Source organism: Falco rusticolus, chromosome 4, assembly GCF_015220075.1.
Source record: "Falco rusticolus isolate bFalRus1 chromosome 4, bFalRus1.pri, whole genome shotgun sequence".
Taxonomy (NCBI): Eukaryota; Metazoa; Chordata; class Aves; order Falconiformes; family Falconidae; genus Falco; species Falco rusticolus.
The window spans coordinates 91186527-91250172 of record NC_051190.1 but is presented as its reverse complement, the minus strand read 5'-3'; the positions used below and the strand labels follow the sequence as shown (position 1 = coordinate 91250172).

Genomic DNA, 63646 nt, shown 5'->3' with positions numbered 1-63646 from the left:
GGGTTTTCCTCATTCACAATCCCTTACTGTTGCATTTTGCCACATCATGGACAACAGTGATCAGGACTGAGTGGAGAGTCACCAGGCAGCTCACCAGCAGTAACTGTGGTTTTTAAACCAGACCCAAAATTCCCTGATTTCTTCTAAAATGCCAGCAGCAGCCTTGCCTAATCCACCAAAGCAGCTACAGGAAGGGCATCTAGCTGCTCATTTAGTAATGAATCTTTCATTTTATTGTGTTCATAAGGACACCGAGCTGCATGACCACCAGCCTCATGTCAAAACACTTCTCGGCCCAAGAGCTATATGTGTGATAATGTGTACACTTGTGTAGATAGGTCTAGGTTCAGGCCACAAACACAGAAGTCCAAGTGGCAGCAAAAAAAGGCTTTGGCAGTACTAAAATTGTGCTAGGGACGACACGAGTGGGCCAGTCCTAAAAGAACATGAGATTCTATTGTTGTGGAGCAGCAGCTTAAAATTGTGGCAGGGCCCCCACCAGCACAGCATCAACAAGCTTGTCAGGTCTGGGCTCACTTCCTTCTTTTCATATGCTATGTACTGCTGGTGTTCAGCTAATAAGCTCCTGGCCTTCACCTAACAAAAATCCATGTCCCATCCACTCTATCCATCAGTACCATTTACAGGAGGATCTCCCACCTCATATGTTCTCTATCAGTGATGGTCCCAGAATAGTCCCTCAAATGGTCCCAGGATGCTGAAGGTCTTAGAAGACAGTGAGTAAGATGGTGACACTGCGTATAGATTAATTGTTTGGCAATTTGCAATCCATTCTGGGGCAGACAGGTTGCCCCAGCAGCCGTGGACTCCCTGGTTGCAGCGTGTAACCTCTGCACACCCACACTTTGTTTTTAAATTCACTGAAGAGCTTGCGCTGACATTCAGTCATCCCTGCCAGGTTTTAATGCTACTAATTTTAAACATGCCATGTTCTCATGAGCTGTTGATATCTTTTCTCTAAAACGTATAAACTTGTTTGTTAACTATCAACTGAAATGAAGAGAAGGCAAAGGTACGAAGATAATTTCTTTTTGCAAAGAATGCATTCTGGTGGTTTTTACCATCTTGTCTCTGTCCTTTTGACGTTCTCAGTTCAGTTATGTGTTCTTAAACAGAGGACCATGAAACTATCCCCAGAATTACATCTTAACTCATCCAGATTAAGCTACCTGAAGAGAAGCAGTTGGTTCTTGAATAGCAACAGGTATTTTCAGTTACTAGTTGTGGAAACTAAAGGGATTGATCTTGCAAGTCCGCAATGTAGATAACTTTATTTGCCCAACTAGTGGCGTTGATGTTTTGATGCTACCTTCATAGATTTATTTAGTGACATGTATAAGTCTTCACAGGATTGGACCTACCCTAGGTATTTGTGAACTGATAGTTTTATTTATCACTTTTTTTCTAACTTGTAGAGGAATGAAGCTGGGTTAATTATCATTGATAACATACAGCTGTGGGCTGGCTTCAGTGGCGGTGGGTTGGCTGATGTGGATAAGGTGCAGCTGTGGCTGGTTCTGTTAAGGGGTTGGGCAGCCAAGGCAGAGGGAGCAGCCGAGGCAGAGGGAGGAGAAAGAAGCAAAGGGAGATGGGAGAGCAGCACCCTGGTTGAGAAGAAACAAGGAGAGAAAGCAGCAGAGGTGAGAAGCAAGAGGACTGGCTTGAAGAGTATGAAGAAGTAGCACAAACACCTTTGAGACCTTGTGGGATATTGGTGGCAGTGCCAGGGCAAACCATGCTAACTACTTGTTGAAGTTAACTTGGTATGTGATGGTGGAAGACCTTGTTGCAGCTGGCTAGTTTTGAGAGTGCTGTGACACTAACTCGCCCATCAGTAAATCTTGATTTGTCTTTTTGAAATACAAACAACTCGAAGGGGACTTTATCTCAAGAAGAAAGGTATGTGCATGTCCCTTCTAAAGTCAATGCAGCTATTGTTTCTGACTTGGCAGACAGCTGGCAGAGAAACACTGGCTGCTGAAGATAATCTTGGGGGGGAACACTGGGGAAATGGGATAAATGCAAGAGCATAAGCCATTAAATATTTTTTAAATACTCTATTTTTCCACTGCATTTGAGATTCTTCCTTCTGAAGTTGCCCTGACAAATCCACATACTGACAACTAATAAGGAGAAGTTAAATCAGCGCCACTTTGTGCCTCCAGTATACTTAATCCCAAGCATGTGCACTAGCAATGTGAGTCTAAGATTTATCAGCTAGTCTGGGGATCAGAACTCACCAGGTGGCCTATACATCCAGAGTGAGGAACACAAAGAACAGAGACCAAAAATCCACACTGGCATATGCACTTTACAGGTCATGATACCTTCAAAGTAATTACTCAACAGGTAATATGTAAAACCACACCCGAGAAAGGAAAAGACAAAACTCAGTCATTTGGGGGTTTTTTTAAAAAAAAAAAAAAGTGAAAGGCACAACTGATAGAGTATGTCTCTTCCCAAGATGTGTTAGAACAGCCGTACATGGTAATAAAAGCCTATCAATCACTTGGTATCAGCTGAGCATACACTCACTGTACATCAAGATTTGAGGAGTCTGTATTATTTATAACGTACTTTCTTCTGCTGTGGTTTAAAGGTGCGATATCAAAAGCAGGTCCTGTGGCACCAGACATCAGCTGAAGATGAGAATATGACAACTTACATTTATGTTTGGAAATGGCTTGAATTTCACGCTAAAATTGAAACCTGACTGTTCTAAAATAATTAAAGTTTTTCAAAAGATAAATGTTGATTCTAAGATTGTTTTACTGGAGTGATAGAAGTAATTTTCCTAAAACTAATTTCATTCCTCTTTGATATGTAATCATTCATGGGTTTAGAGGGCAGGAAGGTAATGTCCATTTTCAAAGAATCACATGTCATAGTTATTTATTTTTCAATTATGTACAGCTTTATTTTTTTCTATTTTAATTATATGTAGTTCTGTAACACGTACAAGAGAATGTGCTTATATGCAAAGCCAGTATCTCCAATCTAGTCCAATCATGTCTCAGGTAAGCAATCAGTTCTGCGTGTATTTACATTTTTATGTAGCCATGTTAGCTTGGTATCATAAAGAAACAACCCATTGCATGCTTGCTTTCTTTATCTACTTAGATTTCACACAATTTTAACTTCCACGCTTTAAAACGTTGGTCAGTTTCAAACTAACCTGACAGAAGGAAAGAAACCTCACAGGTAACTACAGTTTTAATGAAAATAGCCCAGGGAAGAAAGAGGCGGATTAGAGTCACAGGTGAGAAAAAGGCTGCTGCAAACTCAACCCTTAACACCAACACAGGCCAAGAAGAAAGAAAGTCCTTCTAAATCCCAGCTGTAGGAAAAAATATCACACTGAGCTCACAAGCCACCAGGAAGAGGTGCTTCCTACGAAACCGGATTTCATTAGTCTTGGTGCTCACGGTTCTTATTCCTCATGTGATTTACAAGCCCAGCCACTGACACCTCAGAACAGGCATACCAGCAAGGACCAGTGGGCTGTCCGATCTCACATCCTTCCTTTTGGAAAGCCCACTGCTAATTTCTTCAGAGAAGTCAATCTTGCATTTAAATTACAATAAATGGGCACCACTCTTTTTCCAGCACAACAGATAGGCAGGCCTTGACTTCCTTTAAAACTGTTCCTTACTGCGTAGCGGTACTGTCTTTAAAAGAAACCAGTCTGTCGCTTCCATTTCCAACACAGCAGTTACGTTGTAATTTAGGATGGAAAAAGTCTCTAGGTGAAAAAAGCATTCCACTCCTATTGCACTAGGAAGGTGATTAAAAGGAAGGAGGAGAGGAAAATAGCCTCCCAGTAGAAACTGTTTATGAGGTATTGTATTAGAAAGTCTATTTTTTTGGCTCAGGGTTTAAATCAGAAAAATAGGCTACTTGTGAACACTGGAGAGAAATAAACACAACTTTTCATGCATTAATTTAACAAAATCTGCAGTGGGATTGAGACCATTCTTGTTCACTACTGTCAGTAAAATTTTGCACACTGGCAGCAGCCTATTTAAACTGGGGGAAGATGTTAAACTGGGTACAAGATTATGGCTTTAACTTAAGTAGCTTTGTTGCTTAGCTGCTTGGGTGTCGGTTCCAGAACTGGATATGATTGGGGAACTTCAGTCCTTTCCTCTTCTTCTAATGCTCATCTGCTTTCAAAGAAGCTCTGAAGCTCACTGCCTTCAGCACCTGTGCAGTAAAATGGGTTAGAGGAGGCCAGCTAAGTCTAGATGCAGTTCAGTTTATCGGAATAATGGTTGGTCATGCTTGGCAGTGGGACTTAGTCCTCTCTTTCGAACCCACCCATTCAAAGAGGACAACGTGTGTCCCGCTATGGAGCGCTGTGCAAGCCAAACGTACTGCAAGGCTAAATGAAGCCCACACCAACCCTACGGGCAGCTCTCCGCACTGGGGGTCTTCACGAGCTGTCAGGTAATCAAACCTGTGGCTGGAAGAGGAGCCCCGGCAACACAGGCATCTGGAGCACATGGTACCTAGCTCTTGAAGCACAAGGATACTTCAATATGCCACTACGGGAGGTATGAATAAGGAAGCAAACCCATTCCTCAGCCACAGACACTGAGGAGCTGGAAAACACTCCAGAGCGGATCTTCCAATCTCCAAAATGGAAAATCTGATGAAATAGTGGGTTTAGCTAAGGAATACAGCTAATTAGAGTAAAATACGGCCCTGGAGAACTTTTCTTTCATGAGCTGATAAGGTAATTTTAATATTGTCCAGATAATCAGCATGGTGGTTTTTTCCCCTTTGCTTGGTCAGTCCTACTGCTTTTCCTTCAGTTTTTTCAGTGTTTCAGCCTTTGCTTTCCTTTGGCGTTTACAGCACAACCTGGACAGAGCCAAAGACCGTGAATATTGCTGGCAGATGCAATTTACAGCCTTCCCTGATGCTCTGATATCCAGATCGACTAGGCAACAAGTTTCAGAAGATGATGATCCATGATTTTCTCTTGGTGTAGGCAAATGTGCTGTGCAAATATCTGCAAGAGTAGAGTTGGCTGCTATGCCCTTTTCTCATCCGTATCCCCAGCTGTCAAAGATGACTGCCTCTTCAGATCTTCCGGCAGACACTCTCTGTTCTCATTCACTAACTCATTGCAGCTGGGACAACCTCAATGCTTAGTATTCAAATCTTTAAAACTAACCCGCTTCTCTATGATTGAAACAGATTGAAGAGCAATCACACAAGCAGCTTCAATGGCAAACATGCAAAAAGAAAGGAATGAGGAAAAGGCTGAGCACAGAAATGTCATCCATGAGCACGGCTGGATCCAAAACCCCACCCCATCCAAACCCCACAAAAAACAATTAACTATTCACTGCCTCAGAGTTTCAGGATGTCCTTCAGGGAGATTCACACCATCTATGATTATGCTTTTAATTTTCTGCTCTCTTATATCCTCTCAGTTATATTTAACCTTCCCCCCCCCCCGCCTTTGGCAACATGAACAACATGCCATGTATGTTCTGAAGAAGGAAAATTATGTATTTTAGGACTGGCTTGCCAGAAATACCTATCTTTTTGTTAATGAACATCAGAGATTTTCCTCTAAATGAGGAATTCTGTGAGAAAAAAAGAACTGAAATGTGCTCCTGTTTTTCATATCAATTTTGAAGCAGTTTGCCCTTGTTCTTTATTAATTTTTTACCATTGTGACATGACCAAATCCCTTCTTTGCCTCTCAGTCTCATAAATTCTAGTTTAAGCTACCATTCTGGTGAAGACAAAAAATTAAAATTCATTATTTTTATTTTGTAAGGTAAGGTGGCCCTAGACATAAGCATGTCTGAGTAGAAAGCCAGCCACCGACCACCTAGTACACTCCCTGCTACCATGGGGAGAGGAGGTTTATTGCATATGTGAAGTTATCAGACTGGTAGAAAAATCAAAACCTATCTTTCTCGTTGATGCAGTATAACATGTACAACAAGAGAGGAGGGGGGGGGGGGGGGGGGGGGGGCGGAGGAGAGGATGGAAATCAAGCTCTATACCCTTGCACAGACCTTGTCCTTCCACTTAGCCACAGAGTGCGAGCTACTACCAATGTAGCAAGTTTTCCTGTTACAGGTACCGCTCTGCTTTGAGCCTGATTTGTCATCAGCAATTCACCTCACATAGGACACCAAATGGTGTCCCTCATGTGAAAACAACTTGTAAACTAATAAATAAGAGGAAGAGATATTTAATAATTGATAATGAAATGGAGTAAAACCAGTGACCTTGGCAGGAAACATTCTGCGTCTTATTAGCAATTGCGAGAGCCAGCCAGCCATCCTCCTTAAATCCATTTCCTGAATGTGTTGCATCTCTTGAATTTATACTGCTATGGCATCAAACCATGAACATCACATTTCTGATGTTCACTGTCTTGCAGTCTGAACCCAGCAGACTTTACTCCTCTTAGCAACAATGGCCTCTTTGTCTTTTTTTCCTATGTACGGATATATAGACTTTTCTAAGTCTTCCACAAAAGTCTAGCGGTAGAAATATTTGTGGGTTCAATAATTTTATTGATCTTGGTAGCCTCAGGTTGCATAGTGCCTGAGCACAACTGGAGTTTATGGACTACTGGCGTGAGGTATATATTTTAGAGTTTTCCTTAGAAGCTAGAGGAAAAATGAGGGCTGTATTATTCCTTCTACAGGTTTTATGGTAGAAAAAAGTGCATTGTAGACAATGATTACTCAGTATGTTGTGCAAAAATCATTGCCAGGGACCAAAAAAAATCACCTCCTATACAGTGTTGTTGACAGTACAACAAACATTCTACACCAGGCTTTTTATAAGTAATATTAATCTTTTCTGCTGGAGTTGGCCACTGTTAACGCACTGTCATGGTAAGGCTGTATGTTTAAGGCATTCAGAAGTCCTCCCATTTTAAATAAACTGTTTTTCAAGTACATTCCAACCAAACCAATTGCAACTACATTTCCTTTCTACATCTTCCAGAGACTTAACAGGAGCATCCAGCCTTTTAGAAGAGATGCAAGATTAACCACAATTACCATGTATGTATATGTGTACATATATTCACACAAATGCAAATGAACGTGTTTATGTGAATATATGTATTTGTGTGGTTTTATTTTTCAATATACACACACAAACATGCCATAGATGCAGATATAGATGCAGAAAACTTCTCAGTTGTGGCTGTTGTAGCCACATTTGAATCCATTGCTGAATGAATGGTTGACCCACTTAGTCTTTCTCTAAAGAAATGCCTTGCTATGTTATTTTTGGCTTTAGATGCATTTTAAGGCACTTGCCCCTAAATTAGAACTGGAGAGGTTCCAGGCTTCAGAAAAAGGGTGGCATTCACTGGTCTCCAAAACAAGAGCAGCCTGTTCCCTGAAATGAACCTTACTAACAATTTTTCTTAATGTGTTTGTGTATTATAAGGGCTCAGAAGCAGCAGGGAAACAAGTCAAGTATTTTTGATGATTTCATTCCAAACACCACACAACTAATTATTTTGGAAGTTACTTTTTTTTCTTTTCATCTTTTCATTCCACACAAATATGGATTGATTTTTTTCTTCTGCCATTGCCTGCAGCAAAGTGAAATGCACACATGAAATAACCATATAAAAGTCTAACAACTTTTTTCAAAGCGTTTTCTTAGACATCCTCCTGGAAGAAAATTCACAGCAGTTTGTTTTTGGGGGTGTGAGTAATGTTGCAAGAGGAGGGGGGGGAATAAGATATTTATACACCTGCCTAGATTTGGAACAGTTTTAAAACGATAAAACTTCTTATGAGCACCTGCAAAGGAAAGGAGTGAGCAGGAGAGTATTTGAATTCTGTAAGATTAGACTATTAAGTGATGTCAATGGTAGTAAACAATAAATGAGGCTTGAATGAATACTGGGGAAAAAAAATTCTCTGCATGTGTGCTGAAGCTCATTAGTGAATTTTGATTAGTGACATTTCTGTGTTTGCTTTCTGAAGACATTTGCAGGGTTGAGCTGCAGTGCCATCTCAAAGAGCCACTTACACCAAGTTTCAAGTGGCAGATGCAGTATCTTCACTATCTCCTTTGAGGGACGTTACAAAAAGAACAAATAAGATATAATTAGCAGAAGCATCTCTCTGGGGTGTAAAAGAAGCCAGCTGCGTACTCAGACCCCAGATTCTGGAAGGGTCTGGTTTCCTCTCAGGTGTGGTGGAAGAGTCCAGTTCAATGGTCAACAGAAAGTTATGTCGTGAAATGGGTGAAATTCAAACGTGAATTATCCTGTCAAGATAGCCTGTTACTCCTGGAAATTACTTGAAGAAATCTGCACTGGTGTTGAACGATACAAGCTGTTGGTTATTTTCCCCTACCCAATACAATCTAAAGTAATGGAACTATTTACATGAAAGTACATAAATTACTTTATTTAGCTCTAGGAACACCGACATTTTCCATCCCACCAATCACCTGGAAGGTTGTACAGATGTACCCACCACCTCTGAAGCGTTAAAACTCTTTGTGTTTGCATTTTGGCAGGGCATTCCTGGAGAAGAACCTTAAGGACTCTGCTCCCCCCTTTGCTTCCCAGAAGGGCAGATTGCCCCGTCACCTTTCCCCGAGAGCTACTGTAAAGACAGTAGCTTCCCCGCCACCTCTCAGCACAGGTGAGCCCGGGGTACCCCGCTGCAGCACCCACACAGCCACCACCACCCAGAGCCCGGTGACCGCAGCCCCCTCAGGTCAATTCGAGGCATTTACAGTTCCCCCTCCCCAGCTTCCCAAGGGCAGAAGTCACTATAATCTGGGGCCAGCCCGCTCCCCGTGGTACCACAAACACAGCATTCAGATGAACACGAAGTGAGCTGGAACGGGTCTTCGGGGGCTGAGCATCTGACAAACTAAAGCATGCATCTGCTGATTGTCTCTGTCAGCTCTTAGCAGACAATGTTTTAACATTTACAGGTAACTGAACGCTGCCATTTCCAATACATTTACAGTAAGAATCTTTCTCATCATTAATTCTACAGACTTCTACAGATGTTAAAATGGTGTTGACATTTAAAGCATGCCAACTCTAATACCTACAACCAACACAGATGTCTCCATATTTGAAAATAAAGGTTCACACTGCTGACAATTATTCTGGTTTCTGGCAATTAGCATTAGCCTTGGTATGTTACATGTACGTATGTATTAGCAAATACATGGAAAACTGAAGAGGCAATTTTAAAGGCATTCCCCTGTGATTCCTGAGTAGCAAAAGAGAGTTTCGAAGGCCAGTAGCTGTCTCAGGAGACAGAGGTAGAACAAGGATGGAGCATCTTGGAGAAGACCGATAGGGCTCGCAAGACAGCAGGTGGGCCCTGGGAATCACTGGCCTTTCTCCCATCGAAGGGGGGAAATTCTGGCTGCATTTTCAGGCTTTATCAGTTTGATTTAGGGTTTAATTTCTCAAGGATGTGAACTTGCACAAAAATTGGTACTGTCAAGACCCTAAGGACACGAACAGATTTACTGTCCCTGCCCAGTCCCCCCAGGGCTCCCCTCTCCCCTGCCTATACCCCATCTCAGCTCAGCCTGGGGCCGTCAGTCCCTGCCACAGGAGTGCCGACCTCCAGGTCCCCCCAGCCCTGCCCTGGCACTTCACCCCACGCAGCCAGCCTTACTTGCTGGCTAACATCCCGGTGTACCCTTGAATCTGCCTTATTGCCACGAACTTGCCTGGACCAAGGCCAGCTTCCCACACTCCCTAAGCCTGCCCTGTTCACCTTTCTTGGGGGCAATGGGACCATTTCCTGGCCAGCAAGTCCTGCTGACTGGATTAACCCTTTCCTAGTCCCTTAAGGAGCTGCTGTTCTGGCTGCCCTCCGACACCTGGTATGCAATGTTAGCTTTGCCTTGGGAGAAGGGCTCCTTTGGCAAGGAGCAGTCTGCAAATGTTTTGCCTGGATCATCTTGGAGACTGGAGTCACCTGAATGCTCAGAGGTACTTGTTCTACAGTTAGACCAAGAAACCTTTGCTTCCCTGGGCTCATCTTGACTGTCCACTCAGAAATACACTTACTGTTAGACCCAGAGACAGGACTGAGCAAGAAGGTTTAATGCAGCACCGTACGCTGGAACAACAGTAACCCTGGAATTCATATTCCCAGTCTATCATAAATACGAAGTCAAACTCGTTAGCACTGCCCTCTGTTTTAAGATCATGGGCAGACCCGCAGCAGAATGAGTTGCAGCAGCTTAAGATCTTGATTGCCCAATAGCTGATTCACACCACTTTTTTTTTTTTTTTACTTGCTTTCTCTTTTGCATTGCATCCCTCCTCCCCCACAAAAAAAAAAAAAAAAAAAAAAAAAAGTGTTTCACCAGTCTAGTTTCACATGGCTCATGACTGTAGGTTTAAGTGTATGGTGAGGCAATGCAGCTGAGCACCTCCGAGAGCTTGAAGATTCCAAAAAGGGCTCACATCTGCCCCCACCTCTCCTGCCTCCAATACTTTTTCCTGGCTGTTCAGTCCTTTGCTCTCTCTTCTACCAGCTGTGATGCTCACCTGACTCCAGGCTATACTTGCCCAGCTCATTAATCCAGGAGAAAACACAGTGGGTCAAGGGCTACCTCAGTTAGTTTTCCACTGAATTAGTAAATTGAATTGGGCTTACTATGGTATCAGAGAAGCACCACAGCCAAGACAAAGGACAGGAGGAATGGGACCACTCTTTTTTGTAGTAGCAAACTGCTAGATAAGCTTCTGCACATTGTCTAACCACACATTAAGGTGACAGACCTACTACTTATATGATTAAGGTGTAAATTCATATCATATGCTCATTAAGAGCTCCCAATATAGGAGCAGGAAAATAGGCAGCTTGGGGCAATCAACCATTAAAATGCCCCTATTATCTTCACCACATTTTGGTGTACTCTGACCTTCTGATCATGCTAGGATGAAGTTAGTGTGTTTGATGCCACGTGTGCTACCAATTAAACACCAGCCCCAAGTCAGCAGTGCTGATGACTTACAAGGATTTGGTACCTGCATTCCTGAGCCCACAGCTGTGGCATATTGAGTCATCAGAAACATAGTTCTTGCTCTGCAGAAAGAGGTCCTCAAAACAAGGGGATGAGAATAGACTGGGTAAATAAAGAAATGAAATGTGAAGTAGAAACAGAACAGCTGGGGCAGGCGGGGAGGGAAGGAAGGGAGAGTAAATGTTTACAGCTATTTGGCACCAGTTTTTGAAACTCTTTGTTTTGTTTACACTATGAGGACTTAACTTATAGGTTAGTAACGTCAATTAGCAACCAGAGTTACTAGTACCTTAGATTACTAACATCTGTATGACTTAGGATAAATTGTAAAGTAATTGTAAACATTTGCCAGACTACACCTCTAACTAATTGGTCATGATCACTTCACCTTTCCACATATATTTGCTTTTTGTTCATTAAGTCATCAATTGCTCCATTGAGACTTCTTCTTTCTAGGTATGAGGCTCTACCACGCTCATTCAGCAATGCTAGAACACCACAGCATAATTCAGACAGCCTCTTCACTGCAAGCAGCTAGTCCTGACTCGAAGTGAGTAAACAGATACTCTGATTAAATAACTCACCTTTGGTGTGATACAGAGCAGGAAAAGAAAGTTAAAAGGGTACATACAAAAAAAAGTGTGCCTTATCTTTTTGATTTTTTCTTTTCCCTGACTGCATGCTGTATGGGATATGCTACATGGTATATCTTATGCTTTGCTCATAAGTGTATGCACTCATGCACGTAAGTGTATGTAGGGGTGATTTATAATAATTTAGTAATATATTTTATCAAAGAGAGCATCTGAAATTAAGCTCTGAAGTCAAAATGCAAACATCTAACTGTGACTTTTATCTGAAAGTGTAAAACACTTGCTCATTCACTGTTCATTTCAAAAGGACCTGGTGGGGACTCAAAGCTCTTCTAAAATGAGTTGAAAGTAGGGGTACTGAATGTGATTTAATTTTTCAACAACATCTTGCTCCCCTTATTGTAAAGATCGGTGCTGGCTGAACGTTCTAGGTGCTGTGTGCAACACCTTGAATAAACATGTACCTGCTTGAAGTGATGAAAAATTTGACTGCTGACTCTGGGGTGTCAGAATTTTGTCCAAAATGTGTATACTTTGTACAGCTACATTTCTACTTTTATATTTGAAAAATGCATAAGAAATCTTCACATAATACCTCTTCCTGCCCACACCGCAAAGTGCAGCAGCAGGAGACTAAGAAATTTGCAGAGCTAGTGTTTCTGTCGAGCAAGAAATGTGTTTTTCCTGTTAAGCTTGACTTTAGAGTGAGAGAAAATTTTGTTATGACTTTCTAAGTTATCGATGGTATGGAGGACGTGGAATTATTATCAACGTACCCCTGAGAATCAGGAGACTTTGATTCTGAAGTCGGCTCTGCCTATAGCTGCAGTTTTGCTTCTCTGTCAGGGACACAGAGCCTTGTAGAGTTGCTTGTGAGAGTATGTGAAGGAGATTTCATCCACGCAGAAGCCTCATACACCATTAAGACCGTAGTGCAGCCCTAGTGTGGAAGCTGTGTCAGGGGCTCGTATACAACATGTTACTCTGTACAGACTCCAAGCAAGATTGCCACCCTTGTCAGACAGAGAAAGACAATAACTTGCACATGGCGGTACCACGTGGCTGCAGCCCTGACAAAAGCCTCTAGGCAAATGGTAATACAAATAAATAATAGTGGACAGGTGGCTTCTGAAAAAGAAGGCTCACCCTTTAAGGGACAAGAAGCCTGTAGAAATCAGGAAGTCAAGTCCTGTAAAATATTTAAAATCCTATTAGTATTTTGATGGTTGGGGATGTGATTGGTTTTTGCTTTTATTTGTCCCCTTTCCATTAGCTTTTTAATCAAAATGAAATCTAATCACAGTCAGTTACCAGAGTTCTGCTGACAGATGGTAACTTGTTAAGCCATGGTTGTGTGATTGTGTTTATCATTTGCCCATACCCTGCCAGAGCCAGTAGCCCTCATCTGGTCTCAAAAGCTTTATTAATGTAACTCAGTTTGGCTCAGAAATCACTCCAGCCACTTCTTTACTCCTACTGTGAGACATTATCTTATTTCAGGTTAAGTTAATAACTGACCAACTAAATACAAGACACTCCTTAAGTCACTTAAGTTTTGTGTTGAAGGCTGGAAGAAAAATTAGTTTAGAAGTTGTTTTGTTGCACTGACACCAAGTAAATCATTATACTTTTCTGTGAATATAGAGTTTAAGTACACTTGAAGAAATGTCAAGTTACAGTGGTTCAAAATCATATTGTCCTTCAATCAAGCCACAGCAACAAGCTGAGTGTATGCTCCTGTAAAGTAAAACACAAGAGCTTAAATCTCCCTTTGCTAGTTAATCTCTAGATTATCCTGTTACATTAAAATGTAAACCACTGTGTGTTACCTTCAAGTCAGACTGCTCAAGACGGTGTCTGTGGTCAGTTGGCACATCTCAGCTGATGGGGATAATCACTTAAACCACTCGCTATTTCAAAGTGGCTTCACATGCTAAGTGCATTAACCATTTCCATATTTTAACCACTTGAAGGTTGAAAGGCATTTCAATTTGAAATTTTCTCATACCTCTAATAAGCTTGATTCTTTTGCAGTCTGCTTAAAAGCAGTGGAATTCACCTTTTGGAACACATGCACAAATGGATGTGTCTTTGATGTGTTTAGAGCTACAAAAGTTTGATGTTTTCAATTAAAACAAGTGCTATTTACTTCTATACTTACAGGTAATAAAGCACTTTTGACTTTTACAAAGTGTGTTATTAAAGCACTTTGCTAACGTACAAAGGCACTTTCATAAAACAAGGAAGAAAAGAAGCAGTCCTCTTTCAAACTGTCTCTGGAAAATGAGATGAAAGTAGAAAAAAAAACTTGTGAGAAAAGAGTTCTTTAACAATAAGAGAGCTGTCTTCAACTGTACCCAGGTATGATTTCAGTCATCATCTTTATGCCTAGAAGCACTTTTATAAACATTTGTAACAATTTAAACATATTCTATCACTCAAAACTTTCCACACAAGGGCTCTTCACCTTAACCTTTTTGATGAGACCAGAAAACACTTATCTTGTGGTTTCCAAGGTATTCCTAAAATAGTACAATGGAAAAATAATATGGTATTGTTAGTGTTCTGGAGTAACTTTTACTGATTTATTACTTAATATAATTATTGAAACTGTATGTGGACCTCTTGCTTCTGTGTTTCTCAGTTTGTTTATTTTCAGCAATTATTTCCTGTATTAAGCTTTGGAATTGCAGTTTTCAGGAATTTAGGTCCTGATTTATCCAGGCACAGAATGAGCTTAATAAGTCTTTTCTGAAGCCATTTTCCTCCTCTATGCTTCTTGTCATCTCTTGAATTTAGCACTGACAATGACAGAGTTCCATCACTCAGAAGTTTGCACAGTCAGATCTACAACTCATAACTATCTGGTATGATATGCCTAAAAACATAACTATTATGTTAGGTTCGTTGTGAGTGAGATAAAAGAAGGACTGGTGTGTTTTTCTCCAAACCTTTTCGTGTTAGGCCAAAAAAGGCTTTTGTATTTCTTCTGTTCCAAGTAAAGCTGAAAAGCGGGCTGGGGGCGGGGCGGGGGGGAATGATCTCCAACAAAATATCTCTCAAATTGTGAGTGTCTTTAAAATGGCAAAGGAAAAAAAGTATTATTCTTCGGGTCATGTAGCAATGTTTCCAGTAATGTGGCGTTTCTAATGGAGAAATCAGCAGCAGAGATGTTGTTATTTTTCTGCAAAGACCTTTGTGCAAGATGCTTAAAACCTCTTCCATTTCAGAATAAGGCAAAAGGATGGGCACCTTACCCACTCTCTCTTAAATATATGTATTGCTTCTCATCTCTAAGAAAGGAGTTTTAAACTGGGAATGATGATTACACTGCATTATTTTGCTTCTGCAGTGGCACCTTCAAAAGCAGAAATGCCCCATCTTAGTTTTCTGTTAAAAACCAGCTTCTGATGGCTGCTTCTTCACATCTTGTCCTATCAATCTTCCTATCTCTAAATGACTTCTAGCTTTTCATTCTGTTCTGGTTTATTGTTTCATAACTATAGACTCTTCATCTTTTCTCATTGGAGTAAGTAGTCAAATAAACAGAACAAACAGCTAGAACAGATGTATAGTACAGAGCAGGTAGAGAAGCAGATACAAAGGAGTTTGCCTTGCAGGAGAACCCAAAACCAAAGCATAGCTTTTGGTAGCTGGAATTCTCAGGCCAGAGTTTAAAAACACCTTTACGGGAAAGGATGTGTTTTCATGCTTCTATGTGTGTAAGCATTTATTTATTTATTTATTGTAGAGTAAAATGTCATCTCATAAAAGCATCAGCTGCAACCAGAGATGCTATTACAGGTTTTGTATTATTAGCATCCCAGAGTGCTGGGGGTGAGGAAAAGGTACAGGAGCAGCAGGGGACTGTTGCCATAAACAGGATTTCAGAGTCATGGGTCTTTCCAAGACATCTCTAGCTTACATTACTTCTAAAGTTAGCATTATTTCTCCATTCCAAATAATCAGAAATAAAACATCAGACAGTAAACACTCCCCCAGTGACTGTGTTGTTTGGGTCTTTTCTTCCCCCCACTCCCCACCCCCCTACTACTTTGCAGAAAGAAAAGACACTAAAAGTTCCTTCTGTGAGTTGCCAAGGTGCTCCCAGCCCATTGTGCAGAATCATTGTCAGGTTAAATTAGGGAGTACAGACTCCATAAGTGTAAAAAAATCAATACTTGATGGAAGATTGCTCCCCGGAAAATCTGTTTTGATTCCAGGATTAATTCGCGACCAAAGGCTTCTGCAAAATGACATGCCATTAGTCAGAAAATGAACACATTCTACCCTTGAAATTGGATGGAAATATGTCAGGTGATTGACCTATTCATTCTCTTCGCTCTCTGGGCAGAGAGAGTAGGTGTGGTAGCTGTGAATTAGGCCTGCGAACCAGGTCCATTTTCCAAGCAGGAAAAAAAAAAAAAAGAAGAAAAAAAGTCCAATGTGAATTGCAAGTATTCTCTAGGCCATTGTTGTAAAGCTATTGCAAATGCATTCCGTCAAGGTAAATGCATTTGTCTGGAAGGCCTGACTCTCTTGTGTTTTCTAAATCTCAGAATAAACCATACTAAAAATCTTAAAATAAAGCAGGGATTTTTTTTCTTCTGCAAAAAAAGGCTTGCAATATTAATGACGATATAATTTGTTGGTCATATATAAAGTAACATTCTACCCCTGCCTCCCTTTGCTCACCAGTTTCTTCCACCAAAACTTTCCTGAGACAAACCCCGTGCTTGAGCTGTGCCGACGCTGCTCTGCCTTTCGGAACAGTCCCGGTGGCGATGGCCGCAGCCAGCCGTGAGCTGTGCAGGTGGCCACCGGGCTGGCTCCCTAGGGCTTCCCTGCCTTGCCAGGTGCCAAACACTAGGGCAAAAGGGCATTTCGATCTTTGCATTTATATATTCTGAGCCTGAACTATGTCTGCTTATACTGTTGAAACATGCTGAATATGTGGAACAGAAAGGTCGTGACATGAGATATTTTTATTTGTATTTATCTGGTGTGGAATTGCCAAGGTGAGTCTAACCTCTTGGTAGACAGACTTTTCTAGTAGAGAAAGAAGTTATGGGCAGCAGTGTTAGACCTTGTATCTTGAAAGCAGGGAAGCTCCGTGTCACTCAGTGACCTGACTGGAGTGCACTGAGATGGGAGAGTTTGCTCCCAAGTATGTTAATGAATGCAAAGTTGCTATGTAGACTTAGCTCTTTCAGAAAGAAGTCACCACCAGAGTTTTCTTTTTGTAACCTCTCTGAAGAATGTTGCCAGTGGGTACATCACACCAGGATTCAAGCTATCTGGAGTTTTGGTTAAAAAATCTCCTGGAAAACCATTTATTGAGAGAAATGCTTGCACAGGTAGAATGGAAGCAATGAACAAAACCTATGTTGGAGCTGCCCGAATACTCCATAGCAGCCTAATGTATCAAACTACGAAGTACTGACATATCAGAGGACTCGTTCTCTAAAAATTGGATGCTCATTTGGTTGTAATCCCTCTCCAAATATGGCTCTAAAGGAATTTTGGAAAATTTTGGACTTGAAATTCTACAGTTATTACCTTCCGTTTTAATTGTGATATGGTATCTGTTGGCTTTCTCATAAGATCCCACAATAAAGGTTGAACTTAAAAAAATATGTAACTTTTATGTCCAGTTCTGGTGATTCTTTCATTCAAATTTTGAAAGTCACCTATTGTGTAAAGAGTAAGTCATCGAAGGTGATGATCCATGTGTGATTGCCCAGGTTGGAGTGTCAGTGTGTTGGTGGATTAGTTCTACCTGAGGTCAATCTAAACTCTTCAATGTGCCCATCAATATCTAGGGGGAAAAAAAGCTGTTTCTGAGCAGTACCACAGGAGTGGCTTGTGGTGCTGACACTGGAACACCCAACTAATCTTTGTTCCCCTAATGTTTTCACAGACTAAGTGTCTTCCAGGAAAACCATTTAGAATTACAACACCGAGCTTACAATTAGCAGGAGACATTTCTCTCCCCAGACTACAGTGATCCTCATTGACAACCCGCTGCAACATTTCTATTATAAATGTGCACCCGACCAATGTTGTAACCTTCTGGTCAAGCATAGAGGATCCTGTCAGGTATGTTATACAGATTAATAGCTACTTCTACTTGGTGGGAACCCTGGAGATCTAAAACCATCAAAACAGCAAAAGAGTAATGTCCTATGCTAATACTATAGAGTAGGGCCAATTGTTCACCCCAGAGCCCATACCCCAATGACACTAGCAGACTTTTATCTTTAATCCTAAAGTCACTGCAGGCATCACTTCATTTGAAGAAATAATCACTTTGAATAGAATCAGTCTCTTCTGCCTTTGTCTCATTAAAAGCAGGATGTCAAGTTTCCTTGTCTTGGAGAAAGAGTGACCTCACAGAGAGGGAACCATCCCACACTGTGACAGGAAGGGTGAACTGTCCTCCACAGTTCTCCTCTTCTTAACTTCAAGAGGGATCTTACAAGATTTACTTAGATTGGACGCCAAAGTGCTAACAGCAGATAAAATCAATCCCCTTCTTTGTGCTCATATCCTCACACCCGCAGAAGAAACATATAAATTACCATCTCTCGGAGGCACTGAGAGGGTCGCCTAATTGAAGCTGGTGTGCTGTTCTCAGTGGCAAAACTCACTGATTTCAGTGGAAACAGGAGCAATCCATGAAGTGTTTTGAGCCCAGTGGATGCTAAATGTGATGGAGGTTAAAAATGCCTTGGAGGCAATTTTGTCACAGGCTTAACCTGCAGCAAAACAGGTTAGATCAAATGTTAAGGGGAAAAAAAATGTCTTAGGGCAGTGTGGATGGGTGGCTGTGCTTAAGAGCCTACCTAAGCAATCAGGAATGATTTAAATGCATATGATTCCGTTTCCAAACAAGAACTCAATTTTTATAATTCTGTAGCAGTTTTGATACTCTCTGTCATTTTTGGGGGGTTCACCTAGAAATTTATCATTGCCCAAGATGTGCAGGCATAGGTGTGTGAGAGCTTTCCAAGTTTCAGTAGCACAAGCTGTCAGATGCTATGAAGGTATAACTTTTGGGCTGCAACTACATTGTGGGTGCACATTTCCAGACATCTGTTTATCACTAACTTTATACTCCAGGCTGTTAATTACTCTGCTTTCCCTTTCTCTTAAAGTCTTTTCTTCTTTCTTGCTCATCTCCTTCTCTCAGTTCTGTCACCTATACTGCCTGAACTTCTCTCCCATTCTGTATTTGGATCCTTTGGGCATCTAGTCTCAAGTCTTAAGGACTGCTGCTACAGGCTGACAACCAACTCGTCTTCATGAGCTATTATGTGGATAAAAAGTTGCAGGAATGAGGGACTTTGCCTGAACATTTTCAAGTTCTATTGAAATATTTCCTAGTGGAAAACTTGTAATTTGAGACAAATAAGCTCAGATATTTTTTTTTTTTTTCTTATGAGAAGGCCACCACGACTAGATTGGGCGGGGGGAAGACTGGGATATGCAGTTCTGCATGTGCTTGTGTGCATCTCCTGTGGTGATGTGTCAGTAGAGCAGTTCTTCCTGTTTTCAACTGCTGTTAGCAGAGCTTCACTCTTAATGGCTCTAGAACTTGAGATAAATTAGCAAATTATTCTAAGACTGTTGTTAGAACTTGTCATTCAAATAACAAAAAAAAAAAAATTCTCCTGAGAGCATGGAAAAATACATTCAAATGATCAATTTAAAGTGGACTTTATATACAGAAATGAATGTATTAAATAATTAAGTCCTTCACTATGGAGGTCTCCTAGACCTACAGAACTTAAATACACACTCCAAAGAACTCTGCGCTATCTTGTTCTCGAGTACACCGTAAATACTGGCAATGGTTTCTGGCCCATCTGTCAATTATTCCTGTACATGACCACAACTATATACTCACAAGTGTGGTCATCAACCCAAATTTTTTAATGTACAAATTCAAAGGAACACTCCAGTTCTTCCACAACGAACATGTTTTCTTCCTGTTCATCTCTATCTCTCATCTCTTCCATAACACAAGAATAAGCTTCCCCTAGGACAATTTCTGTCCATATCAGCAATACAGTAAGCACCTACATTCAGTCCAAAAACCAAACTCGCCTCCACTAGAGCAGCTCTTCCCTCTTCCTCCACCCATAATCACAACCTATGTTGTCTGCCTCGTGCCTGCTGATGAACTCTTGACCTCTCCAGGCATCTACATTTGAATATGTGACACTTAAAATGATCTGTTAGACACTTAAAATTTAGGGAAAAAAATAATAATTAAACTTTACTGATGAGTATGCCTAAAAAAGGAGGTAAAGCTGGAGTGAGCCTGAAGTCTAGGTATCATTTTATTAAACTGCTGTTAAAGATGCAGACATTTCTCTCAAAAGGCTGAAAATAGACCTTGCAGCCAATGATTAGCAGAAGAGCAAAAATCCTGTAAAGCCAGAAAATTGACTGTATGGTACAATCAAGCTTCTTTGTGAAGTTTGAAATGCTTTCTTAGAAAAATCCCTAAAAATTAGTGACTCTACAAGAAAATCTAGAGGAAGGTGAACTCTTGGCATAGCTTCCAATCACAGTTTGCACATATAGTTCATAACAGTTAATGACATTTTTCTTCTCTTCAATTTCACATAAAAAGATAAAAAGGAAAGCTGCAAGAATTTGTCTATAGCATGATGACTGTGGTCAATATCTTGCTATTTGCTCTGTCAATGCCATCAAAATATTGTTTAATAATTTAGAAGCAACCATGTAATTTTCTTCCCCAGTAGTAGCAAATTAGGCACTTACTAAATAATTGACAAAAATACTTAATTCTAGGGATGCCTTGAGGAACATATTATTAGCTGACCATTTTTAAAACTTTTCCTTGCATTAGTGATTATTTTTCAAATTTTTTTTCATGTCAGTTCTTACCAGTGTAGGAAACTGCACAGCTTGATACTTCAACCTTCTCATTTTCAATAACTAACCACCTTCTCTCACAAAAATAGAGAGGGAATCATGCAGAGGGTTCATGAAAAAGTAGTTATATGGGGGGAAGAATTCATGTAGGCAGGGGTATACACTTTCAGGCTCCATATCCTAATATATTAAGTTTACATGCCTATTTCTATGAAGATATTGCAAAACTTAGAATTTCAAGGAGAAATGTCAACAATTTAAAATAACTATGAAAACAGTTTTACAAGCAGCTTGAAAAAGATGGTTTTAAATAATGCAGCAAACTATACCCTTAAAAATCTTTATAAGAAAAGCATGCTCATATTGTCACACATTCACTTTCTTCAGACTAAGGAGCTGAAATACCAATATCAAAATGCATTAAAAACACCTGTAACCTGGAAATTTAAAATCCACATCCTTCACAAAACCAAAGGAGGAATTCCATTGTGAAGGATGTCTGATGGTGACCTGACAGTTGTTTATGCGTGATTCTTCTTTCAGGAAGGAGAAATATAACATTTAGCTGAATTTGGCTGTGTCCCACCCATGATACCGGGGGATGACAACCTCCTTTGTGTGAGGATTATTTTGCATGCCTGTGCCTTCTGAGCATACAGAGCCAGGGGAATTGCATGCCATTGTCTGCTTGCAACAAAGGTGTTTCTAGGTGTTTCAGTGAAAAGACTTGTGTAGATGAGCTAGGTAGAGTTGCCCAGCAGTAGAAGGCTCAGCAGTTATGCTGGAAGAATGTTTGATATTTTGCCCTCACTTATTTTTGCAAAACCCTCTAGGAATAGAAGTGGAGTAGATCCTACGAGCACTTTAACCACGATCTCTATAATGTAATTGATGATTTCCAGTAAGTATACATTTTGTTCTCCAAGGAAGCAGATGTTGCTGAAGTATTTATTATATGGGCTCCAAGAACGGCCAAGGTAAGCAGCTCTGGTGTCAGCATGGTTGGCAGTGGAGCACTGTAGCGTAGTGCTCAGGTGGGTTTCCTGAACCGGGAGAACCTCAGGGGGAGCCAAGAGAGCTACCAGGAGCCCTCAGCTCACTCAGCAGTGGTTGACAGGGACCTGATGGGGCCAGGACCAACAGCAGCCAAGGCCCCACATGTATAAAAGAAGCCCTTATGGTGGACTTAGCAGTGCTCGGTTAATGGTTGGACTTGAGGATCTTACAGGTCTTTTCCACCCTAAACAATTCTATAATTCTTTGATTCTGTAATTGAACTATTCTGTTTATTTCCATTCTCATCATTCCATATCTTCTGTTTCACTTTTTGTATATACAGAGTGACTTTTTTTTTCCCCTGGTCAATGAAACTGTTTTACCAGTAGCTGGTTAGTAGATGATAGGTAAATGTTATAGCTAAAGACTTCAAGACTTGGTCCCTAAAATTTGGCACCCAAGTGCCTTTGAGGATCTTGATTGTGTACACAAATTATTTGTCCTAGTGTTTATTTCTAAGCAATCTCTGAAAACAGCTGGTTATCTACTTTGCAGAGACACTATTAGGGAATTCAGAGAATTAGTATTTGCTCAGAGGATGGAAAAGAAAGGAATAGAACAAGAACTCAGTTCCTTCCCGCTCTCAGTTTCACCAGATATTTTTTTCCTGGGGTAGTCCAGTTGATTTTAATTCCACAGTAATTAAATTACTTTTCTACTCATGTCACAGAGCTCAGAGTCCTGCCCTACTGTGTGAAACCCATGTAACCTATGAGGCTGTGTTGTTGAAAGCTCAGGTATTTGTATTTCTTCTGTTCCTGGCTTTAGCTGTTCTGACCAACTGTCAGGAAAGTGAAGGTGTGTATTAGCTGTTACTTTGTTTTTTAAAAAGAAAGAAATTCTCTATGCTTAAAAAGGTTAGTATCTAAGTGGTACAAATTACAAGCCTTGCCATTCACACCTTACTGAGGTAATGAAGTGGAACAGCGCTAAGTTGCCATCTGCTGATGTTTGGCTGTAGACAGTTTTCTGCAAGACTAAGTTAACTGGTCAGCAGCACATCTGTTTTTCCTGTGATCTGTGATGCCTGTAATTGCCCACTGCAAAAATATAAAAGCATTATTTTAAGATGAAAATTGAGAATTTGCAGCAGATTGTTGGAGGCAGCAAAAGCCAGCAGGGCGTCTCTGAGATGGCAATTTCCAGAGCTTTCTTACATTCCACCTCTGGCTGGTATCTTGAAGGAGCAGAGTGTCTGTGTTTCAATAACACGTTGTGGTCTCTGCCTTGCAGGCTGGAGAAAGAAAATCTGTAGTGATTCTGCAGTTTCACAGGGATAGGATAGAGTCAATATTTCCTATGTTTGTGTTTTTCAAATAAGCTAATTTAAGTGATTTGTCACAGCAGAGTTCAGCTTTAGTAGATCACTGTTAGCAACTCATCATCATAAAACACTTTCAGAAATTAGACTGAAGTATTACTAAGATTTGGAAATTTAAGCAGAGCCAGAATTAATTTTCCATCTGCTTTTAATGCTTTTGTTAAGAAAAGGCTCTACCTTATTAGTAAGGCATGTTTTCAGGTAATGGTTCAAAAGCCATCCTTGCTGTGTTTCTGTAAAAAATCCTGTGGTTATAATAGGGAATCCAATTTGATTTGGGATTGGGTTTGAGGGAAGTGTTCACTTTTCTTGCCAATATGGGTCCTAGGGAAAAGAAAGATATAGAAATGAGAGTTTTAAAGTAGTGAATTTGGAAGGGTTTATGAGATCTTCTGGTAGGGGAGGTATTGCCATTCACACTTATGGAGCTTTTGTTCCAAAGGTAAGAAATGAGTTTTCTCTTTAAAGACAAAACATATATTTCCAAGTCTCCCAGGCAATGGCCTAATTTGAGCAGCTAAAGTTGAATCCAAGAGAAAATTCGTCCATGTTAACAACACAACTTGGCCCTTGTCATCTGCATGTGTTATGCATCCACCTTTACCAACAAAAAAAGCTGGACAAAAGCTGAGAATTAGGGATTCCAGTATGACTGTGTTAGTAAAGAAAACATCGTACAATAAACAAAATACTTGGTCTTAGTCACTGCAAAAAGTATCTGCTGTGTTATACAGCTGTCTGAGACTAACTTACCTCTCTCAGACAAAGATATAGGCAATATTTGTGTTATTCACTATAACAACTGAGAACCAAGTAAGTTTAAAAGCAGAAATAACTATAACCATTCCCTTAGATGTGTTTCTTGTAGGAAAGAAACATGGGTAGCATATAGATTTGACTTTTATGTGTATGCATGAAAATTGCTAAGGGAAGGTAAACTGAAGACATTAAACTATAGTCATTTTTATGTCTGCTTTAGAGCAGTTTTCACAGGATAGGTCCAACTAAGGTCTAAATTTCATCTTTCGTACTTCTAACTGGCAGAAATCACAAGTGACAGATCACTGTCTGTCTGGGAAGCAGTGGATCTGCAAGGAGGTGTTGCTCGGGACCCTGGGTTGAATATGGAGGTAAAGCATGTGCTAAATAACAGTTGACTCAGTCAAATCATTTAAGAAGCTAGCAAAACCCTTTAAAAGGTTTTAAATGAAAATGCTGGTGAAAAGGGAATTTTTTAAAAATAGGTTTCTTTTGGCTTTTTAGAACAATAGCATAACTTTGGAAGAAGGTTGTCTGGTTCAGCCACCCTTACACCCTCAAAGCAGGGACAGCTTCAAACTTTAAGAAGCAAAGTATACAGCTAGGTGGTGAAATTTTTAAAGGCGCATACATTTGGGGGAATAATTTTTGTCTGTAATTTATTATTACACTGTCTTATACTTTTTTTGTCTCCATCCTCCTGATCTGAGTAGTAAAAAAACCAAAGTGAAAAATGAAAATCTAAGGCTGTTCTCATTATGGTAATTGGAATTACAATTTTGTGATTCTAGCACATGTTTTTGATATAACCACATCTAGTTTTGTATAGTTTTCTTTGACTTTCTCTGTCCTAAGGCCAGAAAGAAAACCAATGAGAGGGGAGAGACCAGTAGTGCCAAAAGCAGCCAGAAGATTAAAGGGGAAAAAATAGATAAGAAGTTCTAGGATTTGCCCAGGAGGAAGACGTGGGTGACCTTTAGCAAGAGCAAACTCCTATCGAGTGCTGGGTTCCCAGTTAAAAAGTAACAGGTAAGTTGGAAAGCAGGAAAACTATCAAGAACTTAAGTGACTGGCTAAACCGGAAAGGTGGTCTGGACAAGGCTTGCAAAAGCACCGTATATACTTAGGAAGGTAAAACCATGCATTTGTGAGACAGTTAGTACCCCAGAGTTTCTCGCTGTCTTATTTTTAAGCTGTAGTTTCCGTGGCTCAGTGAAAGTATAGCTAGCAGGACAGGAATTTAATAGGAGCCACTAGTTAAGGCAGATGCTAAGTGACAAGGGAACAAAAAACTTCTGAGGATCATTTTAAACATGTATGTAGAACATACACTGTATCATATATTTTGCAAATGAGCTTGCAGGAATACCACAGCTGAATTTGTGTTTGGCCATGACAAGTAGAAGTAGCACACCTCATTTCTGAGCAGACACTGGTAGTGTTAGAAGCCATACAGAGTACATCATCTCATTACAATATAAATCTTTGCCCCCCACCCACCGATGCTCCTTGTTCCTGTAATCATTTGTAGTGAAATTCCAAGGAGAACAACTAATAGAGTCACAGCAGTACACCTGCATTATAACAGGAGGGGACTGTGATTACCAGAGGAGAATTTAAACAACTCAGGATTAACTGATGCCCTAGCTGTTCTTGTCCACACAAAGCCCTCAATGGACTTAAGCAATTCTGGTTTCAAAATCACCCACCACCCATGGAATTTTTTTGCAGTTCTCTGTGTAGAATAATGTGCTACTGACTCATTAAAAAAAAAAAAAAAAGGAAAATTACCGGTACTGTCCCAATTAGAGGGTCTCACTGTCACACTGTCAGTTTTGCCATCCACTGATATCCAGTATGACAAGAATATCAACATGACTTCAACTGAACTATCATACTGTGTATCTGGGCAGATTAAGCAGTAATAAGCAACACACTGGACAGCATCAGGGAGGGTCTGTTCTGCCTATGTTTTGGAGTATTGGAAGGTGGCACCTGTTCAATTAATACTTGTTCTTTGCAGAATTCATCGATGGGTCATTTTTATAGGTGTAATAAATGTATAGATGTAATACATAGGGGTGGAAGAGTCTGCTTGCTACTCTCAATGCCCTGTTATCTATAGTTAAAGTTGGACTACTATCACTGCATGTAAATGGAAGTTTTCACCTCTTCTCATGAATGTAAACATAGGCTTAGTAGGCTACAACTAAAAACTCCTCTTTTCACCTCTTACAAAAAAAGACCTCATTGCAATAGAAGATGAGTAGACTGATATACCTGACATGAACCCGGATATTAACAAGGAAAATTCTTAGTACCCTTCCCACAAGATGTGGTGAAGTTTTGTGAAAAAGAGAAAAATAAAACTACGTTGCAGATATCTTTTTGAACTAAAACACTATCACTGCTAAGGTGGGGTAAAATCATCTTATTTATACTCTTGGCTGATTCTATACTGCAATTTTATCCTTGAGTCTTTGAGTGTATATTCATGGGAAGATCATGACCTAATGCTGATCAATATCTGTAAGAATTGATTCATGTCTAATTGTAACTCCAGTGCAGTTGATGGGCTACATCCATTTGTGGTGTAACTACAATGACATCAGTACATACATTTCCAGGATAAGGCTTGTTTCAGCACAAAGCCTGGGAAAATGTAGAAAGAGTGTTATTAGAAGAATTTGTTGCTTATGGGTGTTTTCCGGCCACATCACAGAAACTGGCACTTTCACTTTTTTATTTCTTTAGACAATCAGAAAGTTCAGCTACCATGTAAATGTCCTAAAACTCAAAGTTGGAGGGCAAAGAGGTTTGTTTAGGGGTATCATGCAGAAGTTTAAATTTGTCATAAATAAAGCAGGATTGTTTGAAAATGGCAGAACAATGGCAATCAGGGGTAGAATTCAGAATAGTAAGACAATACAAGCATACCTTTGTTTTCCTTTTAAATTTGATATTGAAATTAATGTCCAGCACAATATGTAAATTCTCATCATATCTAACAAGACATACAGCTGTCATGCAAATTTTCCTACCAATGAGTAAGGCAGAGCTGAATTCTGATTGCTCTTTGGTAGCCCTGAAAGGCCTTGACAGATTTCAGTTCCTTCCAATGGAATTTTCTGTCAGTATGAAGAAAACCGACAAAGAAAACAAAAGCCAGCTAATCCTTGGCCATGCCTGATAATTTCACCATACATGTAAGGCTTTCCAACTCAATGGCTTTTACAGTTTCTACCATGTCAAGAGAAAAGACATATCAGAACACTGCCTATATCCTGGCAATTTCTCCCTCCCCAACAGCCTATCAAGAGCTACTGAAAGATCGTGAAGCTTTTCTGTATTGAGCTAAGAATGAAACACGTATATAGAGGTGCCATGGCTTTGCAACTTCCCCGATCTTTCTGTCAAGCTGTCGGGTGAAAGGGGATTTGAAAGCATGCCCATTTAAACCCTTCGCAAAAAAATATTTACTATTATTACTGAACTCTTCAAGATTTCCTGCCATTCCCACAGCTGAACACTGTGGTTCCTCAAGAAATACTGACTGCCTTCAGCAGAGATTTGGACCTAAAGACAATCAGAAATAATAAAATAATACCAATGTTTTTTCCAGGTCAGTCTCCTCCTGGCTGGTCAAAGGAAATCATTATGTGGTAAACCTAGCAGGCAAGTTACCCTGCAAGCAGAGACTATTTGGCAGCTCAGGAGTGAACTGCATGTTTATGGTTTAAAGTGGAGGTTGACAAAAATCTTCCTGGAACTGGTCCCTAGCCATTTTTCAACCCTTTCACCTCTACTGTTTCTATTGATAAAGTTACATGATAGCAATACACATCCTAAATGTGCTTTAGTTTGCCTCCAACATGATGACATGCCAGAGCTCTTCTCTGATTAGCAAGGTGGGTTGGGTGGCTGCTCCATGCTGGAAGTCATAATCTCATCTTGCAGGATCTATTTCTGAGCTGCTGCTGACTTCATTTTTCTAACCCCTTATTAGGGCTCTATGTGCATCTTGCAGATTAGAGACAGTTCTCCCTCTATAATTCAGCATTTCAAGGGATCTTTGTACCTCCTTATTTATCTATCAGAGCTACATTAGTGACACTTCCAGCTTTATTGTGATCTACATGTATCTCTCATCTAGGTACGTTACTTCCATCGTTACAGGATTTACGTTTTCTTTAGTTTAGTTCTGGTTCTCTCCATAGTTGCTCTGTGCCTCCAGCCATGCTCAGCTAGTGTTTTTTCCCACATCAAAACGTCATTCTATCAAACCTTCATGCCTTCCACCCCATCAAAATATTGATGAATTTCCCCGGAAAACACCCTGGGAGTGGAATACATGCCAGTTCCACTTGCTGTTCTTGCCGGGCTGAAACTTTGAGCTCTGCATGACTTTCTGCCTCAGGTGGCTCATAGTGCTTTGGATTTTCTTATGTCTTCAAGTTCAGAGCACTGACCATCCTCCATAGTATTACTACAGACTGGTTGATTTTCTTTACCTGGTGAACTCAAAATGTTTCAGGAGGGTTTAATTCTTATTTTTTCTGTAGTAGCCCCCAGAATTTTTTGATTCTGCTCAAAGACTCATCTCCTGCTGGGAACATATCTAGCCCTTAAAAACTCCTCTTCAGCCTCATTTCTGTCACAGACTGTTCTCTGGTTTCATCCTTAGTTTTATTTTTCACTGTTTGCAGTTGTATGGTACCATACTCTTCACATTTCCTTAGAACAGTCATAGCATTACTTTCCTTTTGTCTCAGTTACAGGGAAATTATTAGGCACATAAAGCACTTTAAAGACAGCTATTTTAGCAATAGGGCAACCTTCTAACTCATTTCCTTTGCTGCTGGCATCCTAATACAGATGCTCGCAAGCACAGCGTGACATGCTATTTAAAACTTCCTGTGAGTTTTCCAAATCTCGAGAGAGTTTTGGTTCCAATGGAGCTTTTAGTTGCTCCGTTCTTTCACTCCAGCTCTTTTCTTGTTCCATTTTACGAAGACCAGGAGGTGATCAGCTATCATTCAGAGCTTACCATTCCCACTGGAGTTCTGCTTTGTTTGGTTGGTTTTGCCAGCTGCTTTGTGCACAGTCAGGGGAAGCAAAGCAGCAAGGACCCTTGCCATATGCTGGGAAGGAACATGCAACTGCTGGCATGAAGGAAGGTGACAAAAGTCACTGGCAGCTCTGAAAGGAAGCGAGTAGGAAATGGCAGCTCCTGGTGGGTGATGGAGAGTGTGGGTGATCAGCCCCTGGCTCTGACACATGCCCTCAAATCAGTCAAGCACGCAGCCCGTGGTGCCTGTTGTTTCATGTACATCAGCTCATTTCTTAACTGAAGAACACATGCTTTACAGCTCATATGCTTGCAAATTGCAAAAAAGCCAAGCATTCAACTACTACCATCAGGGCCCCGTGGGCTCTAATAACTCTCACCAGCTTCACCTGGAGTCTTCCCACTCCCACTGCCCATCGGTCCAGGAATCCTATTTCAGCTCAGCCCAGCACACTTACTTCTCACTAAGGTTGAGTCACAGGAATGCCTGTCTCCACTTTTGAGTCTGACCTTGTTTCCTGGATGGAGCTGGGGTGTGTATTGTAGGTAGCTGGTCTCTAGCCCTGTCTTCTGGATGGACCTGGGACCCATAGTGCAGCCTTATTTCTAGCCCTGTCTCCAGCCAGACCCTGGGCATGGCTTATTTCCTTACTGTGTCAGAGGCCGTTGATGGACCCTGGTTCAAACCTCCAGCTCTGCTCGCCCTGCTTGTGCCCAGTGGGATGGTGCCCTGTCAATGAGGGGTTGGTCTTCTCTGGGGTCACCTGTGGCTCCTTGCTTGGCCCCTGTCACAGTGTAGCCCGGCTCAAGCTGCTCCCTGACAGCTGCAACTTTTCTCCCAAGGACAACCTTGTGCCGTGGCAACTCCTGATAAGTCTGGTGTAAGCTGTACAGGTAAGTCAACACAAGGAATTTGACCTCCTCTTATATGACCTTTACTTACCCTGGGTCTATGCAGGGTAATACCTGCATACCATAAAATACAAGTTTTCATCTGTGCTTTTTCAGTGAAAAGATTTATGCTTCCCACATTGGGTGACACAGGGTCAGATTGGCTTTCCCACCCTCCTATCAGAGGGGAATATGGCTTAAATATGTTCAGCTCAAGCCCTTCCCAACTGACATGTGTTGAGCTGAGATATAACAAGATGAAAACTAGCAAAGGGTATAGCCAAGGGAATTGGGAAGGCAGAAGTTCTGTGACAACTTTCTCAAATGCAAAACTTCAGTCTGAAGTCCCTAGGGAAGACTGTCAAATCTCGCTCCACAAGCACAGAAAGGAAGGGAAGAAAGCAAGCTGCTGTCCTTAATGTAACAGCATCTGGGGAAGCTGTGCTAACAACTGAGAATAGCTGAGAGGAAAGGCACGTAATATGCAACAGGTTTTTCTAAATGGAGTTGGGAATGATTTTGCAGAATACGGACTTCACATATAATAGAGTCTTAAATGAGGCTCCTGCTGGGATGGGTGTTTGCCCAGCAGGGAGAAGTCACAAGCAGTTAAACAGCCATGCAAGAAAGAAAGAAAAATCATACTTCTCGTTTCGAATATTACATCTGAACATTCAGTTACAGAGCCACCAGAAATACCAGCATGCATAGTAGCAGCGGAATCCTGCATTTAAACACCTAATTTTCTGCTAATAGGGGCCTGCAAGTAAGTTTCTTCTGACATGTAATTAAAGGCAGTCAGCCAGATAGGCTGCTATTCCAGTTAAGAAATTTTACATGGGATTTGCTCCAAAGCCATTGAAACACTAGTGAATGCCAAAGGAATTCATAAAGATTTTCCAGCTTGTTTCTAACACAGGAATGTATTTGACTGGTTTACCTATAATATTGTTGCATCAAAATAGGACACAGACATTTCCATCTGATGATAAAACCTGTTAATACTTCTTTAAAGCATTTGTTGATTCCGCCTTTCATCATAAGCTACAAAAGTTGTGAGAAAAGAGTGATATCGGTCGTTTTTGTTTGTGAGATTTCCCTTTGTGTTTGTTCTCAAATTGAAAAGTGTGTGAAATTCAAACTGTTCTGTTTCCTCTCTGAAGTAATTTTCATGTGGAAGAAATTTTTAATTCTGAGTTTCTGAAATAGACATGTAGATTTCTGTGAGTGATTTTAAGAACAGAATTATAAACAATTCTGTCCTTGAGCAAGAGCAGATACAATGTTCTATCTGTGTTGAAAAATAACAAACAACGAAAAAGCCACTGAACTCCCCTGTGAATTACTTTTCCTGAAGTATACAGATATTAAAATAATTGTCATCTATTAACACTGGGTCTGTGTTTTATAGTTCTGCGCCTATAGGGTGATAAATGGAACGTAAAGCAGTGTAACAGTTCTACTAACTGAATGTGTGACTATTTCTGAGTTATTAAACTTAAACTCAAGTTTTCATGGCTCTCCTTGCCACTTCCTTTGTCAAGGTTGCTATAGGACCTATTGGTACTAATAATAAAACATTAAAACTAAACTGGCTTTTATTTAAATAAATTACTATGAAATGGCATTAGCAGATTAGGTAGTTTCTCCCCCCTCCCCTCCTTCTTCTCTTTGTAAAGATTTTCATCCTAATGTTTTGGATGTAGATACAACATTTTTGGAATATAAGGCTATTTTTATGCACGTCTGCATGGCGTTAGATCGTTGCTAACAATTAATGAAATCTGCATTTCTTCTTACTGCGATTTTTCCACACTGTAGTGCACAGAAACAATCTGTGCAGAAGGCACAAGCCTTTTAAAATGTAACATATTATTTCACCCCGTGTGAAGGCTGAGGGCTAGCTTCAATCCATGGGAACCTGGTGAGGAGCCTGACATAGGCTCCTCTGAGGAGCTAGTTAAAACCTGATTTTTAATGTGGTGGCATGCATTAGAAACCAAAACTTCTCATTGTTTTGTGAAACTGAGTGAAGCGTGAAAGTACATTTCGTGTTACACTGGGGATCAGATGCCTGAAGAGACAGCAAAAAAAGCACTGTGCTAATAGTGGTGAAACTGAAACTTTTTTGATGAGGGATTTGTTACTTTCCTATCTACCACGGATATAAACAGAAGAGTTAGGGCAGGGGATGTGGAAATCAAAATTCCCACATTTTCCACTGTAGTTCAAGGCAAGAATCTTCTACATGTCCTCAAGGAATTCCTTAACTTTCCATTTCCTAAATAGAGTTCAGTGATTTTTTTTTCTGGCTTTTTTCAGGCAAAAATTCACCTTGAGGCTGAGGTTCCTACCAGCCCTAGAATATCTCCCAGATGAAGTTTTAACAGAAGCCCAAAAGCAGGGAACAAAGGGGCCTTCTCTAAGCTGGGCTGACCCTGTTACCATGCTGTTCCCGGGTATTAAGTAGCCACACAAATTACTGGTATAAAACAGCTTAATATTTCTTTTTGCTTCTGAGTGCAACTGTCTTAGTCATGCTATCTGCATAACCTCTAATTACAGACCTCTCTTACACAGGTAGGAGGAAGAGCTCAGCATGGTTTCCTTGCTCTTCAGTGACAACAGCAGAGAGCAGGAGCCAGAGGAGTGCTTGATCCCAAGTCCTAGAGCGCCACCTGCCGTTCGCTGCTGCGGTTTGCCTCCATTTGTAAATACATCTGTACAGGAGCTAGTTAAAAATATGTAAATCAAATAAATTCCGTATAGGTAGGGGAGGAAAATATCCATACCCATGATCAGTATGAACAGGAGCCTGCATTATATTAAGAGGCTGGAGTGCAGAAATAAACTTGTGATAACCCAGAGTTTTGTTCCCTAGGCCAGCCTTCCAGCCATGGCTTTGAGAAGGATAAAGCACTGATGAACAGAAATTCTTCTCCCTCAAGCTGAGCCAGTGCTACAGTTCCTTCATCTCTCTGCTCACTCCATTGTGCTATTGCAAGGTAAGTTTGGACTGGGATGCTTCTGAAGTATTCAGTGGGACAAGTGCTAGCCTAAGTAAAGGTCTTGAGGTGGGGTTCTACTTGCTGTCGCTGACTGTCCTCCCAAGCTAGACAAAAATCTGAAACTCCCTCCTCTGTAAAGCGCAAACTGGGCAGTGCCCAATGGATGCCATGCTGGGCTAGGACTCACAAGAGCTGCAGTCCCTAGCTCTGTCATTCACCAGCTAGTTAATTCTGGGGACTCTGGTTCCTACGTTTCCCTACCTGTAAGGCACGACCAACAGTTCCTAGTTTGCTAAGCATAATGCAGCTGTGCAGTGGTCCTTTACTAACTCTTTGGAAGACGTAAGAATATTTGTCAGAAAGAAAGAGATGCTCAGGTAGCCAGGTTCTGGTGAAATCTACCTGCATTTGCCAGAAGAATCTACACAGCTGGACACATTTCAGCTTTGATGCTGCAGAGAGCCCTCCCCATACCTGGGATACATGAAAGGCCTCAGACCTTATTATGTTCAGTGGCAGTCAAGGACAATAAACCCACAAGAATGGTGACAAAGATCTGACCTAACGAACACAGTTGTGTGTCACTACAGAGATTCTGTGAAAGCTGTTAAATCCGATGGTTCTTATGCTGTAATGAATTCATGTATGTACTTCAGTGAATTTTCCATTTTTAAGAGAAATGCAGGAACAATTTAGACAAGTAAGAAATGTTATTTTTCTGCTTACAAATGCTTTCTTCGCACCGTGTTACATGAGTAGTTCTATTTCACTAGCTTCCATTTTTTCTTAGCGTATTGTCAATGAAATCTTCCCATTAGTATCCCCTGCTAAGTGCTTTATAGAAAGAAAGAGTCTTTGCATATTCTGCTGCTGTTATGCAACTACAAAATTAACTATTTTTACTGGATCTGGCAAGTTAGTATCAAAAAAACCTTAATGTTTTCAGTTTGTAGGTGCTACTTGGTGTCAGTACTCTATAGTCAATGCCCTTGAACACTAAATATCTTATACAGAATCAAAGCGATGTCATCCATTTCCTTATGATGTCAGCTGTCTCACTATTAACTGGAGTAAAAGCTGCCAGAAGGATCTTTAACAATGAAACTGTGAGGTCATCATCAATATACTGTATGCTTTCATGCTATGACCATGATGAAGGTCAGGTGAATGGTGGCAGAGCGGTATGCTGTGTTGCAGATTCAAGAAGGTGGGACTGAGACACAGCTGACCTAAGCAACCAAACGCCCGGCCTCTGTGGGGTTAGTGGAAAGAAGAGAAAGCACAGATGGAATCAAGCACCTTGGTTATCTTGGCAGTCATCTGTTTTTTCTGAAGGAGTGCCCTGCTTCCCTAAAAACTGAAGCAATCAAACAAGACTATCTCTTTAGTCAAAGAGGATTCACCTGAAAGGCTGCCTCATATTGCTTTTTCTTAGGGCCAGCTTACCAGATCCTATTGCTGGTTGTTTGGGGTTTTTTTGCTTACCCCTTAAATTCTCACCTTAATACTGCAGTTGCAATCACCCAAATACAGTTATGCAAATATTTTCTTGGGTCTCTAAGTCTTGTACAGTACCCTTGCATTGTCAGATAGCTTAGTGGTCTGTCATTGTCCCGAGTCCTTCTTTCTTGATTATCCTTCATGTACTTGCATTATGGTGTTACAACACAGAGCTGTCATTACTTCGGGTGTTTTGAAGGGGTGGGGGAAAAAGAAAAACTGTTTTTTAAGTATCTTATTGCCAGTATACTGCAGCTCAGGTCAAACACTATGTATTGTGACTGTTCTGCTGAAAAAAGAGACTAGCCCCTTGGGCAACGTGGATTCAGGCCACTCTCCTCTGCAGGGCTGATGGGTCAGGGATAGCCCCCTGAAGTTAGTGCCCTGGGGCAATGTAAAGCTTTAGAGACGGAGGTCCCTCTAGGCTACACAGATGAGCCCCTTCTAGACCCCGTGGGGTGGCAGAACTCCTGCCATTTTGGTGACCTGCAGCCAGAGGGCAGCCATTGCCGCTACTAATCCCAGTCCACTTCAGCAAGACTTAACCTGAACCATAAAAGCACGCTTCATTTCTTGCAGCTTCACAGGCTCCTCGGCGTGTGTCCATGTGCCTATTACCATTTTGCAAGTCATTAAGATGATCTATGTTAGGTAAATGACAGCAGAAGACTTTTGATCCTCTCCTTCCATCCGTGCGCGTAAGAGGACACAAAAGAGGCATGATTCTCCTCCACAGAAAATCATTATCCACAAAGAATCTCTCTTCAGTCACTTCTCCACTCTCATACAGCACTTGTCTTTATACAACTCGGCACCTGATCCCCAGCAGTACAGGATGCAATTTAACATTCCACACAGCTCTCTTACACTCTGCAAGTACCTGTGCAGCGCACACACGTGGCTCGCTGGTGTTTTCACATTGGGAATCTTTTCTCCTTTCAGCAGTGATGGGTCCGACCAAATTCCCAGATCCAAATAACACAAGGTACTCCTTTTCTCTTCTTGAGTTTCACCTAGTACATTGTTGCTTTGAACCTGAATAAACCAGTAGGGAAAAACAGAGCTCTATACCACCATACTTAAAACAGGTGTGTCCTTTTGCACCTGAAGCAACAGAATGTTATTAGGAATCTGTCAGACAGATTCAGGAGAGTACAGCTGTGTAAGTCAGCAGGAGCAAGCAGCGGTAATAAAGACAGATGATCTGTGGTACTCCTGATTGTTGCTGCTACACCAACAGAGGTGCAAGTGCTTCTACCACATCTGGAGGCTAATACTCTTGTCTTGGAGGTAGTGCCTGAATGTGGAGTTACACTGCCCCAGACAATGTACTGGGGGGGGGCAGGTGGGGACAAGTATGCCCCCTAAAGTCTCTCTAACACACAGTGCTTCCTCGTCCTTTGTGGTGCACCAGGGACCCTTTTGCTGCTATAACCCTACATGTAAAAGAAGTGTTATAGCAAACATTATGCAGTCACTGCTAAGTCAGACATCTTTCATGCTCAGTTACAACATTTTTGCTATCCCAAGAGTTCTGAGACACACACTGTAATCAAAGCCTATTGCAGGAAACTTCTCCTTTAATAATAATCTTCCTTTCTTTTTTCTGCTCTCCTAACATGAGAGAAGTGACTTTTTTCCCTTAATAAAAAGGATTGGAAGGGCTGAACCAAACCAGTCCCCGGTACCATAGCATGCTGCTGCAGCTGTTTCAGTAGAAGCTTTGTCTCATTGGCAGTTGCTGTCACTGGTATCAATAATTTAAAGCCACACTATGAAGTTGTAAATAATTTAAAAAATATAATTCATGTCCGTCCTTATTGCTGCAGCTCAGTCAGGATCCAAACTTTTTTATACCTGTATTTATACTATGGAGCATACACAATAGCCAGCCTGCAGCAGTTCCTTCAAAACAGCTCTTCTTTATTTTATTTAGTTAACATTTCAATGTTATGTTTTTGAGAGCAGAGGCTGTGGCATACTGTAGCACATTGGAACAGCAGGTTCTGAAATTCTTTCTGTTAAAAGACTCCCTAGAAGAATGGGAGTATCGTTAAGTCATAGAAAACTCTTAAATAAATAATAATTTGACAAAAAAACAGCAGAGTTCTCACTGCTTGCCAGGATGTTTTACAAAAATATATTGAGTCAAAGTATGATTGAGATGTGCTGCACCTAACAATTCTTCCTCCAAGAAACATTAAAACAAAAACTAGCGAAAAAAACCACCAAACTCCAAACCACATCATTCTAAAGTTACCTAGGACTTTAAAAGAGCTCTACAGGATTATATTCCCCAACCCTCCCCCCGCCCCCGCATAGAATAAGAAATAATGCTGGTTGCAAAGAAGACTTGTAAAGTTTTCCTTAAGGACAACTTTCTGACAAGGACCCGTTCCAATAACTTCAGGTTTCTTTCCTGGTATGAACCATTCGTAAATCAGATGCTTATTAGTTATCTGAGTTTAAAAGCTATGGGGCTAGGTAAGTCTCCCAAGTGACAGCTGCCTTTGAACCACAGACATTCTAGTATTATTGAGATATATTGAGAGATTACTTCTTGCTTTGTGAAAGGAAATATCAAAAATCAGTGCAGTTGCTGCTCATGAGAATATTCCTGTCAGTAATGTAATATACATGCATTGATATCTTTTGCTTATATGGGTAAGGCTGTTGAACTTGGTTACCAATAATCTGTGATGAAGGTTATGAAAGTCTTCTGATATGGGCCTCGTACAGGGTTTGGGAAAGTTTTTTCTTGTTTACTTTTATTGTTTTTCTTTTCTTTATAAAAGGAAGAAAAAGATGTGAATTTTTCTAAACTTTGATGCTATTGCTTTAATAGGCTAGCCATTGGGGATGGAAAAAAAAGCCCTGTCTCTGGCAGGAAGTCTTTGTTGCATCTCTTTTCAGTTGCAGCAGTAAGTTTCAGAGCGTGCAAAAGAAAAAGTGGCTTGTGTGCTGACTAGCTATAAAAAAGGTAAACTAAAATAGTTGCAAGGGCACAAGAAATCCCTAGATACAGAAAGGAAGAAAAACAATAAAATTCAAGGTTTCTAAAGAAGATTCAGTCTTTATTTTATATAAACTTTTTCCAAACTTTCTTCATTCAACTTACTCTCCCAGCAGCCTAGAAAGCTTTCCCTTCTCACCAGTAACATCTCAGTCCTAAAGAAGACTTGCTCCAGACTCTGCCTAGTGGGATCAGGTTAGATGATGGGGAATGTTTTTATTCATGTTGATATTGGTTTTGTTGATTTTTTTAAACAATCTACGCTCTTGGTTGCTCTTGCAATTTAATCTATTCTCTGGCCTACTCTAACTAGTCTGTAACTCATGCAGATTCAGCTATACTTTTAGGTACAGAAATATCTAATAAGTCACACCATCCAACCTTCCAGCTTATTTTTTTTATGCATTCAGACTTCTTTGAAATAACTGGAAATCTTCCTAGTTATTTCATTGTATTGGATCAGGGGGTTTATTTGGTTTATGGGAGCAAATGCAGGTTTACTGCTGAGCTAATAGTCTTGAGCAGCTTTAGAGTCAATGGAGAAAAAATGAACACTTCTGGGCAACAATTAGCAGTGTCAAAAATCAGACCTTAAAATTGTCTATTTCTACACACTACCTGTAAGTGAGCCAAGGATTACTTCTTCAGATGTGTAAATATACAGAAGAAACAAAATTGTGTGAAGTGAGTCATATCATGTCTCTGTCATTCTGAAAGACATGGAGATCTTCCAAGGGGCAGACCAAAACACATGCTTTAGACACAGCCTTCAAACACAGGCAGAGCACAGTATGATTCCTAGTGTCACTCAGACAGTTTAGCCAAAGTGAAGCTTTGCATAGCAAAGTCAAACATGCTTCTACAGCTGATGGACAGGCAAGAATTCTTCCTTCAGCCAGCACTAGTCTGAGCAGTACAAAAAACAAAACTACAAATCTCAGACTTTGGTGTATCAGAATGATTAGCCAACTTTGTGGGTACATCCAGAACTGACCCCAGATTTTCAAATGCCTTCTATTGGAAACAGCAGGCAGCGTCCTCATGTCTCACCCTTTGAGAATTAAAGAGCTCATTCTTTGCACCTTTGTCTTCAACAGCAATTCAAGCATGGTGCCGGCTGCAAGACACACAGTAAGTTTCAGCACCACTTTCTTACCAGACTACCGACCAACAGATGGAAATACAAAACTACAGGGCAACCCCCCTCCAAGTTTCTTCCAACAGCATATAGTGTCTGGCAGACACATGCTCGTATCTGAGAGGCAGGCATCTTAGAAAATGGAAAAAACTATCATCACCTCCTAGCATATGATGGTCTGTGTGTCACGGCTGTCTAAGGGTTAACAGCCTAAAGTGAACGTGTGGTGAAGTGTTTCACTGTGTAATGTGATCAGCAATAAGATTGTTACAGAGCATGATCTTCAAAGCTTCATTTAGACTACTTTAAGAAGATTTTTAAATATTTGAATCGGAACAGTAATATCCAGGTATTGAAACTGGATTTGAAAATCTATTGTAAACATCCATTAGTGCTTCCAAATGCAGCCTTTAGCTCCTTATAGCTACAGAAATGCGAAATCCTTTATTCCAGGTAGTTGGGGTAAAAATAATAATGTTAAGCTAAAGAAGCCATACAGCTCCAAGAACAACAGATTGTGATCTTCAGTTGCATCTTAAAATTCTCACACAAAATGGTATCATTATCTGGAAATGCATGAGTAAATTAATATAGAGATCCACGTGTCACAGAAATGACAAGGTCTAGGGTCCTCAATATATATTTGCTGGGCCTTTCTTATTCAGAATTACTAATGTCTGGTTTTATTCTGCAATAATTAGTTAGATCTTTCTATAAATTAATGCCTACAGCAAAAAACATGGAAATCTTTTACTTGATTATCTAGTAAACCAGAAGAGTGGTTCATGGTTCTAACCAAGGATCCTATTTTTACCACCTTGAGTCCTGCATCGTAAGTCAGATATTTTTCAAATGACATCAAAGAATTGTTTACCGTTTCTCTATGCCTTTGAGGAGAACAGAAGGCTCAAGACAGAAAGTTACCGGTTCTAGTTAATTGTATGGCTAAAACTTCTTTAAATTATAATCCTTCTTGCACTGCACATTTACATGTAGGATATAGAAATATATTTTTTCCTAGTCCCATTTTTCAGGTAGCTATTAATGGGAAAGCTTTCAACTGACATTCCCCAAACTTTCCTAAGTGTTCACTCTTTTACATGTTTTACAAATGTCCAAGGTTCCAACACCTCTGTCCTTGATCACCTAGAATCCCCACTGAAACTTCCAGTGGAGGAAATTATGCTCTTTCTACAAATAGTGTTAGCTGAGTGCTGGCCAAGCAGAATAGCTGTTGTTCTGTTTCCAAAGTTGTGTGCATAGCAATGGTAGATTGAATAACATCTATGTAAGCAGCCTATTAATGCGTTATCAGATGCTACTATATCTTACCATTAATGTGAAACTGGCCTAGCTGTGGCCCCTGTGACTTTTTATATTTACCTTGGATGTCACGTTAGGAGTTCATTGTTAGCTTCCACTGCACCTGGAGCAAACTTGAGCTTTTGGGTAGGACAGTGTTCTCCTGGCAATGCTTGAACAGTGCATCGATTATACAGTGTGACTATATATTTAGTTCAGGATTTTAATTTAGGTGTTCAGGAAATTGCTTGAAGTTAGCCTGGGTAAATCTAAGCTTTCGAGTCCTTAATTGCTTAGTGTAGACAATAGAGTGTAAGAATTGCTATTTGAGATATTACACTCCTTAGATGTTTCCCTAGTATTCACTGCAGCTTCATCCTGTGCTCTTCTTACACCAACAGCCCACCACCAGGCTCCCTCAAGGGGCAGAGGAACATGTTGGTCTTTTAGTCTTTTCAGTCACTCTTATCTGAGTTAAAGAGATACTAACAAGCAGAAAGCAGGAGAGGGAGAATGGATGAAGAATGGGATCAAGACAGGCAAGTTCAGATTTGGAGGCCTCAGGATAAGACTTTTAAGAAAAATGGGTTTTAGCTGAGAAATGAGAAACTTCACCTTTGGACGTAGAGAACATGTAATGCAATCCTTTATACTGTATGCTTGTCTATACACTACAGTAGTTTCTCTGCTTCCAAAGCTTCAACAAATAACAGTACTTAACAAGAGCATTACTTTTCAGGAAGTTATTTCATGTAAGTGGACTAGTATTTATCTATTTCATTCATATTCTGACTATGACACCTACAGGCCAGAGGACAGCTGTGCAAAAGAATGAAGATTATTTGGCCGGGGGGGAGAAGAAAATTCTTGCCCACTGCACTGCAAAAAAAAATATTTATGAAGAGGCATATACCACTCATGTCACTGAGCTAGTAACAGTAGGGAATTAATATGCTTTTCTTTTTTTCTTTTAATTTAAAGCGGAGCAAACAACTGCTTTCCTAAATCTTTCCAAGTATATCTTTACCGGCATAGCTGTATATTAGTGAGAAAGAACTTTACAAAAGGGTTGTGTAATTCCTGAAAAGTCTATTCATTCTGAATAGCTACATTGTTCGATATAAGACTGAACAGATATTAAAATAAAGTGCTTTTCACCAATGGCTATTGAAAAATTTCTGCCCAAAAAGAATCGTGACAGTTTTTATCTTCCTCAGATGAGAAGAGGTCAGGAAAAAAGGAGTGTTTGCAACAGGGCAAGGGATGCCGTAATTTCTGTTTGCCGCTGGGTTGCTCAGAAACAATGAATTTCAGGTGCCTTGGGCTGGTGAGACATGGTGCCCAACCCAGCTGTGATTACAGCTTCAGTAGTGACTCAACGAAATAAAAACTTGTTTAGGAGAACTTGAGCACATGGGGAGGGAGGGAAGGTGTCAATACAGAATCAAGAAACAGAAAAGGCATGCTAAATTTTTTATCTGCTGAAGGCCAGATATATCTTTTCAGAAATGTCACCAGTCTTTTTTTTTCCTGTGAGCTCCTTAAACATGTGTCCTATTACTGGGGAAACTACTTGGACAATACAGTACATGTGAAAGCTAAAATAGAAAAGATCAACTTGAATTAACACCAACCACAATCTGCTTTTTGGCTCTTAATGTACAGTATAGACATGCCACAGTGCTGATCTGTCATCAGAGCTGCTGTCCATACTTTAGGTACACCAACACTTTTGCACTTTCTGTTGTGCACGGCAAAATGTCTGGTGTCTGTTTTCAGGGTTTCTGAATCTCCCAGTCTTTGCTTGTTTTGTCCCCCTTCTTCCACTCATAGAATGGTTTCTGATTCTTTCTAGGTACTCCTGAGTACTTCCCAATGGGAAGAACTATAACCTGGGTAAGAAAATAGGAAGTTTATTTTAAGCTACTCTGTGAATGAGTTGGAGACTCCAGCCAAAGCTCTATTTATATTAGTGAAAGACTTCTAACAATGATTGCCATTAATATTGCCATTACTTAGTAACTTAAGAAGACATTTATCTAAGGCTAGGGTTTATCTAAGGCTATTCTTTGATTTTTTTTCTCCCTAGATATATATTTATGGACCTGTATTAGTTACAACTTCATTTGACCTTGCATGAAGAGCATATCTGATTATTAGCTGGATTTTGCAAGTTTAACAGATCCAGGCATTTTTCATGCCAGTTTCTACATCTGCACATGGAAGCATTATCAGGGTGTCTTACAGCTTGATGTACCTTTGCTGGAAATTTGTCAGAAGCTTTTCTGGTACCTACTGTGGGAAAACTCTTCCTTGAGGATGTATGACCTAACTCCTGTTCATAAAGTTTCAGCCTTAAAGAGTGAAAAGACTATTCCATTATCTGAAACGATGAAAGATTTCTCATGAGTTCCTAAACCTTTGTGTGCCTTTCCTATTCCAGGAAGGGATTGGGTGGGGGCCAAGATCAATATCACCAAAATAAACAATACCAAAGATGTCAGCAAGGTTTGTTTCTCATACAAGAAGCCAGCTTGCAACTGATCTATGCAACACTCAGCAGTGAGGACTGAACCTTGGCCCAGTGGATCTAACACGAATCAGTCTACTTTTCTTGAGGAGAGATTGAAAGGCTTAGGCAGATATTCCTTCTCTTACAGCTCCTGCATTATGCTTATAAAACAATGTTAGGCACTCTGGGTTTCTCTGCTTAAATGTCTCAGACAATGAGATTTTAATTGCTTGTTTGGAAGAAAAGAAGTCTGGCTACTAAAAAAGTTTTCTGAAAGTGACCTATTTTAGCTTTTTCCTAAATTTAAATCCCCAAATTCAAGACTAGGGACACAGCAAGATATCCATTTTGGTTAAAGATCTTATCCCTAGAACCAAAGTTCAGATCGGTTCAGGCTTTTCTCTTCAACTATTATTTGTAGTCATAATTTGCTTTCTTTATCCTTAGCGACCACTTGTGTTCTGTGATGTTTAATATTGCTCAATTTCTTCTTTTACTTACAGAGCATCTTCATCATGCAGATACTCATATCTGAGATTTAAAAAAAAAAAACAACAAAGAAATACTATGACAAATAAAGACCATCTGGTAGACATAAACATAAATGAGATGCAAACCAAACATCTCAATAAACACCGAATCACCATCAATCTAGTATACATGCGAAGTCCCAAAACAACAGAATTACTTTGCAGTGAGTAATGTCTTGCCAGTGGGGTACTATATACAGTATGATTAATTTTCACCGTCTAATGAGTTCCTACCACCAAAAAAAGCCAGTCCACATTTATTTCACAGTATCAGTCTTAAATTTCATTCACTCATTTACTTTGAAGTACATTTGTTGTGATTCTTATCTATGGCACTGTACTAGGAAACGTTTCATATGCATACGCAAATAGTCATTATTCTAGCTCAGAATCTGTAAAGTTCCTTGCTTTCCGTTACAGAGGGGGGAAATCTATACAGCAAGAAGACAGTGACATGGTTAAGGTCAGGCCACTACTTCTGATCCAGCAAAGAAGGAGAAACACATCAGTTACCCACAAAATTTGACTGAAAGTTCTTTTTGTTGCTGAACAACCAACACCTTATAATTAAACACTGAGGGTTAGCCTGTGCCCTGCGCTTGGCTGAGGCACATGGGTTGAAATCCTGCCCACTGAATCAACGCAGAATACACATCCCCAGCCCCTGCTGTCACAACCTGCTGCCCAAAAACAGGGCATGACAGCTACTGAAGGGATGACCTGGGCTTGCAAATCTGCTAACAGCTAGCTGCAGCGAACGACACAGTAGCCTGTTACCTCCTGGGTACTCTTCTCTCAGGAGGAAGGTTTAGAAACCAGCAGCTAATCTGCCAAAGAAAGGCTTTATTCTCACTTCAAGGAATCTTTATTTCTTCCATTCCTGATAGTCATCTCAAATAATGATTTATGCACTGTTCTTCCATTTTATCTTAATGCTAATGACTGCAAAGAAGAACTGCAAAATCAAGAGTTTAAACGGAAGAAAGCCCATGAAAGTCCCCTCACAAGTGTATATAGAACAAACAGGGGAATGGATATAATTTCAGGAGCATTTCAAATTGCAGATAATTTAAAATTATTTATTGATATTTTATGAATGAGTGATACACAGTTACATTATTTAGTAGCAGAGTGCTCTTTTGAAGGGCTTTAGATTCTATAGATTTTTTTTACCCAGCACCTCTACTTTTTTTTTTTACTTTTTTTTTTCTTAGGATTAAATACTTAGGAAATGTCCACTGAATGGAGTAGAAAGAGAGCATCTATCATGTACCTCACTTTTTTGGTTAGGTTCAGCTACTCTGAATCTACTCCTAAACAGGTACCAACATAGAATCTAAGCCCACAGTAGAAGTTGAGATTTCCTTCAACTTAGCCAGATGTGAAGCATCAGGACCTTTTCTGAGCTCTCAGCTACAGAAGCGACAATAAACTCGCTCCATCTGACAAATGGTTCTGCTTTCAGCAGAAGTCCCCACACTGGTATGCTGCATAGCCTTGATGTGGCATCTGCCATGAAATCCCACTGCCAGATGCCCCTAACTTTTACCATGTTTTTGACATGTTTTAGGAACGTGGTGAGCTGTAAGTGCAGAATAAATGAATACTTTCTTAGTGGTTATCCTAGAGTTCATAATCATCTTATTCTATAATACCATCCCTATCACAGCTGAGCTCTAAGGATACGTGGTCCCACAGGTAACAACTACTGTCAGTCAAATGTCAGAGAAAGCTCTAGAAAGTTATTTGTCCCATGAGCAGGTGAGAGCTACTGGAAAGCCAGGTTTGGGGTTGTTTTTTCCCCACAGTCTGCACTATGCTAGAGAGAGCATTAGGATTTTTGCATGTTTGGTATTAAGAAGTATTTTCTGTAGCACAGTATTCCATAATATGTTACTACATCCTTCCCCCAATACTTCTCCCTATCAAATTGCATTAATGTCTGGCTACATCCCATGTACTATGTGCCCCCTACCCTGTCATTCTTCCTGTTCTTTACTGGTAATATTTGTTTTTATTTTCCCAAAGTGAGGCAAGATTTTACCAAATCTGCCTCCTTGCTCTCTTTTATTTTACACCACACCAGTTGTTCTACCTTAATTTCAAACACTTTTTGGGCCCCATTCTTGTGGAAGGACTGGTGGGTACTAGTGTACCTTCACCATTCTGGCCAGCTTATTTTTCTTTTCATCGTTGCCTACATATTTGCACACTGCATGCTATTCATGCATATGCTGCTCAGTCTCTTATTAGAGCTGGCTGGGTCATTCTTACAAATCATGCATTACAGGAATTCTCGTCCATTAGTATTAAAATAAATTATTCATGTTCTTTACAAAATGAGCAGGTTTATTGCTGCTTATTAAATAATATCCCTAAAATACATTGTTTGCAGTATTTTTTGCCCATCAATCATTCCATGAATTATTCAGAAATATTTGTATTATGCTGTCTCTGCCAGTGGTTATTTGGAGTCAGAGAGATAGATAAATATCCTTCTAACATATTCTTCCTCAACAGATTGGACTGGGAGATGGGGAGGTGTTGTGGGTAGTTTTCTGTGCGTATTATGTGAAGTACCTGAAAGTTGTTTTTTTTTAAAAAAAATCAACAAAAGAAAAATACAAAGATCAGATGCTTGTGATTCTAACTACAGAGTGACTTCTTTCTTCCTCCTTCCTTTCAGAGAGGGAAGGTGCTGCAGTTCAGTGATGTATTTGCTGTATGCTGAATCCAGACTGAATCTCCAGGAGAGGGAGACAATGGATGGGCCAGTAGGAAGAATTGAACGCTGATGTCAATTAAACCAAAACGATGAAATAAATGAGGGTTTTCAGTGGCTGTTCTTCATAGCCACTTCAGTTTGGTATGCAAGGGAATGCTTCCATTTTATTGCAATAGTAAATTTCAGAGCACAGAGAGGGAATATTGGCATTTCTATCAGGGAAGCTTCACACACACGCCCGCAGCCCACTCAACTCTGTGTTGAAAGCTTTATGAAAGAAAGCCTGTAGGATATCCAATAGATTACTTACAAGATTCTAAGGGATGGATTTTTACGAAATCCTTATAACACAGCCTGGTGCCCTTGTTGAAGTGAATTTGAAATATGCCCCCGAGCTCCTCAGTGTCTACAGACGATGCTCACAGGTACCAGAGTATACATGCATACCTACATTTATTACAACAGAAAGACATACACTTGTTTCAAATACAAAGATAAGGTGTCAATCTTTGAGATTTTAAAAAAATCAATGGTGTTTGCCGGGGCTACTATTAATTTTCATTATCCTATCAGTCACTCAGGAAACAAGGTTTGTCTGTGTTGTTTCAGCTTCTGAAAAGAGAAAACAGCCATTGCACAGGAATATGAGTGTAGGACTGACAGACAAAACAAGGTTTTACATTTTCAAGTAATCACAGACTACACCATCTTACACCTTAACATATTCTGAGAATTTTCTTGGAAGCTAATATTGCATGAGGATAAAATTTAGCCTCCAGCACATTTACACTGCTTGCTTTCTTGCTAGAAAAAAAGGGACCTATTCCCATGTGCTAAGATGATTCTCAAAGGACCTGCAGATTTTTCCTTGGCCAAATAATTAAATCACAGTCTCTTTAATAAACTGGAAATGCCTTTGCCAAACATTGTGATAAAGGGTGCTCCTCAATAGAATATGATAGTTCACAAAAAAAGAAAAAAAAAATGTAGTTAGTTACCTTACTCAGAAAAAGTCTCTAAAATGTGAAATTTTTATAAAATCCTGGGAACAGAACCAACAGTTAATTTCAGTTTATACCATGTTTATAAATAACAGGAATAAACCTTGATACTAATACTGCACAGATGGGTGATACTTTAAAACCTTACATACGCACTTGCTACATAAATAAAATTATAACATGGTTCCCATTTTGAGACATATTTTTCACCTCAGTTGAACTATCCAGACAAAGCTATTGCAGTAAGTTAGGTTTCTTAGCAGCATTGATATCTGTATGGGAGTTAGAGAAAAAACTGGAACCTGGGTTTAGGAAGAAATAAAACTAAGTAACCCATTTCTATAGAGAGCTTTTTGCTGCCTCTGTGCACAAATGGCCTCAAATCAGCTTCCCTTACATTTCACCTCCTGTAACTTAGACGCCTGTCACATTGCCATGGAATCTGACTCCCAGCCTTAAGTGATGCTGAAATCATTCTGATTTTGCTATGTAATCGCTGCATTACTTGTAAAATTGTTTAATCACAGTTAGCCAGGTGATAAATTGAGTCAGTGGCAAAATATATAGTTTTGCTGAAGGTGTGACCTCATTCATTTCACAGAACAGGATAGTTCATAGCTCTTTTTTCTAGTTCTTTGAAGAACTTTGAAGCTCTTTATTGCTATTTAAAATATGAGCCAACCCTGCCTGATGTATCCCACTGAGCCACTCATTGCAGCTTTTGGATGAGCAAGAAAAGGAGGCTTCAGGCTTTGAATGCATCGTAAGATTACTCTGACGTCCAGGCCTGAACTTGTAACATGACCACTCCTGTTTCAGTTTTCTTAAAGAGCTAGCAAATCTGCTGCTGCTGAAAATTTGATGAGAAAGTTCACCTTCTGCATGATCCTGCACACCGAGAACTGTGTTACCCCGAGTGCAAACCCACAGAGATCAATAACTATCTGAATAGCAGTGTGCTTCTCAGCATAAGTCAGGGTGGCAGATACTGACCACAGTAATTTGATGGGAAAAAGTATCAAATGTTACTTGTTTAGATGATGTTTTATTGTAAATGGTAAGATGCACTTTTTGTTCCTGAGCAAAATACAATGGCAAAGTATAGGCAGGCAATTGCATGTAAATGTATATTGTTAAGTCCTGTGAAATAAATTTTGAGTAACTATGAGCAACCATGCTTTTAACCATTTTAACTATACTTTTTTCCAGACTCCTGAGTAACATTCAAGACATGCCACACGCAATGGTTCGTCTTGTATAAATGTCAGATTCCGAGTTCTGTTATCTGCATGGCACTTGCAGTTGCTGTTTGAAGACAGCATCTTCCACTGACACCAACAATTGTGAAAGATGAGCATATCTGTACTTGCAGGTCTGAACGAGGAACCCAGGAAAGTGGTAAGGTCACACTGAAGGGAAGGCAGGAGAAGAAATCCCTAAGCATTAGCTGCATGCCATCGCCTCCAGGTGGCTGAGCACAACTCAGAGCCAGAGCCGAAAGCAAAGTGGTACTTGCTATTCCAGCGTTGGTTAAGAGGGAAGGACTACAAATGGAAGAAATAGGAGCCATCAAGGAAAGTCACTGCCCAGCTCCCTGCCGGGGCAGTGCAGTAACACCCAACATCCCACCTCGTTGCAGCAGCAGTCATAAGGTAAAAATGGGCAAAAGCTATCCTGGGCAATTGCTTTGTCTCACCTCGCAGGGCCCTCCTCAGGGAGCCCTGGCAGCCGCTTGCAGGAGACAACGGCTCTGCAGGGGGCTGTAGCTCCCTGTGGGAGGGAGCCAGCCCCACTGTGTAGCTGGATCCCGAGATGCCCAGCGATGCCAGCTCACTTTCTTCCACAGCTGAGGATGTGAGCTGCCCAGCAGCCTTTGTGCTACCACAGCCAAACAACCAATTATATGCTACAGATATGGCATACATGCTGTACTGGAATTGTTCACAATCCACATGCAATTCAAAAGCCACCATTTAAACCCTTGTCATAACCTCAACATTTCAGAAATTGTGCATTGTCACTGAAACAATTGTTTTCTTATGGTTTCAGGTGCCAAAGAAATCAGTGCACTCTACAAGTTTTATGCCTTCTAGCAGTTCTATTCGCTTCAGACAATTGGATCAGCATTGTACAGCTGCTATTCCTGCAGTTTTTCATCATTTGTCTGAGTTTCTACCAGGGATAAAACAAGAGAGGGCAATTCATCTCTTAGCCAAAGGAAAAGAGCTGGCATTTCTCTCCCGATGAAGCAACACAAGGTGTAATAAAAAGTCTGTGTGATTTGAATAGAGGTGTAATTCACTGAGGAAATTCATAAGTAGCATACAGCATCTTCCTTGGACCAATCACATTTACAGTAATCATTTGCATATTATGATCAATCATTACACAAAAAAGGCAGCTCTGCATCAAAAACAATGTAACCCATAAGGTAGAAAAATCTTATTGAAGGATATCTGAGTCACAGAGCTACAGCATCCTGATGTATTGATGATACAAAACCAGTCAAGACTCATCACTGATACTACAATTTCAGTAGACACATGATTCAGCTACACAACTAAAATGTAGAACTTGTTACATTTTCTTGCCCTTATTGACATAACCTTTTTCTGCTCATGTGGAATTTCACGCTGTAGAAAGCTCACTGTCAACAGATTGAAGACAAGTAGGAATACTCCTTTCTTGCTTCTCTGTTGTTTATTCTAAAAAGGATAGCGTAGTCCCATATTACACTCTGTTCTGTCGGCATTAATCTTGAGCTGGAGTGTATATATAGCTTGTTTTGATCTCAGCCATACCTTTTTTTTTTTCTTTTTTCTTTTTTTCTTTTTTTTTTTTTTTTTTTTTTGCAACGTCGGAGTTGTTATTGAAGTTCCAGAATGAAAATGTGGACTGCATCTGGGGACAACAAATCTCACTCATTTGAGGAGCAAACCAAGGAAAATGACAGATGGAGGGGAACTGTGTTGGTGTTAATAAAATGTAGTTGCTGCTCTGTTTAGTACACAACAGTTCAAAGTACAGTTTTTCAAACTGCAAGCCTGGCTTCCCTGAGGATGTTCAAAGCAAGCCTGGGTGAAGCAGGGGGGCGAAAATTATTTGTGTAACCACTTCCACCTATAATTCGGTACAAGCTAAACTGCTGGCAGTCCATGGAATATTCAGGAAAGGTTTCTTTTTTTTTGCCATGATCTGAAATAGTAATGATTCTGCAAGTAGCAAAACTGCCCTGTTGTAACATTTCTGTATCAAAATTCTGTGCTTTAGTAATACAGGGGAAGGAGGAGGCAGAAAACTATCCTCTCCCTTGAAAAGGCTTGTGAGAGAAGTAATGGCCAAATGGTTGTTAAGATTCCTGTGGTGCTTTGAAGTGAATGTTAGACATTTACCCTTGATATATTCATAAATTTCTAGCTCTTTTCCATATTCTTCTGACACTAAATGAGACACACTGACCAAAATTGTTGTGTAGTATTATTGTATGTTATTAAAGAAAAGTGATTTCACAAAAACAGGGAAGTGATTCCTATGTATTACTTACCTTCATCACAGGAGGGTGATAAGGCTTTACTAATAAATTGCCTTAATATCCTGAATAAGAGATGTTATAGGAAAACACAGAAATGTGTGTTTATTACCATGCCCTGGTAATAATCATTGATACCAGAGGTTTATTTTAACCCTCTTGTTTAACTTAGAGTCATTATAGTCTCCTGTGCTGTGAGCTGCAATATTTAAAACCTCATTAAGCCTATGACCTTGCAGTTAACCTGTTAGCTCACTGTTTCCTTCTCTGGGGTAGGTCTGGAAGCAAAAGATTTAAGCACTGGAGGTCACCATATTATTATTGCAGCATTCAGCCAGCAGTACCAACCCTACCTTCCCTTCCATGAAGGAAAAATGCACAGACAGCCAAGATCAGGAGAAAGGCATAGGCCACATGTAAGCATGAGTATGTCAGTCTTGTTGCTGTTGTAGGCAGTCCTACCAATGCCCTGTTATTCACCATATTCAAGGAAAACAGCCTCGTATCTAACCAGGCAGTAGAGCCACGTACCTGGAAAAGACTACAGACCTGACCGTAGGCAGAATATGCATTTCAGGAGGGCCTTATGGTTTAAGGCTCTTCAGAAACTTTGTGCACTGTTTGGTGACAATGTATATACCATCTTTATGAAATATTGATGGTTTTCATTCTCCTCACATTTCAACAGCTTACTCTTTTTCCATTACGTCTTAGTCTTGTTTAGAGAACAAGTGAAAATGATTTAAGTGTTCTTGAAATTCATCCAAATACCATGTAAGAGCTGGGATTTCTTAAAAGGATTATATTATTCCCAAAATTAGAGCAAAGGAAACATGGTTCTGTCAGTCCATGACAATTAGCATTGTATGATTGGAGAATACCTTACAGTGTAAATAGTCCTCTGCCCTGGGCCCTTCACAAGCCTCAGCTCAACTCTGCCAGACAGCAGGACATAGAAACTGAAATTGCCCTAGCGAGAACGTGATCATCCTGCCCCATGGAGTAGCCCATACACAGCACAAGTCCTGGGTACCACAATCCAACCAACCACCCTTCAGAAAAGCTTGAAATCTTGAGGTGTCTTTGTGCATTATGACAAAATCCATTGGCTGCTCCCATCAGTTTGGGTTTGAGGCACCGATGACTGAAAAACAAGTGTAATAATTACTTGAATGGGAGCAATGCTTTATCTGAAGCATTATGTGCAGCAATAAAGGTGTGAAGGAGCAGCCTGTGCCACTATGTGCATGTATTTTACTTTTGGCAATCACTTGTGGATGATTGCTTAATGGCAAACCATACTGCTAAGATGAGACCTAACAGAAATCTCGCAACCCCTTGGTAGTCCTAAATTCTGCATGACTGTGTACTGGCCCCTCTGGAATCTCTGCCCAGTACTGCAGTCAGGGAGTAACTGCTGAACCAAGCATACTCGTGCCTCAGAGGCTCCTTTGGTATAAACAAATACCATAAGCCTAAAATTAGCCAGTTTTTAACCTTAGATATGGCAGCGACAAGCTTTACAATGGGTCACAAATCAACTACTACTTTGTTTTTCACATTTTAAAGTATTTTTTCTTTATTCTGCAAAAATGCTGGAAGTGTTTTGTAGCCTGTGAAATATTGTTCTCGTGTTTCGATCCTTTGGCATGTGTCATTACGAAGTGTCACCATAATACACTGATACCATTTTATTTAGAACACACATAGGTGTGGAAAACATCCACACCCTGAGGCACTACACCTCACCCTCAAGCCCTGCCAGCAGCCCTGTCAAGGCCATCAGCATACAATCAACTTGTCTTCAAGTTGCAACTGCACTTCATAACCCAACAATGCTGCTCTACATATACAATATGATTCACCAAATTATCCACCCACCACTACTAAGAGAAAGGGATGAGACTACAAGCTTTCTTCATTGTTTCTCATGGTTATAAAGACTTGTCTTAGACAAACATCTGCGTGGAATGATCAACTTTGGTAAATGTAAGACATTTAAACTGAGATACCGTGAATTTGGGAAACTCACGGTGATCCTGAGCTATGTATCTTTTCCAGAAGAGTAAGATGTCTGAGGGGACAGAGTGCAAGATGATAAGCAAAGGGTTAACCCAAGTTTAACAGTGCCATTATGACCAGTCATGAGGGGTCACAAGTTCCTGTTCCTAGAAGGCTTTTCTGTCATTGCGCATTTGTGCATGCAAGGCTATATTCAGCATTGTTACCTGTTTTAAAAAATGGCAGAGCTAGCTAAATAAGCTTCTACCAGACAGGAGGTGGAAGTGATAGAACCGGGCTAGAAAATGAGCAGTCATGGCTGTGTATAGTAACTGCTGAGGAACAGATATGCACAAGTCTGGCCATCCAGAGGCACCAGTGTCATTTCATCCCGACACACCTGGTTTGGGTTACTTGGCCACTCACAGCTTGGCATTGCAAGCAGCAGCGAGCATCTGAGAAGGGCCAGGAGGAAGAGGACAGGCTGCCTCTGCAAAACACAAGGGATGAGGGAGAGTGCTGTGGCTGTGTGAGTCGCAGCACGTGATGGTTCATCTCTCAGTACCTGCAGCGCCGAGGATGGGTACTTTGCTATCCCTAGCCCTGCTGTAACGCACCTCACCAGCCACCGGTGGGACAGGGGTGGCACACGGGGCACTGGCTGAGGAGTGAGCGTGGTGCCACAGGTGCCACCCGGTACATGGGGAATGGGGCTCCCCGGACAAGGAGCAAACACGCTCCCTCTCAGGGACCCGCATGAAGTACCTGAGTGCATTTACCGCAGCAGGACGGAGCTGGCAGTTTGGAGAGCAACTGGAGTTCAGGGTTGGGGTATAGCACGTTTATGAAGATTAAACAACTTTAAACTTACGCTGATACGCCAAATGCAGTGTGCATAGAGAAAAACACATTTTTATGTTGTATTTATGTCAAAATGATGTTACTGTTTTCTCTTAACCGAAGCAAGCACGAACCACGACTCCAGCTGGCACCCTTCATTTTAAAAAGGATTTATTATTGTAATGCCTAAATCTCGTAGAGGAGTGCTTCAGGGCACGCCTGACACGCATGGACCTTGAGAATTCAGAGGCCAACGAGGCAGGTTTTTTGCAAAAATTCCACAATTTATGACTGAAAAGGGCCCGAAACCCAGCCGGAGTCAGCCTGCGGGCACTGAGGGAGGCCCGGGGCAGCCGCAGGCCGCTCGGCGCGGGGAGCCGGGCGGGCAGCGCCCCCCTGCACCGGCCCCTCGCCGGGCCCAGCCCCGCGGCGCCCCGCACCGCTGGGTGGGCCGTCTCGTCCCGCCCCCTAGAGGCGCATGCGAGGCTGTGCCCTCACTCAAGATGGCCGCCCGCCGCCAGAGTCTCAGACGGGCTTTAAAGCTACAGGGCCGCTGCTTAAAACCGCGGCTGTTTACCTGCGGCCTCCACGCAGCTTGCTCTCGGCCGGTATGGCTGCCGCTCCCCTATTGCTTCCGACGGCGGTGAAGCCATTTTGCCCTCAGTCAAGATGGCGGCCCCCAGGCGCAGCGCGGTGGCCGAGCGGCCGTGGTGAGGTGACGGGGCGCGGGGCTGGTGCGGGTCCCGAGCGAGCCGCGCCTGCCGCCGGGGGCGGGGAGAGGCAGGCTCCTGGCAGCGCGGCCGCTCGCGGGGAGCGGTGGGCGCCGGGCGGGCTGTGCCCGCGGCCGGCCGCGAAATGGCGGGCAGGGGCCTGGCCACCGCGGCGGGGGTGTCTGTGCTCGGCCGAGGCCGGGGCGGGGGGCGGAGGCGGGGGGGCCCGTAGGCCGCACGGCTGCAGCCGCTGCTGGCCCGGGAGAAGCGGGGTGGCTCTTGCGGCCCCAGAGCTGTTGGTGCCTCTGCCAGAAGCAGCGTTTGTAGGCTGTAAGGGTTTCCCTCCCGGCCACGAATGGGCTGCGAGAGGCTTCTCTGGTTTTCTTCAGCGGAAAAGATGAAACAATGCAATGGTGCCTTCTTCCCGCTGCAGTAGAACTGGCTACTTGTTATGCAGAATGTAAAGGACGATCCCTGCTCCAGACTTGTATAGATGGTTAAGTATGTGGCATAAACAGAAAACTGAAAATCAAAGGTGAAAGTCCTTGTTGGTTATTAACTCTGCAGAAGATTCCCGATGGAACTTCGTGCACCACCCCATGGAGGCTCCATGGGGCCATTCTTCAGCTGCTATTAGACTCAGTCATAAAGTTGTTGCCGCCTGCTGTTCGCTTACTAACAGCGTTTAGAAATGTTAATTTGACATGCATGTGCGTGTCACTGCCATAAGAAGAGAAGAAACTACTGTCTTAAGTTGTTCTCAGTAAATCTCAGTGTTGCTTTACATGTCACGACCTGTCTTTTCTTGACAGATGCACCATGATGGTAAACAGCATCGAGCTTTCATGTGGAGATGAATGTACAAGTTGAATAATGAGCTCTGTACATGACTTCTCTTCAGAACTGATATTTTTGCCTCTACTTCTGATCTGACACTTAGCCAGAGGGACTTTTGAGCTCAAGTTTCTCAGTATTGTTCTTACCACATAAACAGAGGTCACAGTCATCACTGCTGTGATGTCCTGGGTACAAGTTGCAGTCAGCCGATCCAGTGAGGATATATTTGATGAAGAGGCGGATGAGATGTACCTATTACAGAAGGAATGGAATAGCACCATGAAAAAAAGATTGAAGGTATTTCTATAACAATGAGTTAATAGTCCTGGTAACCATTTTAGATTCACTGATACGTGCCTTGATATACGTATGGTTGATTTAAAAGGGAAAACTAACAGTGGCTGCTTAAAAGTTATTGTGGCTTGGTTTCTTCTGATTGTCAGAGAAATGTTGCAGGGATTTATAGAAGCGCTCTCCTAGCAGTCGTCAGAGCAAAGTACTGTTGTACCACAAGACATCGTCTTTCTCTGTACCCCCATGTGCATTTGTAAAAGGCAGTGCGAAATTATGATGCGAGCTATTTACTTTATACCTGTAGGTATACTGCCAGTAAATGTAGGGCAACACAGCTAAACAGTGCTAATAAAGAAATATGAGATGTTTGGATTTTTATGTAGAGTTCTTCACCAGTCAGATTTAAGATGTGTGACTCCCATGTGGAACCACAATTGGAGGTTGTGGTCTGGGTAGTTCTTTGGCTTATTTATTCCCCTAGTGAAAAATGTATTTTATGAAAGCTGGTTTCCACAGCCCTTGCCTCTCTGGAATTCTGCAGGGAACAAAACAAGTATATAAACCCAGGTTGCTTCAACAGATATATTATCATTCCGAGTGGGGCCAATAAGGCTCGTCTGCTCACGGGTGAACAGCATTTGGCTGAAGCACATGAATGGAAGCTGTTGTGTAGGCTGTTGATGAGGAAGGGTATTACAGCAGAGCTGTTGTATTACTCTCCAAGGAAAAGTTTCCTGCATCTGAGTCCTTTGAAAGGACTGGTTTTCTTAAGGGGCTGTTTAGTGTTCTTACACAAATCCCTCTGGTATTTTATGAGTAGATACTGCAAAATTATAAAATTTTATTGAGGTTAGAGCTGTATGTTGGGCAAAATAAACATTCTTGTTCCTGGCTATTTTCTCTAGCAAAGCCACCAGTTTTCTTCTCTCACGAGTAAATAGAAGTTTTCACTCTTACAACTTGCGGTTTTGGTGTGAAAGAAGTTAAGAATTATTCTACATTATATGGTAGTGTGATTAGAATATAGAGAAATTAGTTCTGCATTAAAATCATTAGCTGTTTCTTACAGAAAAATGACAATGTTATGTGTATTTATATGTGACTCACTCCATTACCATCTTCTTTTCTGGTATAACTCTCAAATTGAGTGAGATCTGGTTAATAGAGAAGCAAGGCTCAATAATTAGTTTTATGAAAGATGGAAAGGCAGATGGATTACAGACAGGAGAGTACCTCTGCTAAAGGGGAAGCTTTGCAGTTTATGTGTTTTTAGATGTCTAGAAATCTATATGTAGTATTCTTTAACAAAAATGTCATAAAGGAATTGGTCATCATAAAAGTAAGCATGCTTTCCTGCAGATTTGTGTTGTTTTGTGATGTTTCTAAAAAATACTTCCTTTACTTTCTGACCTTCTGGGGATCCTTTTGGAAAAGAACTGGATCTTACACAGAAAATCATATCATACTGCAAAAAGCTTGTTTTGTTTTGGCAATGGGGGTGTTTTTAGGAGGGATGTTCAAATCTAGAAGCTATAATTTAAGAGACTGAATACTTGGTTTAAAATTTTTTTTTATTGTTATGAAACTGTCACAGGTCCATTTTTTCATCTTGTGAACAACCTGTTTCACTATTATTATAGGAAGGCTATAGGGATGGAATTGAGGCTGCGAAAGAACTTGCACTCCAGGAAGGCTTTAATCAAGGTTACAGACACGGTGCTGAGCTGATGGTTACGTGTGGCCTGTTCAGAGGAACCCTGAAGTAGGTTACAAACTCCTTAGTCATGTGTGTGTGTGGAGGGTGTGTATGGAGGTAGCATGCATGCAGTTTTGTGTTTGTTTTTAAAAAAAGTGCATTGTAAATCTGTCCAAAGTGAGCAACCTGAGAATTCTCAGGTCTTGCATACAGCGGTTTACCTACCTGGGTTTAGGGTGATCATCCTTAAAAGTCCTCTTGCAGTTACTCTTCCAAAATTATCTGAATCTATATCTTTAAACTTAATATTCAGTTGTACTGCTTGAATTTCCCAGAAAATTAAACGTATATACATTTATACAGTATAGATATCCTGTCACATTGCTATCTCCCCTCAACTGGAGGTCAGTGTGGGTACATGTAGTCATTTTTCTTTTTTTGTTTTTGACTTTTCAGTGCTCTCTTATCCTGGTGTCATTTTAATGGACATGATTCTGCTTTAAGTAAGATAAATAATCTTCTTGACATGGTTGGAAAATATGAAGATGATGTGCTTAAGTATCTGAATTCTATTGAACAACAACCACATCTTGGACACATTCTAGATTCTGTTCAAGACATGGACCTTAATCACACAGCTCCAGCTGGGACAGAATACAATGAAGTTAAAGCTGGAAAACACGAAGGTGGTGGCAGCTGTGGAGAAAACATTTGTAGAAGTAACGGTGAGGTTGGTTCCTCACAGTCAGAGTGCAGCAATGCAAAACTCTGCACAGATCCTGAAAGGTCAACCCTTGCTTGGGTTAAAAACCAGACTATTTGGCTAGTAGAGCAACTGGGCTTATCACTGGATATAGTTCATCATGTCCAGCAACTCGAACACTAGTTTTTCTGTCTCATAGTATTTTAAAAATATCTCAACTGGTTTTGATTCTCAGTTTGTGGACCATGTACAGGCTGATACATCACTTTGTTTTAGGGAAATCAGATTTTGATAGTTCCCAGTAGAGGTAATTTCTGTAAATCTTCACCATGCTTTGGCTCCTTGCAAAAAACACCTTGTTTTCAATCTTAAATGTAGCTTTCACAGAAAGGGGAAATGACTTTTAAAGCTCTACAAAGATTTACTAAATATGTTTCTGTTCTGTGTTAGAAGCTACTGTTTCACCCTTACTTTCTGTTTTGGTGGCAGTTTGGAATGAAGCAGGTCCCTTAAATAGCCCTCCAAATCGGTCCCCTCTAGTACCTAAAAAATAAAGTGTCCAGCGCTATGGACAAACTATTCTTGCAGAATAAGCTGCTGTTGATGATAGGCAAACTCTATGCAAAATAGAACAGGATTTGCTGCTGATTTCTAGAGTGCTGTCACTCTAGTCACTATATAAAATGTAGGAATTTTTCACCTTTTGCCAAATTCTTCCTCTAACGTAACTGCTATGCAATGCACTTTCACAGTTAAAAACTATTTCTTCCCTCTGTCATACAATTCTATTTATTTCACTTTTGCTGAAAACACACTTCTCTTCAAATGCAGAATTACTGGCAATTCCTTTGTTTTACTGTTAGACAGTAAAGACTGTTTACTCTTCCCCTGTTAGGCCACACTAAACAAGTTTCCAGTCTAATGAACTTCCTTGTGTTATTTTTGTGTTTATTTTGCCAGTCCTTCTCACCTGAACTCTCTGTCCCTCATTCCCATAGTGTTTTTCCCAAACTCTTCAAGGAAGCCAGGCTCATTCACCTTCTCTTAGAAACTCATTGTCAGTCACACGTGCGTATTTCTGACAACTTTGTATTTCTGTGCCAACATTCTATATTTGACTCCTTTTCCTGTTGCTTGCCTTAACTGTAGCTGCAAATTGCTCTGGTCAGGAAGTCTTTTCTTTGCGAGTGCCTATGCTGTTTTACAGTAATTAAACTGATCTACAGTAAGTTAGGAGTTTATTTGGTTTAAGTTGCTTCTAACTTCGTGTCTGAGACAAAGCAAAGACAAGACAGAGACAAACTGAAATTTTAAACAGCCAACCTAACCACACTAAAAAAAAAATAATCACAAAACAGTGTTATAGTTTGAGGCCAGAAAAAAGCTAAGGTTAAAATTACTTGATTTCCAGAGACAGAGTTTACAACTTTCTCACTAAAGACTCTATTATCCTGCCATGGAGTTGGTAGACTGTAAGTTTGGCTGCCATTCAGTACCACTCTTGCATCAGGGGAAAAACAGAGCTGCAATTAGGAGTCTTTTATTGAACTTGTTTCTGAAACAGTGGACAAATAGGGCTGTCTGCATTAATAACATATGTGTACAATTGTTCAAACAACTTTCTTTTTCGCAATGTATTTAGCATAATGCTGATATGGATAAACATTACTTTTTTGCAAGTGCATGTGTTATGTTGTAGCCTGTATCATGTATGTTGGGCAGAAATTTCTGCCAAACTGTGGCAGAATATGGTGCAGACAAAATTAAGGGTTACTTGAGCAATGTTAGATGTTCCAAATCTAGAAGTTTAGAAATTCAAGAGCATTACTTTAATAGTGTGCAAAGGGGAAGCTCCATTCACAAATTACTAAGTAGACAGTGAGCTTGCCAAGTTCACTCCAACCACTTCTGCAAAAGCAATCTACGCCAGGGAAAATATTTTTTTCTGTTTGATTTTCAAACAATAGATTGTGTGTTTTACTTATCTTTCATACCAGCTTCTCTACTAGCCGTGGAATTACTTTCCTCCACTCTGCACAAAGTTTCTGTGCTTACTGTGGGGTTACTTTTTCCATGTTATCACCCACAGTTTCCAGTTTGGCTGTGGAGAGGTTTTCTTTTGGGTTGTCTGCAATACTTGGCTTTTCTGTCACTGCCAAATCTTGCTGACCAGCCACAGAAAGACTTTCTTCAAGACTATTAGAATCCGTAATTTGCTCACATGATGGTTCAGGTTTTTGTTTTCTGTTTACTTCCTTGTCTTGTGTTTCACTATCAGCTTTCACCTTGGCAGCGTTCCTGAAAATAGCTCTCATGACAACGGGGACTGACATGCAACTGGAAGAGGAAATGAAACGTTAATCACTACTACAGACTTTATCCATTCTTCAGAGTGCTTCTTTTCTTAAACTGCAGCTGACACCTGAGTGATACCTGTGGTGGAAAAACAGCAATACCTCCTTGCATCTTTTTGCCTTGTACAACCTGATAGATGTTACATCATAGCTACAGTATAGCTATGTGTGCTACACTGGAAATACATGTTGACACCATGAAATCGAGTACTGAATCTTTGAGCACAGCAGTGCAAAGAAGCTTTGACAGAAAGAGTGGGAGAGTTTGGTCAAAAAAAATAAGGGTGCTTTTAATGAAAACCTAAACTAATAATATTAAAATATATTCATTCTTGCTGAGTTTTATACTTGTAACTTTCACGTTTTGTATAAGGCATATTTAAAATACACTAATTTTTATTTTTTCACACTACCAATAGAATTACCTGATTCTAGGAATAGTATCTAGTATCCTGTGACTTAAGACAGGGCAGGCTAATTAAACAGGTTCAAAATCCAGCCTGCATCAATCTTGCTGTCATCAAAAAGATAATAGCTGTAGACTAGCTTATGCCAAATGAACTGGTGCTCTTAGTTCTTTCTCTAGTGTGTGTTCATATATCACAGCAACTTGCCTCTCTTGGAATTTTTTTTTTTTTTTTCAGAAAACAAGCCAGAGACAGTGTTGTAGACATGCCATATACACCTTACTTTATGAAAAGAAGCACTGACTGCTATTAGGTAGATGTGGAAAAAGTCCTTTCCAATGCTATTCTAAGGTATACCAGTCATGAGACTGTCATCAGCTAGGGTCTATAGAAAAGCATGTCTACAAAAGAAAAAAGCATCTTTATAAAAGGTAAACCTCTTTATTCAAAAGTGTTTCTGTGCGCCACGTGCTTTCTACTGGAAACACTTTCGCTTACTATTTATGTATAACATTTTTGGAGGAGATACTCAAGACACTAAAGTAACATTCTCACTATTCGAACTTTTTACTAGAGTGAAGTTTCCTTAGTTGCTGAGTTTATGGCATTGTGAACACACATGATATTTCCATTAAATGGACACCTGAGGTTCATTCCAACTGTTAGGAAATAAAACTACTTACCGCTTCACAGCTCTTGCTATAAAGTCATCGCTAGAATTAAGACTTGGATCTTGAGGATTTAAATGAAGGTGACATTGGACTTCTCTGGAGGATATAACATCAATTATCACTAAGAAAGAGCATAATGTAAATATTTCAAAATAAACAGTTTTACAAACATTGAAAACCATCCTTTCATTCTGATGCTTCAAGAAAGGTAAGATTGAAGTCAATGGGAAGGGGTTTGCAGCAGTACTCTTCCATAAGAATTGCTTTGTCCTAATATACTTAAATCAGAAATAGTAGACGTTAAAATTTATTAATTAACTACGGGCCAAGACAGAATAGGACTTGAATATTTGCATTTACTTCATGTTTTGTGCTGAATACAGAACTTGTTTTAGTAAGCAGTTGATACACAAGTGCTACTTGTGTTTTTCATGGGTTGCACACCCATGGGAGCGGCCCTTAGAATGTATTTGTAACAAGAAGCATAGTACAAGAGCCTAGATAGAACCAAGTCCCTTGTCAGCCCAATGAAGAGGACACTATCAATTATTCCACACATACCACAGGCCAGATTCTCTTTCAGAGGATGAAGGAAAAGGACAGAAAAACTCATGCTCTTGTATGGGACCACTTCGAAGTAAAGCAGTTCTGAATCATCTAGAAATAAAATTATTATTTAGTGACATCCACCCAATGAACCTGGAGTCTTTTTGGCTGAATCACATGGCAAAATTTAAAAAATACTGATAATGTAGAATCTAATTATTCATTACTTCGGCAACTTAGTTTATGCTTATAAAAGTGTCATCAGGCCTAGGAGGTTTTTTTTCTTAAAAAAAAATTCAACAGAATGTAATACAGGAATTCCTAGTGATTTTTACTATGAATTTTTGTTATTTAAAATACTCCACATGTAATGACAGCTTTGGCAAGGGAGCAGTAAATCTGTTAACACCCACCTTAGAAGCTAGTTTCCCTCTAATACTCTGCCACTGCTTCCAACCACACAATTTACCTTCATTTGTATGCTTCTCAGAGACACAGCTGCTAATAAGAGTGTTATATGCCACTTGATGTCGAAGAATCTCTATCACACTAGGCACACAATTCGGATGGCTAAATGGGATTTTACTGACCAAGGCTCCTGCTAAAACTGATTTTTCTGAGCTCTTGTTTATGAAGTAGCAGTGCTTTGGGCAATCTGGAAGAGACTGAACAAGAAATATGGTGATATTTTGAGTGCTGAAAACAAGAAAGTGAAGCTTGATGTTATCAGTCAGCTGCACAATCTGACAACACAAATAATTTTGGAAGACAGCTTCTAGCATGTCCATCATGTCTTTGCATTTCAGTAGAAACACAGTCCTTACAGGAAGCTAAATGAGGTCCACTGTCCTTCCCCAGACGCATCCAAATTAGGTGAATATACCCCGAGCCAAGTGGTCAGGAGTTCAAGTGCCACCAATTCTGCCAACTACTCTTGAGAGTCCTGTAGGGTATAGAAATCTTAAAACCCAAGATCTTCTCTCAGAACATCATAATAGTGCTGGCTGACAGTTATACAAATAGGATAGCAGTTTTGCCTGAAACCTCTTTGGGGCATTACATGTTTTCCATTATCACTACCGCTTTTTTTGGAGAAGCATGTTTAGCTGGAGTATCTCCCAATGATTCATTTGAAGAGGAGGAGAAGAGGAGACAGCAAGAAAAATTTGCCACCTGTCCATGTTGACAGTGATTTTATGACAAAATTAGGAGTGCGGTATTGTGTTATCTACTTCAGGATGCTAAATGGGAACTGTCACCTTAAGAACAGGGCAGGGCAGTTAATTAGCAGGTTCTAGATTAAGGAAAGCTGAAGAGCAGAATAAAAGACCTTTTCCTCCTGAGTTCATGGAGCAAAGGGATTTCCCTTACATTCCTTTGAAGGTTAGAGTTCTATTTAATAATTTATTTCTAGAAATTAAATCTTTAAACTGAGAAGCAAAACAGTCTCGGTAAGTGCTGATATTTTAGGGAATTGCCAAAGAATTACAGAGCCTTTCACGTGTTTCTAATGGACATGAAAAATTCATCCCACCTTACAGGGTTTTATAGCGAAAAGCTTTGCTAAACCTTATTTTACTGTGGTGTAAACTTACTACTGCCTTCTGTACCACCACCTCAGAGCCCAAGAACTATATAGGCAGTGGGCTCTGCTAACACTGCTAGTAGAGGAGGAGGAAGTGCCCTCTTCTTTTCATGCTATGAATTGCAAAATTGATGTTTCCTAGCAAAAAAAGTAGAACTTTGCAGATTGTCTTGTAGTTGCCCTGTACTGCTTTTCTGGCAGAAAGCATCTTAGCCACATTTTCTATTCTAAAACTTTTCCTCTACATCTAGTGAAGCCTAAATTAAATATATTTTTTTAATAAAACAGTTATTAAAAGGGAAGCCATCTCCAGTTAAACAACCATGGCTCTAGATAACAATTGACATCACTGTTGTAACGCTACTTCCTGCCAGTCCCTGTAAAAGGAATCGGTATTCTCAGTGTTACCTAATAAATAAATCTTTCTTGTTAAAACTGCATGATGTGCAGCATGACATGCAGTGTGATGAAGACCTTCAAAAATCTAGGTAAGAACCATTTTGGGACTTGCTTCTCACAGCAGCCTATAAGTTTCCTTCTTTTTAAGGCATTAATGATGAAGTTCTGAGCAATTTTTAGAAGAGTAAATATTTGGATTACAAACAGAAAAATCAGTATGACTTTAGCAGCCATGCACATAGTGTTTCATTAATGAGGATGAAAAGTCCACTTACTTGAAAGAGTTGAATATTGTTTTGTAAATATCGGAACTATTTCCTAAAAAGCATTTAAATACTGTTGGGGTTCTGGGAAGTCTGCATTGCTTGCTTATGGGGAAATAATTCAGTATATATCTTGCACAAGGGCAGCGTGTGTGTCAAATGCGCACTATACTTACCACAAAGAAACAGGATTTATGTGTAGACGAGTCTTCGCTACATTTTTCTTTAAGAGCAGAGTGAACAATCAGCTCATATAGGGGAGCTAGTTTTAAGCCAGTAATCTGGATTCCTGAAACAAGGCGGGTTTTTTTATTAGCATTTAGGTTATGACTGTACATGAAAACTAATATTAAAAGCAAAACCCATGTTTTGAAAAGACAAAAATATTACTCTCCTTTCTTATTCCCTTTTTTGCTAATGGAAATTTGAGGTAGAATGTTTAACAGC

General features: G+C 40.5%; 1 protein-coding gene and 1 long non-coding RNA gene across 5 annotated transcripts; one reads left to right on the top strand and one right to left on the bottom strand.

The window, feature by feature from the left end:
• Positions 1–45799: 45799 nt before the first annotated feature.
• On the bottom strand, positions 45800–53358 carry LOC119146918. Its single transcript, XR_005103886.1, has 3 exons — positions 53312–53358; positions 52295–52384; positions 45800–45975 (listed from the first exon to the last, which is right to left on the bottom strand). It is a non-coding gene; the product is annotated as an uncharacterized LOC119146918 (long non-coding RNA).
• Positions 53337–59673, top strand: YAE1 (YAE1 maturation factor of ABCE1). Of its 4 annotated transcripts, XM_037385292.1 has the most exons (5): positions 53338–53444; positions 54257–54578; positions 56216–56337; positions 56728–56996; positions 59268–59673. In XM_037385292.1, the coding sequence occupies exons 2-5, from the start codon at positions 54462–54464 to the stop codon at positions 59333–59335; spliced, it is 576 nt and encodes a 191-aa protein (XP_037241189.1). In that variant the 5' UTR covers positions 53338–53444; positions 54257–54461; the 3' UTR covers positions 59336–59673. The 4 variants fall into 4 exon arrangements, with proteins under 4 accessions (XP_037241187.1, XP_037241189.1, XP_037241186.1 ...); XM_037385290.1 differs by having other exon boundaries at positions 53337–53449; positions 56728–59667; XM_037385289.1 differs by having other exon boundaries at positions 56728–59667.
• The last annotated feature ends 3973 nt before the right edge of the window (positions 59674–63646 follow it).

What these genes read in the sequence shown, in the direction of transcription:
- YAE1 (XM_037385291.1), top strand. Translation starts at nt 54,462, where the DNA reads ATGTCCTGGGTACAAGTTGCAGTCAGCCGATCCAGTGAGGATATATTT. An exon ending in CCATGAAAAAAAGATTGAAG is followed by an intron (nt 54,579 to 56,215) that starts GTATTTCTATAA and finishes CTATTATTATAG; the next exon opens with GAAGGCTATAGGGATGGAAT. An exon ending in CTGTTCAGAGGAACCCTGAA is followed by an intron (nt 56,338 to 56,727) that starts GTAGGTTACAAA and finishes TTGACTTTTCAG; the next exon opens with TGCTCTCTTATCCTGGTGTC.